The 72089-nt window shown below is 36.2% G+C and overlaps 6 protein-coding genes across 9 annotated transcripts; 4 read left to right on the plus strand and 2 right to left on the minus strand.

Annotated features, from left to right (window-relative positions):
• The first annotated feature begins 1942 nt into the window (after nucleotides 1–1942).
• Nucleotides 1943–2560, plus strand: LOC127078555 (secreted RxLR effector protein 161-like). Its single transcript, XM_051019000.1, has one exon. It carries the CDS (start codon nucleotides 1943–1945, stop codon nucleotides 2558–2560), a length of 618 nt encoding a protein of 205 aa, XP_050874957.1.
• A 525-nt stretch (nucleotides 2561–3085) lies between these two features.
• Nucleotides 3086–4119, minus strand: LOC127087041 (uncharacterized protein At1g76070). Its single transcript, XM_051027883.1, has one exon. It carries the CDS (start codon nucleotides 4049–4051, stop codon nucleotides 3269–3271), a length of 783 nt encoding a protein of 260 aa, XP_050883840.1. The 5' UTR covers nucleotides 4052–4119; the 3' UTR covers nucleotides 3086–3268.
• Nucleotides 4120–8622: 4503 nt separating this feature from the next.
• On the minus strand, nucleotides 8623–11210 carry LOC127084141 (pentatricopeptide repeat-containing protein At1g20300, mitochondrial). The gene is made up of 2 exons (XM_051024542.1): nucleotides 9395–11210; nucleotides 8623–9119 (listed from the first exon to the last, which is right to left on the minus strand). Exon 1 carries the CDS (start codon nucleotides 11021–11023, stop codon nucleotides 9431–9433), a length of 1593 nt encoding a protein of 530 aa, XP_050880499.1. The 5' UTR covers nucleotides 11024–11210; the 3' UTR covers nucleotides 8623–9119; nucleotides 9395–9430.
• A 9487-nt stretch (nucleotides 11211–20697) lies between these two features.
• LOC127082179 (probable prolyl 4-hydroxylase 3) lies at nucleotides 20698–24619 on the plus strand. Of its 4 annotated transcripts, none has more exons than XM_051022414.1 (8): nucleotides 20698–20875; nucleotides 20964–21177; nucleotides 21284–21359; nucleotides 21903–22000; nucleotides 22110–22207; nucleotides 22636–22765; nucleotides 22861–23048; nucleotides 23575–24073. In XM_051022414.1, exons 2-8 carry the CDS (start codon nucleotides 20990–20992, stop codon nucleotides 23646–23648), a joined length of 852 nt encoding a protein of 283 aa, XP_050878371.1. In that variant the 5' UTR covers nucleotides 20698–20875; nucleotides 20964–20989; the 3' UTR covers nucleotides 23649–24073. The 4 variants fall into 4 exon arrangements, with proteins under 4 accessions (XP_050878371.1, XP_050878372.1, XP_050878373.1 ...); XM_051022415.1 differs by adding an exon at nucleotides 24234–24619 and having other exon boundaries at nucleotides 20723–21177; nucleotides 23575–23664; XM_051022416.1 differs by having other exon boundaries at nucleotides 20723–21177; nucleotides 23575–23664; nucleotides 23861–24073.
• Nucleotides 24620–47422: 22803 nt separating this feature from the next.
• LOC127078556 (uncharacterized) lies at nucleotides 47423–48154 on the plus strand. The gene is made up of 2 exons (XM_051019002.1): nucleotides 47423–47705; nucleotides 47802–48154. The coding sequence occupies exons 1-2, from the start codon at nucleotides 47423–47425 to the stop codon at nucleotides 48152–48154; spliced, it is 636 nt and encodes a 211-aa protein (XP_050874959.1).
• Nucleotides 48155–50854: 2700 nt separating this feature from the next.
• On the plus strand, nucleotides 50855–59522 carry LOC127078557 (uncharacterized). The gene is made up of 6 exons (XM_051019003.1): nucleotides 50855–50983; nucleotides 51196–51394; nucleotides 51484–52480; nucleotides 57629–57769; nucleotides 58004–58694; nucleotides 58977–59522. The coding sequence occupies exons 1-6, from the start codon at nucleotides 50855–50857 to the stop codon at nucleotides 59520–59522; spliced, it is 2703 nt and encodes a 900-aa protein (XP_050874960.1).
• The last annotated feature ends 12567 nt before the right edge of the window (nucleotides 59523–72089 follow it).

Below are 72089 nucleotides of genomic sequence, written 5' to 3' on the forward strand. Positions count from 1 at the left end.
GTTGAAGGTTATGGAGTATAGATGTCTTGCTACTGCAACAAGTAGAGAAGAATGGATGTGGCGTTATCGTCTTGGGCATCTCAATTTTAGAGATCTCAAAGATTTGCAAAAGAACGGTATGGTAACGGGGCTGCCATCGATCAATATACCAGCTGAAATTTGTGAAGAATGTGTGCAAGCTAAGCAACATAATGGTAAATTCAACAAGGATGCAGACCGAAGAACCAAGAATCACCTTGAGATGGTGTATTCGGATGTTTGTGGACCAATGCAAGTAGATTTCATTGGTGGCAATAAATATTTTGTCATATTTATCGACGATTATAGTAGAAATGATGAGGTGTTTAAGAAGTTTAAGTCCATGGTTGAGAGGAAAAGTGGTCACAAGCTCAAAGTGCTTAAAACAGAGGGTGGGAGAGAATACGTCTCAAATGAATTTGGGATATTTTATGATCAAGAAGGGATTATACATGAGGTAGTACCTCCCTATACACCATAACAAAATGGTGTGGCCAAAAGGAAGAATCGATCGATTATGAACATGGTGAGAAGCATGTTGAAGATGAAGAACTTGTCGAAAGAGCTATGGGGAGAAGCAGTATCCGCAGTTGCCTATTTGTTGAATAGGTGCCCTACAAAGAAGCTGGAAAATGTAACACCAGAGGAAGCATGGTTGGGGTTCAAGCCAATTCTTAACCATTTGAGAATATTTGGTTCCATTGCATACCGACATGTTCCGGGTCAACTTAGAAAGATGTTGAATGACAAGGAAGAAGTGATGATACTTGTTGGATATCACTCTACCAGTGGTTACAAACGGTTTGATGTTGTAAACAGGAGGATCGTGATCAGTCGGGATGTTATAATCGATGAAATGAAGCGGGTGAAGCAGGGCATAACCGGTTACTAACAAATTGTAACCGGTCACATGCAGACTGTAACCGGTTACCAGAATCTTGTAGTCGGTTACAGGTTTGGAATTCCAGATTCTCAGGTAGGAGGAAGTACATAACAATATGTCGTCAAAGCCCGAAATGAGAAAATGTCAGAAGGTCAACAAGGAAAAGGGGTTTACCTCAGAGACTCCAAGATTGCAAGTTGTTTCGTGATAATGACGTCAATAATGATGTTGATTTCGTCCATTTTTCACTTATGGCCGAATTTGAACTCGTTAATGCGAAAGAGGCTTTAAGTGATCCAAAGTGGATTTGTGGTATGAAATAGGAGCCGAAATCCATTGGGAAAAACAATACTTGGGATCTAGCTTATCTACCAAAAGGGAAGAAGCCAATTGGTGTGAACTGGGTGTTCAAAGTGAAGGAAAATCTCAAATGTGAGATAATTAAGCATAAGGCTTGATAATGGCTAAGGGATTTTTGCAAAGAGAAAGCATATACTTTGAGGAGGTATTTGTATCGGTTGTTAGGATTGAAACCATTAGGCTTGTTGTTGGTATTATAAATAACCACAGTTGACCTATCTATCAAATGGATGTCAAATCCGCCTTTTTGAATGAACCACTTGAAGAGGAGGTATATGTAGGACAACCCCTTGGTTTTGTTGTGAAAGACCAAGAGCTAAAATTCTACAAGTTGAGGAAAGCGCTATATGGTTTAAAGAAAGCTTCAAGAACTTGGAATAAAAGAATCGATGATTTCCTAAAGGATATTGGCTTCAAGAAATGTGTATCGGAGCATGGAGTATATGTGAAGACAGATGCGAGTGAAGGAGTAATCATTCTTTGTCTATATATGGATGACTTATTGATCACGAACAACAATGGTGAGTGCATTTCAAAGTTCAAGAGTGAACTTATGGATGAATTTGAGATGATGGTTATTGGCCTCATGACTTATTTTCTTTGCATTGAGTTTCACAAGTCCAAAATGGGATTGTTCATACATCAAAGGAGATATGCTCTTTAGATATTAAAAAAGTGTGAATGGAGAATTGCAATGCTTCCATTTCCCCAACTGAACCAAGGTTGCAATTGTATAAGAATGAGGATGAGGAAGATGTTGATCCAACTCAATATAGGAGGTTGATTGGATCCTTGCGTTACTTGTGCAATACGCGGTCGAACTTGGCGTTTAGTGTCGTTATTCTGAGTAGATTCATGGCGAGACCGAAGGTGTCTCACTTGGCAACAGTCAAGAGAATCCTACGTTATGTCAAAGGTTTTGTTGGCTGCGGAATTCTCTTTCCCGCAGCGGACACGGGCATAAAATGCAATTTTCTTGGTTTTACCGATTCTAACTGGTGGGGAGACAAAGATTATCGAAAGTCTACAGCTGGATACATCTTTATGTTTGATGTGACATCAATATCTTGGTGTTCGAAGAAGGAATCGATAGTTGCACTCTCATCTCTTGAGGCTGAGTACATTGTCGCTTCGTTATGTGTGTGCCAAGCCGTATGGCTTATGAATCTATTGGAGGAGATGGGCAGCAGTGAGGGTGGGGTTGTCACACTCTTAGTTAACAATGCTTCCGTGATTAATCTTGCTAAGAACCCAATTGCACATGAGAGGAGCAAGCACATTGAGATGGGGTTCCATTAATTGAGGGAACTTGTTAGCAAAGGGAGGACTAAGGGAGACGCAAATGATGTATTCAAGAGGTTGAAGATGAGCATGGGTATGGTAGACTTGCAGCCTTTGAGTTAAGGTGGTATGTTGAAGTTTGTTAAAGTAATTCAGGTGTTGTAATCGGTTACCACGGGCGTGTAACCGGTTACAGGAGCACCTGAGATATTTTCCAATAGCAGAAAAGTGAAGTTTTTGAAGGTGTAACTGATTATCATAAATGGTGTAACCGGTTACCACTGAAGTTGAACTAATTTCTTAGTTTTTCAGTGTCTGGTGTAACCGGTTACACGTTTTGGTGTAACCGGATATAAACTCGAGTTTTTGTATTTTCTACTATTGTACTTGGTCAAATTATATCTCAAATGTTTTATAACTCCTATATAAGTGTTTAGGGTGCACTCACACCCTGGTTAATGCAAGTATTTTCACCAATTTTGTGGTTGTTTGTTCAAACAAATCTCACATATCTCAAGCATTTTTATATTTACCAAAGAAAAATTATCAACACAATAAATGTCCACAATTACATATATTTGTACCTCCTTTAAAAAAAATGTTTGTACCTAAATCTGCTGTAATAGTTCTGTACAAAATGTTCTAGTAAAATAAATCAAATCAATATAAATAACAAAATCAATAAACAACTCTCGATTTTATGAGAAAATTAAGAATCAATTTATTCTAATTTAATGGATCCAATTGAAGAGGTCTAGGTCGAGCCATGGTTCTTCTCTTCCATAGATTAATCTCTTTTCTTGGCTTTAAATCAAGTCCATGATCACCACCACCACCAACCAAAATAGGTGCAGAAAATGGAATCATAAACTCTTCATCTTCACCATTATCATCATCACTCTCTATTCTCTCTTCATCTGAATAATAATTATCTATTTCTTCTTCCCCCACATGAGCCTTCCAATCAAAATTATCAAAAGTGCCACGTCCACTCGCAAACCGTTTCATTTGACTCACATGATGTGTTGTTCTTTCATCCTCAAGCTCATACTTGTTATCATGAACCACACGTGCATCAGGTTTTGTCTTCCCGACATGAAACAACATCTTTTGAAAGGTGGTCACACGTTTCTTCACCTCTATGTCTTTGTTTTTTTTCTTCTGTTGTTTCTTCTTGTGTTTGATTTGTCCCATGCATGATATTTTTGGTGAGGTTGGTTCTTCATAATCATTTCCAATATTTTTAGGCTTTATGGTTACGATTGGACCTGAAAAGCCCTTGACACCACCACGAGGTTTAGATTTGTGATCCTTACTAGGACTGAATGGATGGTTTTGAAATGTTAAAGTGATAGCTGTGACTGTTTTTGGTAATATCTTCAAGATTTTGTTCTTCAGCTTAAGGTTTTTCTCCATGAGATTGATGATTAGATTGAACTTGAAAGTAAGGGTTGGTTGGAATTTGATATTTTGTATGTGATGATGATAAGATGGACTCTCTTTATACATTTTTTGGATTGTTGACTAAGCATTGAGGGTGAGACTAATTATTCAAGTCGTAATTAATAATGGTTGATGATACCAGAATTTGTTTAGTATAAAATATTTGGATACATTTTGATTATGTCAAGAAAGGTGGCATTTGTAGAAAAGGTTTGGTCAACTCAAAAATGTGTGACTCCATCGGTTATACAAAATATTAATATAATAGCTCCTTGCTTCTACCCATAAACATAGTTTTGGAAAATCAAATGTATAATCATTTTCATATCTACTTCGTGAATCTTACTATATTAAATGGAATTTTTATTGTAATATTCTATTTACTTATGATCATATTTTTTATTAAAATAGTTAATTCCGAAATCTTTCATAATATTTTTTTTTTAATTTTTAAGGTATTCGTCTACCTTGACTCTTCTCTTTACCACATAATCTATATGTCCTCTTCCTACATACTCAAATTATATAAGTCTATTTTTTATCATTTTTTTTATTATAGATGATACTCCAACACTTTGTAATATTTTAATTTTTAATTTTATTATGTTTAGTCTTACCACACATCCAACGCAACATATTCATCTCTATTACACTTATTTTATTTTCGTGTTCTTAATCGCTCAATATTTTGTCTCGTACAACATCGTAGGTCTTACTGCAGTCCGATAAAAAAATTCTTTCAACTTGAATGGTACCGTTGTGTCACATAAAACCTCTGAATTTTCCTCCTTCATTTCATTCACCCAACTTGAATTTGATGCTATACATTCCATTTTATTTCTCAAACGCTTTATATTACAGATCCAATACATTTTAAATTGTATGACTTGGGGGATAATATGGTCTCCAACTTTCATCTCTAGATTAGAAATGTTTCTCCTTTTGTTGAACTTACGTTTCATATAATGTGTCTTACTTCTGCTTTGGCGAAAGTTATGTGTTTCTAAAACTTGTCTCCACGTCTTCATCCTGTCATTTGAATCCTTCTTCGACTATCTAAGTAGGACTATATAATCTACAAAAATCATGCAACTCAGTGCTAGCTCTTGGATGTGTTTCGTGAGTAAATTCAAAATTAAAGTGAAAAATAGGGCATAGGGTTAAACTTTGATGCAAACCTATTATAATGGGTAAATCGTCGGTCTCTCTACCATGTGTTCGCACACTAGTCGATATCCCTTCATAGATATCTTAGATATCTCGAATATATGCAATTATAACATCTTTATTCTCTAGAGCTTTCAACAAAAATTCTTTAGACGTTGATCATACGCCTTCTTCACGTTAATAAAATTTTAATGCAAGTCTTGTTGGTCCATCTGATACTGTTATATCATACGTCGTAATAGATATATTACTTCCATGATCGACCTCCTAAGCATAAAATCAAATTGATTCTCTATGACTTGAGTCTTCTTTCTTAGTCTTAGTTCAATCACTCTTTCACATAACTTCATAGTATGACTCATAAGTTTAATCTCCCTATAAGTTACACAATTACTCTCTTCGTCTCATAAAAAGTGTTTTATTTGAGCAATGAACGGTTCTTAAGAAAATGATTATATGTGTTAATTTTAATGATAAAATTAATATCATTTATTATAATACCCTTATTAATTATAGTTAATAGACTATTTGAATAAAGTGAAAGTTAATAAATAGGGGTATAGCAGTGGAAAAATAATAATAAATGTTGCATTGGTATTGTAAACAGACAATTATTTTGAGACACGTAAAAAGTATAAATGAGACACCTTTTATGAGACAGAGGGAGTATGTATATCTCCATTATTCTTACATATTGAAACTAAAATGCTTCTTCTCCATTCATTTGACATTTGCTTTGACCTTATAATGTTGTTAAAGAGTTTGGTGAGTCATTGAAGGCTTCTATCTCAAAAAAAAATCCACATTTCAAAAGGTATGTTGTTTGTCTCAACTGCCTTATTGTTACTCATCATTTCCAACGCTTCTTTTACCTCTTGTTTTTTAATTCAACGATGGTAATTATAGTTCTAATACTCTTCTCTAATGTCGAGTCTCCTAGAATCCAGTGAGATATCATATCATTCATTAAATAAATTATAGAAATACATCTTCCACCTATCTTTTATATCATGTTCCTTAACCAAGACTTTGTCTTCTTCATCTTTAACACATTTCACTTGATTCAAATATTTTGTATTTATTTATCTTTCCTAAGCAAACATATATATATATATATATATATATATATATATATATATATATATATATATATAGAGAGAGAGAGAGACAGAGATAGATAGATAGATAGATAGATTTTTCTCCCTCTTTGATTCCTAAAGGTTGGTCTAATCCGTCAAAAGTTTGGGTTCTTCCTTCTCTCACCGTCTTCTTGATCTCGTTCTTAACTTTCTTATATTTTCCTCAAGTTTCAACATTTTTACACCTAGACCATTTAAAACAATCATTTTCACTCTAACTTTACTCTGAACATTTTCATTCCACCACCACAATTCTATACCCTTATGTTCAAATCCTCTTAATTCTCCCAACATCTCTTAAGCTACTTTTTCAATCTCTTAGACTATATTATTCCACATATCATGTACACTTTCTTGTGGTTGTTCAAACTCTCCCTCCAGGATTTTGTGTTTGGAAATTTCCTTGTTTTTAATCCTTCAAAAGTCACAACTTGATATATGGAAATTCCATGTGACTACCTCTTTTCCTCTTGATTCTTACATTCATAACCAATACATTATGTTGAATAGTTAAGCTCTCTTCTAGAATAGCTTTAGAATCCAAGCAAACCTTTCTATTTGACTTTCTAATAAGAAAGAAATTTATATGAGAACATGTCAACTCATTCTTATGTCATAATATGTTCATCTCTTCTCCTAAATCAGGTATTAGGTATAGTAAGATTGAAAGCCAACAAAAATTTCAAGATGGATTTATCCTTCACATTTACCTCCGTGAGACAAAAACCCCTTGGACGCCCTCAAAACCTCTTATCACGCTCCTTACATGTTCATTTAGATCCCCAACTAGAAAAAGCTTCTCTCCTTGAGGCATATTCTGAAGTAAATCTTCTAAATTCTCCCAAATTTTACCTTAAGATGTTCTACTAACCTAATCTAAGGTGCGTAAGCACTAATAACATTAAAGGTGTCTTGTTTCACTATAAATTTTAAGGCTATGATTTGATCTCCTACTCTTTTCACATTCATAATATCATTATTTCACTCTTTGTCCACAATAATCCTCACCCCATTTTTCGATCTAACTTTTCCAAAATACTGAAGCTTAAATCTCGAGTTGTCTAATTTTTTCGTTTTTTCGCATGTCGACTTAGTTTCTTGTAGGTGCGTGAAATTGATCTTCCTGCTAACAATGGTGTCCATTAATTCCATAGATTTTCCAATAAGTATTCATATATTTCATGATCCAAAACAAATCATACTCTCATTAACTAACTTCTTTGCCCACACTCGTTTGCAAAAATGTGAAAATATTTGCTTATTTTTCACCGCATACAAGCAATACAACCGCCTTACTCTTTTGCCATTGTCCTCTAATCATACAACATATTACTTACAAGCAACAACATGGTACCCAATATTCAGATTATTTCATAATTAATCTATGTCATAGAGATGTCAACTACTTAACACAACTCTCCTTTATATTCCATTAATTATTTCTAACAAAAACTATTATATTGAAAAAAAAACTATTTATATAAAATAAAAACTATATACAATATAAAAATGTTATACATTATTTAATTGTACTAATTAAAATTTTGTTGTTCAATTCTTATGAGAAAATATGTAGTATATTAAAGTCAAGTGCACACTTGTTCAAAGGTTAATATGATTTTCCACAACATCCAATCGAAACCAACAAGTAGAAACTCCAATTATAACAACAATTCTTTATTACAGTTGTAGAACAGCCGGAGCCACTTCTTTTTGGGTGACAAAAATCATCATGTTGCAGTCCTTATGTTTTCTTTAAACATATTTGAAGTAACAAACAAATGTGTAATCAATTTTAGTTGGGTGTAATCAATTTTAGTTGGGTGTAGTCAAATATATCAAAATTAATTTCACATTTTAAATTTAATTTTACATTTTAGAATTAATTACAAAATCTTCAAACCTAAAACTAGAAATAGGCCAAAAAAAAAGAAGAAAACAAAAAAACAGTGTCGTAAAAATAAGTCACCCTTGAGATTTTAGTTTTAACATCCATGTTTGTTTAACCGGGGCCTTGATATTTGACCACAAGGGATGGTTAGCACATGCAGCATAATTTCTTTCCATTCACACAACAACTCAAGAATGTTATTTTCATGCAATTCAACATCTAAATCAACAAAGAAAAATGTAACTTTGAGGTGTCTAATTAGGTAGGCGCCACACATTATTGCTTAAGCTTATCATAAGTAATAGTATTCTATTCTAAGACACGACTAACTGTGCACGTGTATATCCTTGTAAATCAACTAGTCATAAAAAGGGGGGGAAGTTGGTCATTTTTATCTCCATCTTCACGTGTGAATAAAGCTATTCTACTTACCCTCAGTGTGAACGAATAAATAATGAAATTCTATTAGAAACTGACAAAAACAACAACAATCCAATGCATATTATTACAATCAGCAAAACAACTACAATTTTTAAATATGAACCAGATAAACAGCCAACTATACTTGCAAGCACCGATACATTACACATAGCAGCTTGCTTAGCTTATAGGGGCTTTTGCAGTTCATGCAGTTTGCTACCACTGATTCAAAAATGAGTTTATGAATCTGGTAAAAACAGACCAGGCAGCACTTGCAAAAAAGGGTTCATCACATCTCACTGATAGAGTTACCTCCTTCCACATATACGGGCGTCTCCAGTCTCTAAATTCTTGAATAAGCAAAACTTGTTAGCATCTCCATGAACATCAGGCTGGCAGGGACATGCTGCGAATGTGGTGAACCCCGTGCGTGTATTGGTTCCTTCAGTCAAACCACCATTCAGGGATTCTAAAGCAAAATTTACCAGTTCAGAGAACAAGTGGTCAATTGAATACCCTGCTCAGCAACAAAAACAACACTTATCAATAACACTCTCAAACCATTTCCTTTAAGAACATTATCGTTTTGCCATAAATAAACATGGCCATTAAGTTAAATTGAAAAGACTCCATCTATAACACGATTACCAGTTAAACTTAAACCGACATTTTGTGTCACTTATAGCAATTAGCAAAACCACCATTCTATAGACATGATGACCATGGAGTAAATCAAATTAAAAAGATTCAATCAAAAACACTATAACCTGTTAAACCAACATTAAGACTCACTTGTTCAGCTCAATGATGTCAAGGAGGAAGCGACTTTTACAAAGGGCGAGGAGCGACGAATCCCCTCGAAACCATTTTATCGACCAACTCTTCATGCTTTTTGAGCTGTCCAGCCTTCCTCAACAGCTCCAAAACCATTTCATAAATCGATAGATTTGGCTTTAGGCTTTTTTCTTCAACCATTTCCTTCATGAAATTGTATGCATTATTCCAGTGCCCCTTTTCACAAAACATCATAATCAAAATCCGGTAAGTATTCACATTAGGTTCAACTTGATTCTCATCCATTTCCTTTTTCAACTTCAAAACCATATCAATAGATTTCGAGTCAACAAACATTCTCATCAGTATATTATAAGTCAAGGTATTAGGCAAGCATTTCAGTTCCTTCATTTTAGCATACATCCGATGCGCGCCATTCACATCATGCAACTCAGCTATGCATCCGAAAATTGAATTAAAAGTAGATGCATTAGGAGCAACCCCTTTCTTAACCATAGTATCAAGAACCTTCACAGCTTCATCAAGATTCTCATCCTTACAATGACTCTCAATGAGGAAATTGTAACTAATCGTATCAGCAGCACAACCGAGTCTCTTCATTTGATTATAAACCTGCAAAACCTTCTCAGTCCTACCAGCTTTCACATGAACCCTCATTAGACTATTAAAAGTAACAGCATTAGGATCACATCCAGCATCTATCATCTCAGAGAAAACATCATGAGCACGAGTGATTTGTCCACTCCGACAAAGCGAATCAATCACAATGCTGTAAGTATAAACATTAGGCTTCACACCAGCCACCTTCATATCACTGAAAACCTCCTCGGCTTTCGATATATCACCAGCGCGACACCAACCATGAACTAAGCTAGTATAAACTATAACATCAGGCTTAAACTTATGCTTAAGACTATCGAAAAACGTTTGCGCTTCACTAGCTCTTCTCTTCTTACACAAACTACTAATAACAATTGAAAATGAAACCTTATCAGGAGTACAACCATAGTCCTCCATTCGATTAAAAGCATGCACCGCCTCCACGGCCAATCCGGCCCTCACGTATCGTCGGACGAGGATAGAGAACGTGCTTATGGTTATTTTGACACCACGCGATTTCATCAAATCGATCAAATTCCATGCTAAATCGAAGTGTCTGAGCTTTCCGGCGAGGTCGATCATCTCATTGTAAGGCTCCGGGGAGGAGGGGAAGCCTTCTAGGGTGGTGGCCCAATTGAAGAAAGCTAGGGATTGGAGGAATGGGATGCCGTGGCGGACACCGGCGCATTTCTCAATCACGCGGCGGGTGATGGAGGGGGAAATTGAATGGGCGGTTGAGATTTTGGAAAAATCAATGGAGAGATCGGGTATGGAGAAATTGTGTGAGGGTAAAATGGGATTAGGGTTAGGGTTAGGGTTTTTGCGGTAGTGGTCTTTAATGACGGTGTGAAATTTGTCGATAATGTTAGAGTCTTCGGGGGATAGATTGGTGTTTTGAGGAGTGTTGTTCTCGCTGGTTTCGTGTGAAAGGAGAGGTGAAGAAGAACATAGTCGGAAAGTGTATGGTAAGTGCTGGAAAAGTGAGTGGTGCAAGTGAGAGTGTGCCCTTGATTTGATGAGTGCCATTGATGGTTATGTTGGTGAAGTGTTGTTCAACGAAGAGGGATAGCAGCAACGCAAACCCTGCTGGTGTAAATTTTGAAAGTGGAGAAGAAATGAGTTATTGGCGGCGGGTTCGGGTTCGGGTTCAGTTCAGTCCATTATGTTTGGCGGGCAACATGTTGAGTAAGACCAGAGATGATTCTGGGCCAATTCAATACTGATTTGGGTTTTAAAATTCTAAATAGAATGGTCGAAATTCATTATTTGAGAGTTTGAAAGAGGGGAAGACTTGTGAAAATGAATTTTTTTTTTAAGTGTATAAAAAAAATATTTGATATTTTTTAAAGAATAATTTTGTATAGAATAATAAAAAAATATATATTTTAAATTTTTTAAATATTATAAATATATAAAATATATTTATAAAATTTATGGATGTACATGGATCGGTTTGGTTGGATATTGTCAAATTCAATATCTAATTTATATAAGACATTTCGATCTGGGTGAGGCAAAATAATTATGTTATATCAATTGGTCAATTTGGACATATCCATTGATTTTTAGATTAAATTAAGTTGGGTTGTAAGTTGCTCAAATAATTTTTATGTTTTATTAATATCAAATGATTAAATGATAATCAATATTTTTATCTTTAAAAAATTAAATAACCTATGTTTTTATCTTTTAGCATCATAAAATAATATATGATATTATCAATTAATAAAAATCATCATAAAATACTAGGAATAAACTAAACTTGTATAACATAAAATTGAATTAGCATCAAAATAACTAAATAGTTAAACATTTAAAATTAATTAGAGGTATGATTCACTAAAATAGTACTCCTTGAGTCCCAAATTATAAGTTGTTTTTGGATATTTCACAAGAATTAAGAAAAATAATTAATGTTGTATGGGAAGGAGAAATTAGGTATGATTTTTCAATATTCTCCTTCATTTATTATAGATGAAAGAGAAATTTAAAGAATGGTTAGAAAAAATAATAATAAATGATAAAGGGTACAGTGGAGAAAAGGCAATTAATGTTGCATTGAAATTCTAAAGTAACTTATAATTTGGGATAAATTTTTTTAGCAAACTAACTTATAAATTGGGACTGAGGGAGTAAATGTTAATAGTAGGATTGTGCATGATCGGTTTGGGCTGAATTTAGCCAAAATCATGACTCAACACATACGGGATACATCGATTTAGGTAATGTAAAATAACCATCCAAAATATGATTGGATGGGTTTGGATAAAATCACAAAATTGTGGGTTAGATTGGGTTGGATGATGGATTACCCTAAAAAAAATCCTTTTTTTCTTCCTTGTATAGTTAAATACTATGTGTCATGTTTTTTTCTTAACAAATAGTTTAATCTATTACCGCTATTTTTTTAAACATCAAATATATAAATGCACGATAAAATTCATCATAAACATATTTGAAAAAATCAAAGTTACGTTACGGTAATACCTAAAATTACATAAAACACTTGCAACTTACAAGAATTGGCATCAAAATAATCAAAGTGAGACATCTTAAATAAGTTAAAGTCATTACTTACAACATAAAATACGTTCAAAATATTGTAATTGAAGCAATCAAGATTAAAGACATCAAAGTCACCACTCATCAAATTACAACCAAAAAAAATAAAAAATAATCACTCAATAACCAATGAGTTTTGTGGGTTGGGTGTGCCTTTACCCATAACCCAATTATTTTGAATGAGTTTTTATTTTTAAAAACCATGTTCACCCAATAACCCAACTGAAATCCATTTTTTTGGATCGGTTTGGGTGCATTTTACTAGGTTTATTGGGTTTACCCAACCCATGTACACTCATAGTTAATAGCTTAAAATTACAACAACTAAGTTAATATTTATTAAAATTATTAAAATTGTAATAATAAATGTTTCATTATTGAGTCAATGGGTTTTGTTTCGATTTTTATCCGAAATCCGATTTTTTAATAGATTTTTTAGTTTTTAAATCCATATTCTCTATAATAGGCTATTAGGCTTTATTTGGGAGTTTAGACAAGATGAAAATAAAATGTTTTCAAAAATAAATTTAAGATATATATATATATATATATATATATATATATATATATATATATATATATATATATATATATAAATATATATATATAAATATATATATATATATATATATATATATATATATAAATATATATATATATATATATATATATATAATATATAAAATATATAATATATATATATATATATATATATATATATTGAAATAACGATTTTTTTTTTAGAATATTATAATAACATAAAATATATTTGGAAAATTTATGTAAGTCCTTCAAACCCTTTAAAACCCTTCTTCAATACAAATTTTGAGTTTCTCAAATTAGGAGATTTTGGGTGTTATGAATAAAAATAAACCCTCTAAAACTCTCTCAACCAAAATTATTTAATTCTATTCACTCAATCCTTTCCTTTTTTCAAAGTTCTCCCCTCCTTTCCCCTTCAAACTCCCAAACACACCCTTGGAGGCTAATGGATGCATGATTTAGAAAAAGGACTTATTTAAGGAACTTTAAGCATTGCTTCTTTATTCTAGTGAAAAATCAAAACTACCTTTAGAATTCAAAAATGCATCTCGGGACACATCCCAAACACATTCGTTTTTTAGTTAGAGCCTAAGGTTATCTCAAAAAAATTATGAAAATGCATCTTCGTGTAACTTACGGAGATGCATCTCCAAACGTTGTTTTAATAAAAAATGAGTCAAATCTTTCTCCTTCCTTACTTCTCAAAATTCTCTCTGAAACTCCTCTCAAGTTTCAAACTCTCTCAACTCACATTCTCTCAAACTCATTCAACTCACTTCAAACCTTCTGCCATCAACATCTAATCGATCAAAGAACTTACTTAACATCAAACTAAACTCACATTTGGTAAGTTTTTTATTTTTCTATACTTTTTTATTTCTATATACAATTGTAGAAATTGAGTATTAGGTTATGTAATGAGTAGTTTATATATGTCTGTTAAATGAGCAATGTGTTTGATAAATAGTTTAAATGATGAAAGCATTATTTTGGATGTTGTAATGGATTACATTTCCACCATTGTTGTTTATCTGAGTTGGAGAACATTAAGAAGATGCATCTTTGGAATTTTCAACACTTTGATTTCCATAATTCAGATATGCATCTCAAAAAATTACCAGTCTGCATTACTTAGACGGGCCTCATTGTGTTTCATTTGTATAATGCTTTTTTGGTTTAATTATAAGCATTATGGATGATAAACAAGATGGATTAAGGTACAGAGTTGTGTAACATGCAGCGATTCAGAGGGAAAGAGCTCAATCATAGCATGCACCTATCATTTCTAGTTCGGTTGATGTGGATACGTCAACTTTTGGGGCTCATAAATCATGGCCTTCATACTTTGATAGGAGACATGTGTCACATACTAAGGCATCCAAGACACCACAGACAATGACGAATCAACCATTGTGTGTAATGGGGACAAAAAAATAGTATAGTAAAAAAATTTAATACATAAATAAGAGTTTATAATATTATAATTTAAGTTTAATTCATCTTGTGACCCCTTGACTTAATTTATTGTTTTGCTTTAGTCCCTTAATTAAAAAAAATTATACTATAGTTCTTTAAAACCTTTATGTTAGCCTAATTAATACATTCAGTTAAATTTTCTAGAAAAAACGTTAAATATCACTTATGTGACAGTTCTAATGTCTTTTTAAAATCAGACATAGCTTTTTATTTTCTTTTTCTAATTTTATTAATCAAGTTACTTTAATTTAAATTATCAATAACATTTCTAACTTTAGAAATAACATTTCCAACTCTTCACTATGTACAAACCCTATATCACTCTTCTATGAAACTTCTCACTGTGTACGTTTAAAACTTGGAGCGGAGAAGAAGATGAAGACGCCGAAAACTATTATGTTTGAAAGTTGGAGTGACGAAACTATCTTCACAACCAACAAGCTTCAATTTCACTAACCTATTACACCCTTGAGTCAAATAGTCAACCCAATATCTGAAATCACAAATTCATAAAACCCACAAACACTTCCAATTAACTTCACACCTTGTAAATTCCTACACGCTGCGACCCCACACAAAGCGTTATTGTTGCATTTATACAACTCTAATTCCACTAATGTAACACATTATTTCCCAAAAGTAACCAAACCCTTTTCACTCACACCTGTTACCTCCAACTCCCATAAATTTAGACACCCTTTCGCAACCTCTTTGAGTCCTTTATCAATTGCTTCAACCATTAGCAAGCTTTTCCCTTCCCCGGTAAAGCTAAAACACCACTCAGTGTCAACGTGGTTGAGACGACACGATGACTTAACAAAATGACACAAATTTTGGATAAACAACGAAAGTCGAAGGAACCATGTCAACATGTGTAAGATTGGGAAATCTATGAATTAACCTACCTGATAAAATGAAGTTCAAATCGAAGATTTTTAACTAGCGAATGAGCCTTCATTGGAGATTCAACCACCATTTTGAAACAAGTGAGTTCGATTTGGCTTGTGAATTCAGAGGTTTAGAGATGATTTTGAGGAGAATTTCATTTTAGAGAAAAAATGTTAAATCAAAATTAGGGATTAGGGTTTTGGAATTGGGGTTAGAAAGAGTTAAATTGCATGGTGATGACCATTTTAGAGTTGAGCCAAATCTTCAATGGCAGCGAAGGGAAATTAGGGTTTAGAATTTTGTGGTTGTTGAGGAAATGTTGAAACGATACCATTTTGAAGCATTACCAGTTTTTTGTATTTGTAAGAGTTTTAGTGAAGAAGAATCTTTGACATCGGAGAAGATGAAAACCCTAGAAACGCAACTTGAAAATCCAGAAAAGTGGAATGAAAGAAGATGATTAAAACACAATAAACAAAAAACCAGAAAAATAGATGATTAAAAAAACCTAAAATGCGTTTTTAAATCATTTTGTTGAGTATGTATTTTTCCAAATCCCTAGTTGTCATGCCATGTTGGCAAACTAATGTTACGTTTTTTTCATGAAAATTAACAAACAAGATCATTAATGCTAACTGAACTAACTTGAACGGACCAAAGTTTAACGATTTTTAGTTAATGGACTAAAGCGAAATGTTAAATTAAGTTAAGGGACTTGGTGTTGGTGTAAGCCCTAGAGGTCAATACTTTTGGTACTTGTATCGAATTATTTATGAATAATAAAATGTTTTTTCTTTATTATGTTTATTTAATAACGTCCCTAGAATATCTAGTCCGTTTAATGTATCAAGTGTGACTTCATCATGAGATCCCATTAAACATAAGGACACTATTCTTAAAGTATCCATAGTCGAGCTTTGTTGTGAAGTGGGATAACATTAAAGCATTAAGACTATTATGTATATTGACTGATGATCATATCTCATGGATCATGGATAAGGAGTTATCAAGTCTTAAACATAAGTATGAATATTGAGAGTAATATTTATATTGGATTGACCCGCTGTGAGAATACTATATAGAATGTTATGCTAAGTGTCATAAGTTATTCTCATGGTGATAATGGTGTATACCACCCTTTGACCTGAAACCACTATGTACCCTATATGTAGAGTCGAGTGCCTTATTGCTGATCAAACATTATCCGTAACTGGATGACCATAAAGACAGTTGATGGGTACTCCACGAAGCATGTTGAGGGACATGAGTGACCTAGATGGAATTTGCCCATCCTGCGTAACAGGATAAATGTCTACGGGGCCAATATTGAACTGGACAAGGATGACGTGGTCTACGCCTTATGTTCAATAGACATAAGGGCAAAAAGGTATTTGCACACATAAGTATTATCATAAAAGGATTTGTCAGATCACATGATATTTTCGTGTCTTGGGTAGCAGTGATGTGTTGCTAGATACCACTCACTGGTTATTATGTTAAATATGTGATTTAATATAATTGCCAATGCCGCGAAAACCTGCAGGGTCACACACAAAAGGACAAATTGATGAGAGATAGAGTAACCAAGGAACACCGTAAGGTACGATGCACTTAAGTGAATTGTAGAACATCGTAAGGTACAATGTACTTAAGTAGAATACGAAATATGGTAAGGTACCACGCGCTTAAGTGATTTTGGCATAATATAAGATATGGGTCACATACACTTAAGTGGGCTTTTTAGTTTGCAGCCCACACAAGTGGTTCTATAAATAGAACCCTTATGCAGAAGCATTTGTGCAGTTGCAATTTCGTTTCTCTCTCTCTCACTCAAAGCTTTCATTCGTAGCAGCTAGCACTGAGATTGAAAGAATCCGTTCGTGTGGATTGAGTAGAGGTGTTGTCACCATTCAATGTTCGTGATCGCTCCTTAGATCTGCATCAAATGTTTCAATCGCCACAAGAGGTAACGATTCTATCACTGATCATGCTCATTCGTAAGGATCACTAAAGGAGAATTTGTTTTAAATTCCGTTGCGTTTTGGATCGCTCTTCTCCTTCACTTGGCGGCTAATTATGTCTTTTATTTGTTTTCTACTGGAGAAGAAACTTATGCACAACCTAAATTCAACAAAATTTAGCAAAATAGATCCAACCTTTATGCTCAAGTTGAATAATCTTTAGACTTCCTTTCATCGCATCCCTCTCCAAATTTAGCAAAATGGATTCATACTAAAATCATTACTTGCTCCGTCTTAAAATAAAAGTCTTTTAAGATTGTTTCACATAGATTAAGAAAAATAATAATAAAATAATTAAATGTAACAATTTTAAAAAACTGCTATTAAGGTTGTTTCACATAGATTAAGAAAAATAATAATAGAATAATTAAATATAACAATTTAAAAAAATTGTTATTAATTACTATTGATTGTTATAAAGATATAATATGATGTAATAGTTTGAAAATAGTGTAGACAATATTTATTAGAGGTAAAATTAATAAAAATTAATTGACATTGCTTTGAAAATGTAAAGAAATTTTTATTTAGAGAAAAAATGTTTGTTTTGAAAAACTCTTAGTTTTTTTATTTTGGGAGAGGGAGTAGTAAGGAACATGGGTTGCAATGGTATCATTGACAATATTTTAAAAATCGGATCGAACCTGCTGATTCAACCGGCTGAATTGGAAACTAGAGCTAAATTTGGTTTGACCAACCTTTCAAAATTGTTAGTGGGTCAAAACCGGAATAAAATCGAAAAAACCGGATTGAATCGTTCAAAACAAAGAACCCAAGCCGATTTGTAAAATTGTCAGGTTCAAATAAATGCATCAATTTGATCTTTTTTTGATAAATTTTTTGATAAAGTTTAATATGTCAATATCAAAACTTATAACATTCTTCAATTATAAAAAAAATCCTTATTTTTTTTACAACCATATAAACTTCTAAGTTCTATCACTCTATTATAGTTTTTTTTCCAACCATATTTCATCATCATCACACCGTCTCTTTCAAACATAGTCACATTTGTCCAGCTCAATATTGATTTTCATTCAAGTCAAAATTGTTTTTGTTGTCAATTATAAGTTGTTGGTCGTCGTTCAACTCAAATTTATTTATTGTCGTTCAATTAAGTATGTTATATTGTTTATTTTTTATAATTGTATCTTATTTAATTTAAGTCTTATTAATTATTTAAATTTTATTTTAGTTATAATGATCTATTATTTTAATTTTGGTTCGAATTAATTTAACTTGTTTTATTTTAATTTTTTGATTTAATCAAATTATCCTTAAATAAAAGTTGAATTTAAGTGAACAACTATGTTTAGGAGTGACAAAATGGATCGTGGCCCGCCAGACTGTCTCGTGCACCCGCCATAAAGTGTCACTTGGGTTGAGATTTTGTGTCCGCCTACCCGCTCAGTCTGCCCTACCTTAAATCCTTCCCGATTTATATCCGTAAAAAAAGGGGTGGATTGATCTCCTAACCTGCCAACCTGCCAACCTAGTTATCAAACACTTAAAATATTTATTTTGATTGGTTAAAGATTAACTCTTATTGATGACAATATTTTATATAAAGTAAAATTTTATATCAAACACTTACAATATTTATTAAAGTAAAATTTGTTAAAAAGATGTTTTATAAAAAATTGTTCTAAAAACTAACTAAAAAGTCTAATTAAAATTAAAAATAAATTTATTAATCTATTAAAAAAATAAAAAATAAAAAAACAAATAAAAAGACGAATAAACCCATCGTCCGCCAGCTCGCCACCTTGACGAGGCGGCCTAGATTTTTAAACACAATTTCACTTGCCAAACATGTTCGTCCCATCCATTTTTTGACGGATTTAAGGCGGACGACCCGCTTTACCACCCCTAACTATGTTGTGTTATTATATATCATATTGATATTGTTGTATTAAGTTTGTAATAGATTTTTGAAATGTTTATTTTATTAAATTATGAACATACGATTGTGTTTATATCTATAAAATTAATTTCATATTATTAATTTATTTAACAAACGGTTCAACCGTAAATCTAATCGATTAAACGAATTAAACCTTAAATCAAATATTTTTCTCTGATTTCGATATGTTTTAAAACATGAATCATTAATATGTATGTGTTCAGAGTTACAAATCTCACTATCTATGGCTACAATAACAACACAAAGAGGCAACAAGTCTCAAAAGTTGAAAATAACTAAGAGGCAACTAGTCTCAAAAGTTGAAAATAACTTCAATGCAACATTGTGTGGGTGAGGATCCTCTCCCATGTAATGTGTGGATAGGAGATTTTTAACCCCACTATAAAAAATCAAATATATATAAAAAGTCAACACTGCTCTCCCCTCCTACCAAATTCACACCAGAGGGAATCCTTTCGAATTAAGAAATTAAAATGACTCTTTTAAAAGTTAAAAAATGAAACTTAACTCAAGTCGAAGATAGGGAAGAAAAAATATATTTAACCAAAATTAAATAATCATATTATATCAATTAAAATAATACACGTGACATTACGTGTAATATCGATCAACAAGAATAATCAAAATTAGAAACAAATTTTGTTTGAATTAAAAATTGGGTAATGCTAACTTGTGTCCTAGGGACATAAGATAAGAACTAAAGAAAATATTTTTGTATTGAAAATTGTGCATTGATTTTAATAAAGATATAAAATTAATTTTATAATTGATTTTTTTAATAAAAACTTTCTATAAGTGAGTGTTTTATCTTGTGCCCTACTATGAGACTTGCCCATATGGCACAAGTTAACATTACCCTTAAAAATTTACTATGAGTCTTTGTATGAGACACACCATATATTCATCTAAAACCTTAGGGTGATAGGTGAGTAAGTTCTCTCACTTATAAATGCTCAAATCTCCACATTGTCAACCAATGTGAGACTATTATCCACACTACTTATACTTAATACATTCTCAATATATATAGAGAGATTAATTACTATGCACTGTCAATATAAAAAGTTTTACATTGTCAATTCATCACCATCACCCGTTTGCATTACTTTATAGATTTTTAAAATAAAAATCAATTTTTTTTTAATATTCAACATCTAAAATTAATTGACGGTGTAAAATCCTTTTATATTATGAATGTATTTCAATTAAATTCATATACATATCCTAAAGAAATATACATATCCGAAAGAAATCGAAGGTTTTGCTTGCAGCCGTTCAATATCAAAAGCCGTATAGACAGTGCAGTTATATATAGAGAGAAGAAAGTAAGAAAATTAAAGTCAAGCACATAACTCATTAAATTTTAGACACATGATAACGCCATTACATTTCAGTTCATAATAACTACGCTTAAAAAAACATTGATTCACGAGCACAAGAAGCGGGGAAATATTTCAATTCTTGGTAGGTAGAGACTGTAGCTACTCAAGTCAATCAAGACTTGATTAACCACACGATTATCGTTGATCTATTGATTAGGGTTTTCTAACAGATTCATTTCAACGCTATTTCAAAACCATGGCGAAAGCAAAGTTACGTTCACACGGGAAGAAATTATCGACGGTTACGCTGATTTTCTGGACTCTTTTCATGCTTACACTGGTCATCATCTTCCTCCTTGCGCTCGGAATTGTTTATCTTCCAAATACAAGCGATGATTCTTCAACTACAGATCTCAGTTCCTTCAGACGCAAAGCCTCTGAAAGGTGATTTGATTCGATTAATTTTTCATTTCTTCTTCTGTTTGATTCTGATTTGAATTGTGTTTAATCTTTCGTATTTCGTAATTGCCGCTTCCGGAATTGGTTTCAGCTTGGCGGAAAGGAAGGAGCAGTGGACTGAGATTCTTTCTTGGGAGCCGAGAGCTTTTATCTATCACAATTTTCTGGTCAGTTTTTGTCATCATTTCTTGTGGATCTATAATAATGTATCACAACAGTGTTCATAGATTGTGTGTTTAGGTTTTGAACCTTTTAGATCAGTTAAGGAATAAATGTTTATATGGATGATTAAGTTCTTCAAGTATTGGATAGAGTAATTCAATTATGATATATTAGTTTTTTTTAACCTTTTAGATCAGTTGGCGAATAGATGTTTATCATGGATGATTAAGATCTTCAAGTATTGAATAGAGTACTGTAATTATGATATAAAATTGCACATGTAATGTCTATAAGCATAGGTTAGGCTCATGGAAAACTAAATTATATGAAGATAGAAGAAAATCTAGGTATTCATGTATATATGGAATATTCAGATTTCGGTAAACTTGAACTTTCTGAAAGGCTCGAGAGTTTGAATGAGAGATCTTACTCTTTTTTAGTTTTTGAAATGAACGCGTTCTTAGTTTACTTCTTTGAATTTTTGTTGTAGTAAACTATTGGAATTTATATTGTTTTGAAATTTCCGTTCTGCCTATCATTTTGAACAGTCTAAAGAAGAGTGTGAGTACATGATCAATCTTGCCAAGCCTTTCATGGAAAAATCAAGTGTTGTTGATAGCAAGACCGGAAAGAGTACAGAAAGCAGGTTTGTCGTTGCTTGTGTTTTTTGTACTAGTTCCAATAATTGTAGATCAGATTTTTGAGAATAGTGTCTAGTGGTAATGCATTACTCTAGATATATCCCCTGCTTGTAGGGTTCGAACTAGTTCAGGAATGTTTTTGAAGAGAGGAAAGGACAAAACTATCCAGAATATTGAAAAAAGAATTGCGGACTTTACCTTCATACCAGTAGGTACGAGTTTTTGTGTAAGACCTATGTCTACCTGCTTGTCTCTTTCCCTTCATTTCTTAGCCTTTTTGTTGCTTCACATATATTGAATTAGTGGGCAAAATGCTCCAAACTTGTTACATATAAAAACTTACTCAAGATCCTCTTAAGAACTTAGTGAGAAACATTAGATAAGTTGTTCTTTCTAATTAAGTGATAGACAATCTTAATGTGCTAATGTCGATAGTTGGTCCTCTCGTGAAACACTAAATTTAAGGTGATGTCGAATGCAACTTGATTTCACAAATGAGTGTCGTTTTCATGATTTTCCCAAATCTAAACTCTTGACATTGTTGCTTATGCCAAGTAGCTCTAAACCTTTGTATGCAGCGACATGATTGATTGCTTGATATTTGTTCTCATTCAATGTTGTTTAACTCTTAAATATGCAGAGAATGGAGAGGGACTTCAGGTTCTTCACTATGGAGTTGGGGAGAAATATGAGCCTCATTATGATTACTTCCTTGATGAGTTCAACACTAAGAATGGGGGCCAACGAGTTGCAACAGTTCTTATGTATCTGTAAACCCCTAATCTCTTCCCATTACTGGTTTTGCAGTGTGCTTTGTGATGGAATTGCATACAAACTTCGATCCCTGTTTTTACTCCTTATGCAGGTCTGACGTTGAAGAAGGTGGTGAGACCGTATTTCCTGCTGCTAAGGCCAACTTTAGTTCTGTGCCATGGTGGAATGATTTATCTGAATGTGCTAGAAAGGGTCTATCAGTGAAAGCAAAAATGGGTGATGCTCTGCTGTTTTGGAGCATGAGGCCAGATGCCACACTAGATGCATCTAGTTTACATGGTTAGAAACTAGTAAAAACTAATAAAAACTGTAACTAGTTCAGCTGCAAATATTAATTATTAGTATAGCATATCAAGTTTAGACGTCAGAGTGACCCATTTTTTGATCGCCTTGAATCCAGTGTTATCGAATATCGGTCATGGCAGATATCAGTGGCGGTTTTTGGGCTCGCCGTAATGATAAATATTGACCTATACTGCGGGGTTTTCTGCCATAATCTACTATGATGTTCCACAAAGTGGCTGATATGGCAGGATTTTGGCTCTCTGCCATGGACCGCCATCTGCCATTGACAACACTGCTTGAATCATGAGACATGTTTCTACAGTTAGGTTCTGACGGTCCTCATATATACTGCTGATGTTTAATCGTATGCATCCATGCTCTATTTCCACCTCTCCCGTAAAGTTTTATACAGTATGGTGGTCCTTATGTTGAAAATGTTATAGCCATGTCATTCGAACTCATATTACATTCCATTGGATTTTATGATTGATGAAGTTAATTCATTAATCTTTGCTTTCAGGCGGTTGCCCGGTAATTAAAGGAAATAAATGGTCTTCAACAAAGTGGATGCATCTTGAGGAGTACAAAGTTTAAGGCTTTGCCTGTGCAGGTACTTGTAGAGACTACGACGAGTTGATTGTTCTACTAAAATATGGGTCAGAATTTTAATGATCATTTATAAAATATTAAGTGAAAAGTTTGTGCCTAATATCTCAATTCTCAGTTATGTTTTGACTAGATATATAGGATTGAGCAGGAGGATGGATATACTGGGGTTTATTGTATTCTGATGATTTTTATTTTAGAAACTGCTTTAGGGATAGGAGAAAAAGAACTTGGTAAGATTGTTTGAGAACATGTTTTTAAAGTGGAAAGGTAGCAGACAATCACATCGGTAGTGGATTATGTTGATTGTAATAGTGATGGTGCCATGTTGCAGTGGCGGTGATGGTATCCGCATCGACGATTTAATTAGTCTTGTAATCGAAAATGAATGTGTTGGGTGCTTCATAGAATCACATTTATGTAAAATTAGTTAGCATAAGCTTTGTACAAAAAAATATGAGCTCAAACGCTTTCAATTTTATTTTCCCATGATCAAACCATTTTTGAATTTGTTTTGTAATCATCCATCTCATTCATTCACACTCTAAACATTGTTCTGCATTTAATTTGCAGCTTTTTGCTACAGAAATAAATCCTGTAACTTTGAGGGAAATATATGGATTGGTGACTTTGAATTTATAAATCATGAGTAGTTAAGGACGAGATGGATGAGTGGGTGATAGAGAAAAATAAGTGACTTTCTCACCCAAAAGTTAGAAGATCTCTTCCTCTAATAATAGAATAATGTGGATAATAATACACAGAAAAGGGAAAAGAGATATATGATATATGTAAGTTATACTTGGTTTTATTTGTATACTTCTAGAGAAGAGTGGCAATGTAAGCACTATCTCTTTACTTAGTTAGCAATTTTCACTTAATAAAGTTGTATTGAATCAAACGAGAGTTTTGTTGAAATGTAGTAATATTGGGTCGACAATAATTGAATATTTGTTAAATATTGTTCCGTGTTGGAATTGGAATTGATCGGAGAGGATGAATGTGGAGTTGTTTGCGGTGGTTCAAAGTTTCTGATGCAGTGGAGAAAGGGTTGATCTGCATGGTTAACATTCTAGCGCTCAAGTTAGTTCAAGTTAGTTTGAGATAAAAAAAATGATGTTTGAACGAGAGAGAAAGGGTTGACAATTGAAGTGGTGTGGTGTGGTGTGAGATGTAGTTGGTCGTCTGATTGATCTGGACGATGGGAAGAGCACTTGCGTGAGATATTATCGACTTCTTCGGAGAAAAGCGTTCATTTGTTATTGGGATTCCGTTTCTTTGAATCTTGTGGGCGGCTTAAAATAGTTGTCTCGCAAGCCCATGCTTTTGTTTTGCAGAACAAGGGTTTGTAACACACATCTCTACTCAGCCACGAGATTTGTGGACGTGGAGGCTCTTTGATGGGACGTTGTTGTTGGGAATACACACATTTAATGCCTCTTTTGCTAGGGGTAACACTTCGTTGGGAGTTATTGACATGTACCTTATACTAGTCAATAATGACATTTCTCCTTTTTTAGAGTACTTAAGTGCTTTTTGAACCGTTTTCGAGATCTCATTTGTTGGCAGTGCGGAGTGATCGAATGATCCTCAATGCACGAACAGGGTATAAAAAGCTTTTGAAGCGTCACTATACCTTTTTTATTGTTATTGACCTACAAAAGAGAATATTTATGCTTCTTTATGATTCTTTTATAGGAGCGTTTTTGTTCAAGTGTAGGATAAGTTTAGACGACTCTCTTCGTTGGCGTTGGCCTTGCATATGAAAAATTTATTCATACAAGTTTGGATTATAAATCCCAAAAAAATAACAAATGAAAAGTTGAAAATGACTTCTAATCATGATGAAAAAGAAATTGAGGCTAAAAATTACAATGTTGCTTGAGCCCAAACAAATTCTCATCCTCTAAGTGCAAAGATACATCTTCAATAATCCATTCATGCAAAAAAAAAAAAAATGAACGAAACATTTGGAGATCTATAAAATATACCTCATGATGACAATTTCTCACATTATGTTTCTAGCATTCAATTTTGTTGATTTAAAATACTTTTACTCTTAATGCATTTCTATTTTATAAGTTTTTAATAAAGTTTATGATGATTTGTGAAAAATCCAAACCAAGTCAAAGTTATCCTAGCTAGAAAACTTTTGTAGTGTTTTATTGTAAACGCTACTATTATTATATGTGATTGACAATATTTTGTAGAATATATATGAAGCAAGATGTTTTATCGAGATGAGAAATATTTTGTCTCAAAGTGGTTCATAACATATTACTGGAAAACACCAAGTTAAGTCAAATGTTCTGACATTATACTAGACATCCTAAATCTGTTTTAGCAAGATTAGAATTCATTTGCATGACAAATTCAGATTTAATCAAGATTTATTTCAATCAAGATTCACAATCAACATTATGAAAATTGATTTTGTACACTTTTTAGATCCAGACGCTTTCACGCCAAAAATCCTACTAGGCTTTCTAGTCGGACAATTGTTGCAATTTTAAGGAGGTGTTATCCTTAGTGAAGATCCGGACCTTGCATTATTTAGCTTGATGTCTTTGTTTGTTATTGAGTCTTTGTATTTTGTTTTGTAATACTCTATTCATGGGTTGATTTTCTAAGTTGAGAATAGAGTATTTGATTAGTATTAGTGATTTATCGGTCATGTACTTGTGTTATTGTACAAACACTTGGGAATATTTGAGTGAAAATGAGAGGGGTCTAAGACATTGAACTGAGAGAGTTTAGATAAGAATGATTTGTACTTTTGATTACTAAGAGTGAGTTGGGATTAGAGCAAACACCTTGTTCTAGTTGAGTGAGCTATAAGGTTTTCTCTACATTATGTTAAAGATGGACAATGCTAAAGAAGAAGGATCTGTAAATCGATCATCAATTCTTGATGGTACAAACTATGATTATTAGAATGATCACATGGTTTCCTTTCTCAAGTTTATCGACAACAAGACTTGGAAAAAATAATAAATGGATGAACTCCTCCAAAGGTTACAGTTGAAGACAACACTAAAACCTTGAAGCCTGAGAAAGACTACTTAAAGGAAGAAGATGAATAAGAACTTTGCAATTCTTGGGCCTTTGATGTCATTTATAATGGAGTTAACAAGAATATCTTTAGAATTATTAACACTTGCATTAGTGCCAAATAGGCTTGTGAGACTCTTGAAACTGCTCATGAAGGTACATCCAAAGTTCATATGTCAAGACTTCAACTACTCACAGCAAAATTTGAAAACCCGAAGATGAAGGAGGACAAAACCATTACTAAATTCAATGTTCGCCTCTGTTACATTGCCAACAACTCTTTTGCCCTTGGTGAAAATATATTAGAAGAAAATTTGACTAGAAAAATTCTTAGATATCTTCCAAAGAGGTTTGATATGAAAATTACAATCAATAAAAAAACACAAGATGTAAGCAAATTAAACGTTGATGAGTTGATTGGATCTCTTCTAACTTTTGAGATGGGGGTCAATAACAAATATGTGAAAAGAGTATGAATGTGGCGTTCAAAGCTGAGGTTGAAGAAGATGATGACCGATTTGAAGGCGATACAAATGAAAACTTAACTGAATTCATTTCCCTTCTAGCCAAAAGGTTTTGAAAGGTCATGAGAAGACTTTATAGGAGATCAAAGAATAATGTGACAAATAATGTCAAAGACAACCTGTCTTAGAACTCTAAAGGTTTTAATCCTTAACGCAAAGGAAAAGATGAGGAAAAATAAAACAAACACAAAAGAATCCAATGTTATGAATGTGAAGGATTTGGACATATTCCGACTAAATATACCAACTTTCTTGGGAAATAGAAGAAGTGATATACTACGATCTTTTATGATGATGAGTCAAATGTGGAGAGTGAAACTGAACTAGCTAATAGTGTAATATTTATTTAATATCTAACATCTGAGCCAATGATCCACACGATATTAAATATATTTCTTGAGGGGGGAGTACACTACAATAACTTGTTATTGGATCTCTCAAATGTCCTTTTTGTGTTATACTATTGTAATAACTTGATACATTCCACCAAAAAAAGAAAAAAAAAGTGCAAAATAAGTGTGACAAAAGTGAAGACGAATTGTCTAATGATGTTATTATCTAATGTGTAAAAAAATTTAAACTTTAGTAGTTATGAAAAATACTTTTTTTTGTGTTAAACACAAACATTCCAATTAGTTGGGCCAAACTAAGACCAATTCCGTTAAAAATAAGAGAATTAAACATAAAATAGCTTTGTTTTGTATATATGTCAACCATTTTTTTATAAGCAACAAATAAATTAATAAGGAGTATAAGACATACTTAACCCTTACCATTCATGAATCACTTTAAATTTCATTGAAACAAGCTAAAGGATTATTACACCAATGAGAAAGAACAAAAGAAGAGAATTAATCCCTATCAGAAAAACAAAAAAGAGAATTAATCCCTACACGGTCTATGAACTGATACCAAGAAAAATAAATTATATGATCCACTGTTTGTGACACTTTTGATAAATCTCCCCAAACATAATGTTATTTCTTAATTGCCAAATGCTCAAAGGGGCCACCATCCATATTAGATGCCTAACCTTAGATTTGATGTTGTCTTTTGGCAAAGATCCAAATGCATTGAAATAATGCCATCTCTCCTAAAATAATATACAATCCACTTGCCACCATTTGAAAATTCTACTCCACACTTTCTTTGTAAAATCACAAGTAAAGAAAAGGTGGTTGATATCCTATACCGCCGTAAAACAAAAAGCACAGGCTAATTCATGAGGATTATCAATGATTCCCTTGTTAGCCAAAGTCCCTATTGTAGGCAGTTTTGTTTTGCTAACAACAACCGCCAACAAAAAATACTCAACTTTGAAGGTACCTCATTCTTCCATAACTTATGAATAACTTGAAGAGTATAATCATCAATAGCCTCTAAAACAGTCTGCATTGAAGGAAACAATACGTCAAATTTACAGTAAACAAACCTGACTTTTTCGACATCCACTTTCTCATATCCTTCCTCTCCAAACTCAATCTAAACTCAATCTGATATCTGGCAGTAACAAAATCAGATTTGTCTCTGTCATGACTTTTGTTGTCGACGAAAAATCTGTCTAAGTAGTTAGACAAGTCACTTAATGCAGACTTAATAGTATTAACCATACAAATCATATGTGATTAGAATATTTGATTTGGTCTTTATTTGTTACCTTATTAGTAGCATGTACATTAAGTCTCCTTTATTTTAGGATCACAAATGATCCTCTCTCTTGTGTATAAGTACAGTATCGTGTAATGAGAATAGACATACTGAAAACCATTCAATTCATATTTTTCTCTTGGTATCAGAGCTTTAAGCTCTGAAAGCTCTAGATCCACTAAAACCCTAAAAATGACAACCGCTGCAAACTCAAAGAAAAATGAGCTACCAACAACAGTTTCTGTCAAGCTGGACAGAAATAATTTTCCCTTGTGGAGATCACTAGTTTTACCTGTCATTAGGGGTTGTAAACTAGATGGCTATATACTAGGAACAAAGGAATGTCCTCAAGAGCTCATCATCACTGATGGTTCAAACAAAACCAAAAATCCAAGCTTTGAAGAATGGATGGCAGATGATCAAATGATGCTTGGGTGGTTATTGAATTCAATGACCATCGACATTGCAACAAAGTTGATGCACTGTGAAAGCTCCAAACAACTTTGGGATGAGGCTCAAAGTTTGGCAGGTGCTCAATCCAGATCTCAGATCACATACTTGAAATCCGAATTTCATGGTACAAGAAAAGGAAATCTAAAAATGGAGGAGTATTTGACTAAGATGAAAAAACTAACTGACCAGCTGAAGCTTGCAGGTAATCCAGTCACAATCTCAGATCTAATCATTCAAATTCTGAATGGTTTGGACTCTGACTACAACCCTATAGTAGTCAAACTCTCAGATCAGCCATCACTCACTTGGGTTGATCTACAAGCTCAACTCTTAGCCTTTGAAAGCAGGCTCGATCAACTCAACAAACTCACAAGCATGTCTCTCAATGCTTCTGCAAATGTAGCCAACAGAACTGAATACAAAGGCAGCAAGTTCAACCCAAACACACAGAATTCAAATTGGAGAGCTTCCAATTTCAGAAATCATAGAGGAGGCAGAGGCAGAGGAAGAATGTTCAAACCAACATGTCAAGTGTGCAACAAAACAGGTCATATAGCAATGAATTGCTTCTACAGGTTTGATAAATCATACTCAAACTCATCAACAGATTCAAACAAAAGTGGTCCACACAGTGCATATCTGGCCTCACCTCACTATGCACAAGACTATGAGTGGTACTTTGACAGTGGTGCAAGCAATCATGTAACACATCAAACAGACAAGTTTGAAAATTTAACTGAGCATAATGGTAAGAATTCTCTTGTTGTTGGAAATGGTGCTAAGCTGGATATTATTGGAACTGGTACATCCAACCTAAATTCACTTAAATTGCATAACATGCTGTATGTACCAAACATTACCAAAAATCTGCTTAGTATATCAAAACTAACTCATGATAATAACATCACTGTTGAGTTTGATGCTGATTGCTGCTTTGTGAAGGACAAAATGACAGGGAAGACACTCCTAAGAGGGAGACTTAAAGATGGATTGTACCAACTCACAGGATCAGATAATAAGTCCAATGACCCCTGTGCCTACATTTCAGTCAAGGAAAGCTGGCATAGAAAACTTGGACATCCCAACAATAAAGTGCTTGACAAAGTCTTGAAGAACTGCAAGATCAAGACACCACCTAGTGATAGTGACCACCCTACCTTCTGTGAAGCTTGTCAGTTTGGGAAGATGCATCGGTTACCATTTAAGTCTTCTAGCTCACATGCCCTCGAGCCATTAGATTTGATTCACACTGATGTATGGGGTCCTTCCTCAATAAATTCCACTTCAGGTTTTAAATACTATGTCCATTTCATAGATGACTATAGCAGATTTACTTGGATCTTTCCCTTAAAACATAAATCTGAAACCATACATGCTTTTTCTCAATTTAAAAACTTGGTGGAAAATCAACTGAACAAAAAGATAAAGACTATCCAGTGTGATGGTGGTGGTGAATTCAAACCAATTCAGAAACAAGCATTAGAAGCAGGCATACAATTTAGAATGTCTTGTCCATACACATCCCAACAAAATGGTAGAGCTGAAAGAAAACATAGACATATTGCTGAGCTAGGCTTAACTCTACTTGCTCAGGCCAAAATGCCAATGTCCTTCTGGTGGGATGCTTTCTCAACTGCAGTCTACTTGATCAACAGATTGCCCTCAACAACAAATTTCAATGAAAGTCCCTACACCCTAATCACCAAAAAGGAACCTGACTATAAAGCCTTACAACCTTTTGGATGTGCCTGTTATCCCTGTCTCAGACCATACAATCAACATAAAATGCAATTCCACACCACAAGATGTGTTTTTCTAGGCTACAGCAACTCTCACAAAGGCTATAAATGTCTCAACTCCCATGGAAGAGTTTTTATCTCAAGACATGTTGTGTTCAATGAAAATCACTTCCCTTTTCATGATGGTTTCCTCAATACAAAAAGGCCATTGGAAAAGATAAACAATACTGACCATTTATACAGTTTATTTCCTCTATGTCGTGCAGGTAATGATAATCTGAGTCCAACAAATGAAACAGATGCAACTGCAAATCAGGAAACTCCCACACCAGCTGTAAGTCAAGACAACAAATCACCAACTACAAGTACTGATACTCAGCAACAAATCACTATTCAAGATGAAGGTGACTCAATCAATGTAGAGGAAAACAACATTGAAACCATGGCATCAAATGAAGACACTGTTGAAACAAGTGATAACATCAGTTATCAACATGAAGTGGTGGCAACTCACAAAATGCGCACTAGAAGCAAGGCAGGGATTCATAAACCAAAGTTACCCTACATTGGCCTCAGTGAATCAGAAATACAAGAAACTGAACCAATAAATGTGAAGGAGGCACTCACTAGTCCACTTTGGAAGGAAGCAATGACTAATGAGTACAATGCTCTCATGTCCAATCACACATGGAATCTAGTACCATACACAGGCCAAGAAAATATCATTGACTCAAAATGGATCTTCAAAACCAAATACAAAGCAGATGGATCCATTGAAAGGAGAAAGGCGAGATTAGTTGCTAAGGGTTTTCAACAAACAGCTGGATTAAACTATGATGAAACATTCAGTCCTGTGGCAAAGGCTAGCACAATCAGAATTATCCTATCAGTAGCAGTTCATCTCAACTGGGACATCAGACAATTGGACATAAACAATGCATTTCTAAATGGCTACCTAAAAGAACATGTCTTTATGCATCAACTAGAGGGATTTCTCAACTCCACGCATCCAAATTACATCTGCAAACTCTCAAAAGCAATCTATGGTTTGAAACAGGCACCAAGAGCATGGTATGATAGCCTAAAAAATGCACTGCTAAGTTGGGGATTTCAGAACACCAAAAGTGACACTTCACTATTCTTTCTCAAAGGTACTGATCACACTACCTTTCTCCTCATTTATGTTGATGATATCATCATCACAGGTAGCAATAACAAATTTCTGGAAGCTTTTATCAAACAGTTAAACACTGTGTTCTCATTAAAGGATCTTGGCAAATTACACTATTTTTTGGGAATTGAAGTACAAAGAAACAGTAGTGGCTTGTACTTAAAGCAATCCAAATACATTAGAGACTTGCTCAAAAGATTTAACTTTGAAAAAGTTGCTGCTTGCCCAACACCAATGGTAAGTGGTAGACAATTTACCATTGAGGGGGAACCAATGAAAGATGCAACTCTATTCAGACAAGCCATGGGAGCACTGCAGTACCTAACCAACACAAGACCTGATATAGCTTTTTCTGTCAACAAATTAAGTCAGTACATGAGTTGTCCTACAATGGACCATTGGCAAGGCATAAAAAGAATATTCAGATATCTTCAAGGTACAATTGATCACTGCCTACATATCAAAACATCAACTGATCTAGACATCACAGGGTTCTCAGATGCAGATTGGGCAACAAGCATAGACGATAGAAAATCAATTGCAGGGCACTGTGTTTTCCTTGGTGAAACTCTAGTATCATGGTCTTCAAGGAAGCAAAAGGTAGTATCAAGATCATCAACTGAGTCAGAATATAGAGCATTGGCAGATTTGGCAGCTGAAATCACGTGGACATGCTCACTAATGCAGGAGTTAAAATTGCCCCAATTAAGAAAGCCTACTTTGTGGTGTGACAATTTGAGTGCCAAAGCTCTTGCTTCAAATCCAGTGATGCATGCTAGAACCAAACACATTGAAATTGATGTGCACTATAACAGAGACAAAGTACTGCAAAATGAAGTCACAATTGCTTATGTACCAACAGCAGATCAAGTTGCAGACTGCCTCACTAAAGCTCTCACTCACTCAAGGTTCAATCTATTAAGAGACAAACTTGGAGTAATTACATCACCCACAAGTTTGAGGGGGGGAGTTAGACAAGTCACTTAATGCAGACTTAATAGTATTAACCATACAAATCATATGTGATTAGAATATTTGATTTGGTCTTTATTTGTTACCTTATTAGTAGCATGTACATTAAGTCTCCTTTATTTTAGGATCACAAATGATCCTCTCTCTTGTGTATAAGTACAGTATCGTGTAATGAGAATAGACATACTGAAAACCATTCAATTCATATTTTTCTCTTAAGTTGAACTCCCATACCCATTTGTTATAGTCTCATCTTCCCATGTCACCGGTAACAACATTCTTTGTCGTTGATTTGAAGAATAAAGACGGGAAATCATCCTTCAAAGTAAGCCTACCGAAGTATTTTCTTTTCAAAAATTAATACCAAAACCATCTCCAACTACATTACTAATATTAGAAACAAATGGTTGAAACAAAATTTGTTTATGCCCTTAATTTTTTTTATGATAACAAAGTATTTAAAGAATAATAGAGTTTGCTAACATTTTGATTAAGTGTGCAAGATCACAAACATAAAACTGACCATGATTGTTAGCATATGTGAAAAAGTAATGTTTGCCTAATTCAAGGTTAATGTTGTAGGTGGGGGTGATGATAGGAATGAATCGGACCCCACAAGTGATGATGGGGATGAGTTAGTTAATAAAGATAATTTTGGGCCTAAACAGTGGAGGGTATATATGAGAAAGAATAAGAAAGACCCAGTTAATTAGTATTCTCCAAATAAATAGGAGTCTCAGTTAGTTTGTTAGTATTTCCAAATAAATAGGAGTTAGTTTAGTATTCCCCATATAAATAGGAGTGTATGGGGCAGTAGCTAGGTATGCTATTATTTTCTGTTTTTCATATTAGGGTTTGGACAGTGAGAGAATTGTTTTCTCTAACTGAGGAGTAGTAGCTCTGGAACTTTTTTGTTTTCATATTCTTTAATAAAATAATTTTCTCCATTCTATTCTACCTTTCCTCTGTTCTGTCAATTATCATAATCTAAAGTGATTCACCAGCCTCTAAAGGCTTCAGACTTTAAAGGTTCAGAATTTGGTCTCAAGACTCAGCTTCTGATGATAGCTCAGATTTTGAAAGGATGAAGTGCATCTGATTCGTACACTTTACCAAAGCATTCTTATCTTATCAAAACCCCCGATTTCTGGATAAAGTCAACTAGAGTTTCATTTTGCAAGACTCAAGAAATAGAGATGTGACATCTTCGGTCTGTTTTACCTTTTGGTAGATACCTAGTACTTCGAAAGATGTTGTGAGTAATGTTATTATTCAGTGGACAAAACTTCATATTAGATGCTAGCTTCCAACACCTCTCTTGGCATACTTCTTCACTAAGTTTCCTCGTTATATTCAAACCCTCCAATGACTCTTTCTCAGTCTCTATAAAAGGAAGTTGGAGACTTAAAGGAAGGTTACAACATCTAAACACATTTGAAAGATCTTAATGATAACGCTGAGTTGTTATTTCTTATAATTGTTATTGCCTAAAGATCTTAAGATTTCTTATCTTAGTCTATCTTAGAAATCTTTAGAGGTTGTAAAACCTTTGTGATTGTTGCACAACTGTTATACTTCTGATTGTGTATCAAATATAGTAGTTATCTTTTTTACTAAACTTTTGTTTAAAGTAGAGGAAGTCTCTTGTTTGTGTGCTTGAGCAAAGAAGTCTCTTTCTAGGTTGATTGAGGAAATAAGAATCTTGTCTGAGGACTTGAGCAAGAAAGTCTATTTCTAGGTTGATCGAGCAAGAAAGTATCTTGTCTGAGGATTTGAGTATAAGTCTATTTCTAGATTGGTTGAGCAAAGGTTGATTGATCAAGGATTGAGGAGAAGAATGAGGATAATCTTTGTGTGTTGCTTGCATTTATTTATGAATTTTATATTTTTGCTATTGGGTTTACTTTTAATATCAGAGTCTGAACTTTGTTTAGAATCTGAAATTACTGGTTCTGGTTCAATAGTGAAATAGATTTTTGAGAATACACAATTCAACCTCTTTTCTGATGTATTTTTTTCACCTTCACAATCCATAAGGAATATGTGATGCTACCAATGGACAATATGTTCCTCCGTCACAATGAAAGCTTTGCATTATTCACCTAGGTGTTGTCATGCAAAAAATAAGCGGTCATTGAGCCGTATCTCTGAGACAATAAATCATACCAAATAGCATAATTTTCTTTCAAGCATCTCAACTCTCACTTTCTCGATAAATCTAAATTAAAAAACTCTAAATTCTTGACACCCAAACCACCTCTATATATCTTTAGGTAAACTTATTATATCCCAAACGACCCAACAAATTTTCCTTCCCAACCACACAAAATTTTGTTTAATGGTCACTAGTTCTTTTAAAACACACACCAGAGTCTTAAAAGAAGAGAAAAGTAATGTGGTAAGTTAGAGAGGTACTGAATTAATGACAGTAACTGTACCTCCAATAGATCCATTCCACCTACTTAATCTCTTACGCATAATATTATAGATTTGACATAAAATTTATATAAAAGCTTTAAAATTATAATTTTAAAAAACCCAAAAAATATATTTAATTTTATAAAGTCAATTGGTACGAATAGATAAATTAGACAAAAGCTACAAAGTAAAATAAAGTGTTGATACAAATATTATTTAGTATGACTTTATTTATATATTTGATATATATTTTTGGATCTTTACGTAATTTATAATTTTTTTATTAAATAATAAATATTAATATATTTAATTCTTTATATTTGATTAATTTTTAAAAACAGAGCGATATTTCTTAGGTGAGATAATTAAAAATATTAATAAAAATTTATAAAATACCTATTTATAAGTCAATTTAATAGTTCCGTAAAGTCAACTAATTTGGTAGCTATGCAACAAAATTAGATGTAAGGGAGCGAGTTCGAATCCGCAACATCTCACATATTTATCTTTAAAATGGTGAAATTCTAAAGACTATTTATAAAAAAAGTCAATCTAATAAGAATCTTTAGAATACATCCAACTATATTTGTACTATTTATAATACTAAATATATAAGAAATTGTATCTTAGGTAGGGGAAAAACACCCTAAGAAAATCAGAAAATACTTTTCAGATTTCAAAAATGTATTTTTGGACGCACAATTTTCTCACCAAAACACATACTGATTGAGTCTCATCCCATAATTTTTCTAAAATTTAGTCCGGAGATGTATATTCGGATTCATCCTATACGCACCATATGCATTTTTAACTAAAACACCCTCATTTTGACATAAATTGATTCAAAGACGCATTTCCTTATATTTTGATTTAGAGATACACTGATGTAATTGATGATGTATTATAACTATATTATAATATTAAGTTTTATACAAATTAAACCATACACTTATCCAATAATATACAAATGCCATATATAAATGAATAAATTTGGAACCCATAATGAAGTCAAAATAAATTACAAACGATAATAGTGTTCCTAATATAAATACTATATACTACTGCATATGCTGGACCCGACCCCCCTGTTCCTACGTTGCCTCCTGTACTGCAATGTTGTTTCTGCCTCATCTAGGCATCTATGTAACATATCAACAACATGATCAGAAGATGCAACATGCATGAGACATCGTCAAGTATGATGGACATCTCATCATATGGAAAATAAAATGATGATGTCTTAGAGTATCATCTCTCTACAAACGCGGACAACATACCATGGTTAATCGTAATATAATTGGTCATGCACAAGTCTCACAATGCAGATAACTACATCACATCCTAAAACCACTGCTCAATAGGTTGCGACAGACCCACAATCTTCTAGCCATGATTGATGCATTTTAAGGCATCACAATCCTGCAGAAAAAAATCATCGTCAGAAACTTGAAATATTATAATAGCAAATATGTTTCAAAGAATGAATACAAATGAGTTTTACCTTTTTGTCCTACACATTCCTAACACCATAGTCCAGATATAGAGGCAGAAGCGATAAGTCGGACGGACCTCCTCAGAACCCCTAGGGTGCTTGGGGTGCCTGGGATGCATCAGGTGCCTCGACATGTATATGTGGGGCTTTCGGGGGCATCCAGAGGTGATATATGATGGATCATCATGAGAGGAACACCACATGTTTATCAAAAACCTTAAGGTGATAGGTGTATGGGTCCTCTTACTTATAAAGTATTTAACCTCCATTTTTCTAAGCAATGTGAGACTTAGAACTCACATTTGTTTCACAACACAACTCATACTTGTTTCTCAACAATCTCTTCCTAAAGTGTGAGTCCATCCATTGTGCTCTCCCTCAAGCGGAAGCTCTTTCATCCACATGCGCGTATCGCTGTTGACAGATACCCTTACTCGTCATGGGCACTTCAATGGAACACGCTACCAAACCACCATGTCAGGAAGACTTTCGACACAATAAGTCAGTCCCTTACTTGAACCCCGACTCTTATACCACTGATGGATCATCATGAGGGGGAAGCATACACATTGGATCAAACACTCACCTAAAAATCAAAGACCCATCCAAACAAGCGAGAGTGACACCACACATTCATCCAAAACCTAAAGGTGATAGATGTATGAGTCATCTTACTTATAAAGTGTTTAACCTCCTTCTAAGCAATGTAGAGCTTAGAACTCACACTTGTTTCTCAAAAACACATGCCTTCTACGAGGACGAAGACAGAGATGCATGAACCCTAGAAGTTGACACATCTCCATCAACCGAACTAGAATCTACGGGTTCCTGCATGATTGAGCTTTTTCCCTTCAAACTGATGCATGTTGCGCAACTCTATTGTGCCTAAACCTATCATGGTTATCATTTATAATGTCTATAATTAAATTACACGAGCATTATACAAATGAAACACAATGAAATAACGACAACCAATGCAGATAAAAAAAATTCAGAGATGCATCTTCAGATTCTGCAAATCAAAATATTGAAAAAAATCGGAGATGCATTTCAAAATTGTTCTACAACTCAGAAGAACGAAAATGACATAAATGTCTTTGAATTAAGCATCCAAAAAAACAGATTGATTATTTAAACTACTTACCATACACATTGCTCAGTTAAATAACATACTAAATTACCTATTACATAACCTCATGCTCAATTTTAACATATGTATATATAGTTCAAAAAACTATAGAGAAATAAAAAATTCATCAAATGTGAGTTTGATATTGAGTTCTTTGATCGATTAGATATTGATGGTAGAAACTTGAAAGTAAGTTGAATGAGTTTGAGAGTTTGTGAGTTGAGAGAGTTTGAAAGTTGAGAGGTTTTAAGAGTTTGGAGAGCGTGTGAGTTTTGTGAGTAGTAAGGATTGAGAAGAGACTCTAGTGTGTATTTGGCATAAAGTTCGGAGATGCATCTGCATAAGTTACATGGAGATGCATTTTTGTATTTTTTTTTTTGCATAACCTTAAGACCTGACTAAAAACTAAATATGAATGGAATACATTTCCGAATTTAAAGGTAATTTTGATTTTTTTTACTAGAATGGAGGAGCAATGATTAGTGTGTAAAAAACACTTTCCAATATATATCCCTTTCAGATATATAGATTCTTAATGATATTTCATTTAACAAACTAAAAAAAACATTTGTAGTCAAAGAAACCGTGATAAAAAATAGCTTCATTTTTAAACCATTAAAATCAAAACCAAAAAAACAACAATGTTGCTTTGTTTAGATTTGAAACATTTGTTACTTTAAATCATAAAAGAAAAACATAACCCACAAATTAGAGACGATTCTTCTGACTCCTGAATGGAACTCAATCTCACAATCACATGCCTCAAGTTTATAGTTAGAGACTTTGAGAAAATTTTGGGTCTTGCTTGTTAAATTGTAATTCCTTGTGTCAAAGCATATTGCTCGACAGGAACAAGGAAGTGTCGAACCACCTAGTATGTTAAGTTGTGTTAGTGTGTCGAAGTCTCTAAGCATGTTATTTCACACAAAATTTCGACTTAGGCCTATTTTAGTAGTGTTAGCTATTTTGGGCTTTGACTTGAGGTCCAAGTTAGCCTAAATCTATAAATAGAGGGAGTAACCCTTATTTTTTATAATAAAGTGAATAGAGTATTCATAACATTGTATTCACATTATTTTGTAGTTACAAAGTGAATAAAAAGTTTTCCACAGTTTATGGGCAGAGAGAAACTATGTAGAATTTTAATTCTTCTTCTCCTTCATCATTCTTTACACTCTTTATTTCTCCATTGTTCTTCTCTTTTCATTGCTATTGTGTGGTTAATAACAATCATGTATATCAAGATTTATTAAAATTCTCCATATGTTTTGGGGGATTTCCAACATCTAGTATCAAGAGCTCCGGTTTAATCGATTTGTGGGAAGAAAATCACCATGGCAACGAATCATCCAAACGGGCATTTTCCAGTAAATCTTCTGATTCTCAAGAACAACAGTTATGAGAATTGGTGCAAGTAGATAAAGGTTGTGTTCTATTATCAAGATCTTTAGGATCTTGTGAAGGAAGGAGTAACAACACTTGTAGAAAACGTGACAGATCAAGAAAAGGCTGCACATAAAGAATTGAAGAAGAAAGATTATAAATCTCTCTTTATAATCCATCAATATGTTGATGCAGATAACTTTGAAAAGGTTAGTGATGCAGAGTCAGCGAAAGAAGCATGGGAAATTATGGAGAAATCGTTTAGAGGCACGAAGAAGGTGAAAGAAGTGAGGTTACAAACTCATAAAAGAACGTATGAATTGCTTCAGATGGAAGACAATGAAAGCATAACTGATTTCTTCACCAAGGTTACGAAACTGGTGAATCAAATGAAGGTATGTGGAAAAGTGTTGACATCAAGGTCTGTTGTTGGAAAGATCTTGAGGTCGTTGACTCCAAAGTTCGACCATGTGGTAGTAGCCATGGAAGAGTCGAAAGATTTTTCAAAATTGACAAAGGAATAGCTTTAAGGGACGCTTGAATCTCATGAACAAGGAATGACTGAAAGAGCTGCAGGAAAGTCAAAAAGTGATATGACTTTGTAGGCTTAATCAGCAAAAGAAAGGAAAGGCAAAGGAAGATGGAATGGCAACAAAGGTAGAGGAGGCTACAATAATTCCAATGGTCGAAATCAGCGAATCTGAGAAAACTCTGGAACCAAGGCAACCAAAGAGGTGGTGCTGCAGGTAGAGGAAGAGATGGTGGTCAAAAGCTAGACAAGAGTCACATTGAGTGTTACAATTGTCAGAAGTATGGTCACTATTCTAGTGATTGTCTAGAAAAGCAGAAGAATCAAGAAACTTATGCAAAGCTGGCGAAACATGAAGAAGAAGAAGAGACGTTGCTAATGGTTACAACAAGAGATGAAGAGAGATTCAAGAACCGGTGGTACTTGGACTTAGGATGATCATCACACATGTCTGGAAGGAAAGATTGGTTTGTCAACATAAAGCCCTCAATGAAGAACATGGTGAAATTCACAAATGACAACACTCTAGCAACTAAAGGTGTTAGTGATGTTCTGATTATGAGGAAACATGGTAAGAGGTGAGTAATTTCAAATGTGTTGTACATACCAGGCATGAAGAGAAATTTGTTCAGCATAAGGTTGTTAGTCAAAAAGAGCTACAGAGTGTCAATCGAATACAAGATGATGAGAGTTCTAGACTAAAATGGAAGGTTGATTTTGAAGGCTCCAATGTCTCAAAATAGAACCTTCAAGATTGAGCTTAATGTGATGGAGCATAAGTGCCTTACAACAACAGCCAACAGAGATGAATGGATATGGCATTATAGACTTGGTCATCTCAATTTCAAAGACATTAGAGATTTGAAGAGAAGAAATATGGTTTCAGGATTACCAGAAATTGACATTCCAAACAAAGCATATGAAGAATGTGTGTAAGCGAAGCAACATAAGAACAACTTCAGTAAGGATGCAGGAAGCAGGTCGAAGGCAATTCTTGAAGTCATATACTCTGATGTATGTGGTCCTCTCCAGGTGGATTGATTGGAGGTAACAAATACTTTGTTACATTCATAGATGATTTCAGTCGAAAACTATGGTCTTACCTGATCCAAAAGAAAAGTGAAGTGATCAAGGTATTTGCCAGGTTTAAATCTATGGTCGAAAGATAGAACAGTCGAAAGATCAAGATTTTGAGGACTGATGATGGTGGAGAATATGTGTCGAAAGACTTCGACGCATTATATGTGAAAGAAGGGATTGTGCATGAGGTGGTGCCACCCTACACTCTATAACATAATTGAGTCGCAGAATGGAAGAATAGAACCATCATGAATATGGTTAGAAGCATGTTGAAAGGCAAGCATCTACCCAAAGAATTATGGGGAGAAGTTGTGTCGACTGCGACATATATCCTGAACAGATGTATGAAGAAGAAGCTAGAAGGAATCACGCCAGAAGAATGTTGGTCTGATGTCAAGCCTAGCTTGAGTCATCTGAAGGTGTTTAGATCTATAGCACATATACATGTTCCAGATCAGTTGAGAAGAAAACTTGATGACAAGTCGAATCAGATGATCCTGATCGGATATGATTCGAATGAAGGATACAAGTTGTTTGACCCAGTGAATAAGCAAGTGGTGATCAACAGGGACGTAATCATAAATGAGCTTAAGGAGTGGGATTGGACTGAGAATGTTAAGAAAGATTCAGTAAGAATCTTTTGTGATGAACCAGCTATTGAAGTCGAAAGAGAAGTTCGACAGGAAGAAGTCAGAGGTGAAGCAGGCCCAAGCAAACCTCAAAGAACAAGACACATGCCTGCAAGGTTGCAAGAATGTGTAATTACATCAGATGATGTGGTTGACGAAGAAGGTGAGTTGGTACACTATGCTTTCTATGCAGATGCCAAACCTGTCAATGCAGTTGAGGCATTGAAAGATTCGCAGTGGATGAAAGCAATGGACGAAGAACTGAAGTCAATCAAAGTCAACAACATTTGGTCACTTGTCGAATTGCTCCAAGACAAGAAGGAAATCGATGTGAAGTGGGTATACAATGTGAAGTTGAATCCTAAAGGAGAAGTGACTTGACACAAGGCGAGACTTGTGGCGAAAGGATTTGTTTAGAAAGAAGGAATCAACTTCGATGAAGTTTTTGCACCTATCGCTAGGATCGGCACAATCAGGTTGGTTGTTGGTCTATCAAACATGAACAACTGGTAAATGTGTTAGATGGATGTGAAATGTGTATTTGTGAATGGCCCATTCGAAGAAGAAGTTTATATTGCACAACCAATTGGATATGTGAAATAGGGCGAAGAACGAAAGGTGTACAAGTTGCATAAAGCCCTGTACGTACTTAAACAAGATCCAAGAGCTTGGAGCAAGAAGATAGATGGATTTCTAAGGGAGAAGGAATTTATGAAGTACAAATTTGAACATGGAGTATATGTAAGAAGAAACAAGAGTGAATTGCTTATACTATGTCTCTATGTCGATGACCTGTTGATAACAGGTAGCTGCAAGAAGGAGATTGAAGACTTCAAAGGTGATCTCAACAAGGAATTCGAAATGTCAGATCTGGGTGACATTGCATATTTCCTTGGCATCGAATTCTACAAGAGTGGTAGAGGTTTGATAATGCACTAAAGAAGGTATGCAGGCGAAATACTCAAGAGATTTGAGATGCAAGATTGCAACCCAACTTCGACTGCAATTGAACCTAGATTACAACTGTCGAAAGATTCAGATTCAGATGATGTCGACTCAACCCAATATAGAAGACTTATTGGGTCACTTTGATACCTTTGTCATATAAGACCTGACTTAGCATACAATGTAAGTATGGTGAGTAGGTTCATGCAGAAGCCAAAAGTATCACATCTAGCAGCGGCGGAGAAGATACTAAGGTATCTGAAAGGAACTCTTGACTATGGCATTTTATTTCCTGTAACTGATGAAGGAAAAAAATGGAAATTAGTGAGATACACCGACTCAAGTTGGTGTAGTGATGATGAGGATCGAAAATCCATAATTGGCTATGTGTTTATACTAGGTGGTGCACCAGTTGCTTGGAGTTCGAGAAAGGAGCCAGTAGTGGCATTATCGTCGTGCGAAGCAGAATGCATAGTTGCTTCTCTTTGTGTATGTCAAGCAACATGGATGGTGAATATGGTTGAAGAGATAACAACGAAGAGTCATAGAGCAATTACCATGAAGATCGACAACATGCCAGCTATCAATCTGGCAAAGAATCCGATAGCACATGATCGAAGCAAGCACATCGAAATGAGGTTCCATTATCTTCGAGAGCAGATAGCAGATGGGAAGATGAATATGGAACACTGTAGAACTGAGAATCAGATTACAGACATCATGACGAAGGGAGTGCAGGTCGAAGTGTTCAGAAGACTAAGAGCTATGATGAATGTAGATAACTTAGACACAATGAATTAAGTGGTGTGTTGAATTGTAATTCCTTGTGTCGGAACATGTTGCTCGACAGGAACAAGGAAGTGTCGAACCACCTAGTGTGTTAAATTATGTTAGTGTGTCGAAGCATGTTGCTTCACACATGATTTCAACTTAGGCCTATTTTAGTAGTGTTAGCTATTTTGGGCTTTGACTTGAGGTCCAAGTTAGCCTAAATCTATAAATAGAGGGAGTAACCCTTATTTTTTATAATGAAGTGAATAAAGTATTCACAGTATTTTGCAGTTGCAAAGTGAATAACAAGTTTTCCACAGTTCGTGGGCAGAGAGAAACTCTGCAGAATTTTAATTCTTCTTCTCCTTCATCGTTCTTTACACTCTTTCTTTCTCCATTATTCTTCTCTTTTCATTGCTACTGCATTGGTAATAACAATCTTGTTCATCAAGATTGATTGGAATTCTACCTAGAATTTGGGGGATTTTCAACATTGCTTGGATTAAAAAAACATGTTTACTTAGAGAAGTTTTGTTATGGGTAAATGAAAAATGATGGCGGACAATATCAATTTATTCATTTTCTATCATTCAATCAATTTATTCTTTTTCTATCATTCTTCTTTTTCTTCTTTAATTTTTTTATAAATCTCAAATTAAAAATTCAGATTTCAACTATGAATAAAACTGGATTTTTTTTTAAAATAACCAATTTAAAAAAAAAACGAAAATAACCAATAATTAAAAAAAACCAAAATAATCAGTTTTGCAAGAGGATGTGCTAGATGAATTGGCGCATCCCTCTAACCATGAAGAGGAGACGCCAATAGCATTGGTGCATGCATTGGGCTCTTGATGAGGAGGTGTCAATGCTATTGGCGCATGCATTAGTCCTCATGAGGAGGCGCCAATGCTCCTGGCGCCTTAGTGCAATTTATAGTGTGGAGCATCGTATGCAGGCACCATAGGGATTGACGCCCACACTACAAATTACACTAAGACGCCAGGAGCATTGACGCCTCCTCATGAGGGTCAATGCATGCGCCAATATCATTGACGCCTCTTCTTCATGGTTAGGGGATGCGCCAATTTATCTGACGCATCATCTGGTAAAACTTATTATTTTGGTATTTTTTTTGAATTATTGATTATTTTCGATTTTTAAAAAAAAAATTGGTTATTTTAAAAAAAAAATCATATATTTGAGAAAGGAAAGATTTTTTTGTTATTAATAGAAAAACCTACTTTCTAATGTCAATAAAAAAGAAAAATAAAGATTTGTGTTCCTAACAAAAAAATTCATTACACTCGTTAACCATTCATCTTGATAAAATTGAACACGAAATTTAAACAAAAAGTGAGAGGATGGAGAAAGAATGTTTCAATTTAGAGGTTGGTTTGGTTAGATTTTAGATTGCCTTATAAACCCGAGTTTCAATAAGAAATATGTTATTTTCCATTTTATTAATTTATTTAATATAATATTTTAATATTTTAAATAAAATTTTAATTATTATTTTATTTAAAATTAAATTCATTAATACACGTGAATTGTGCAACATCATCAAAATCTTTGTCATATCACTAAAAGAATGACAAATAATCACTTTTACCAAAAAAAAAGAAAAAAAAGAAAGAGAGATTAAAATTATTTGAAAATAACTTCTTTACTTATCTTTAAAAGTTGAATAATATATTCCTAATCAGGATAGTTCAAATTTAAATATGCAAATAAAAATTATAAATTAACTATAAAAAAATCAAAAACTATAAAAATTAAAAAAATATTAGATGTGTTTGTATACAGAACTGAATTGTATGTATATATTTTTACACATATTTTTTTATTATAATGATATGTTGTATTAATTTATTATTAGGTGATTCTATTTTTAAATATTATTTATTAATTTAATTTAATCTATTTATTTTTTAGGGGTTACTAATCAGGGATAAACAATATTCAATTAATTACATTTATATTTTTTTGAAAAAAGTGATAATAAATAAATTTAATTAAGGGGTGATTAATGTTGGATTTAATAGGAAAATCCCTCTTCGATCCCACGTACATGTGATTGAAAAAAAAAACTGAAACTCCTCCTTCAGGTTAGAACTGACCCTCCAAATTGGATAAGTCGATCCAATTGTTAGCTGGAGATTTCGACAGATAGCTGAAGTTCTTTGGAAATGTGACGTTTTGGAGAATAAGTAAAAGATGGTTGTGTCGAAGTTGTTTAATTCTTTTCGTGGGTGAACAATTCTTTGCTGCCGAAGCCTGAGACTTAGAAGATTTTTTGGGTTTCCATAAAGCTCTCTTCGACATAAGCGTTCACAGAGTTGAAGCTTCAAGCGGGAAGTATTTGAAATTTAAACAAAGTCGTTTCGTCAGGTCAACACGTGGAAACATCTGAGATATGCAACGCTTGAGAATGGCGAACGTGACAGTCATATGTGTAAAGACCGTTAGGGTCGAATTGCTATAAATAAGGGTCTTAGTTTTAGATTCAAAGGGGGTGTTCAAACAAATATACATAAATTCACAAAATACACTCGAAGTACCAGAGCGAGAGAAAAGAGTTTTACGCTAAAAATGTATGTATGAAGAACACCATAAATTTCGTTCATGTTATCTATTTTATACCAATTATTTAAATTAAAGTTATTCACTGCCTTTTATTATGTCGAATTGCCCTTATTTTCAGTGTTTTATCATCACGTTTACTTTGTAGTTACATTTCGCCAAGTCTTCAATTTCAGTACTTTCTCAAAACTTAAAGCATTTACTTCGAGTCATTTATCTTTACCTTTCCCAAGTATTTTCATTATCTTCAAGAAACCTTTTACTACAAAGTTATCGTCATTTACGTTGTTCATCAAATCATATGTTTCGTTTAGAATTGTTGTCAAAACAACTCTTCGTTATCCACAAATCAGAAACAAACTTAACCATGAGTCAAATCACCGTAATAATAATTCTTGAGACACATGTCCTAGGATCAATCTAGTCGATCCTGTGAGTTACCAAAAATATATAAATTTGAAAGACTATCGGTTGTTTATCAGAAATCACTGGTAAACAAATTGGCATGCCCAGTGGGACAGTGTCAAAAGAATTGTTGATTACAATAGTTTGTTTTTACAATTCGCAAAATTGTTGTTATTCTTTTGGTTTAAAAAATTAGTGTTGTATGATCCTTAGAAGTGGTAGGATAACCAACAATTCACAACCTATAACCAACGGAAAAAACGCAAAAGAGATGGTTAATACAACCAGTCAAGGGGAACAATTCCCTCCCCAGGGATCAGGCACAATCGGAGCAAATTCGATTGATGTATCCACTGAGATCCCTAATGCACAGGCCATACCAACGTCTGGATCCATGACCTTGCATAATTCGACAGCAATGCCTATTATGTCAGGCGCAGCAGATACTCCTGCAGTTTCAACCCCTAGGCCACCAGGATTCGAGAACTTTAGGCCTGTGAGAGATTACCCATATGGAATGCCATCTACCGCCATGGCAGGACTTCAAAACAATTCTTCCATATATACTCAACCACATAATACGATTATTTCGCCAATCCAAAATTCTGGATCTGACATGAACCATGTAGGTCGAAATAACCAATCACAAGGAGTCCCCACCCTATTACCTACCCTTACAACGAATAATCAGGCAGTCTTTAGACAACAAATGGATGCCAGTAACCATGATATGGTAGGAGTTCTGGCCAGAGAAATGAATACCATTTTTTCTCCCTTAATATAGAATGTGAATAGGACTAACACTGACAATGCCCAAACATACCAACAAATGTCAGCGCAGATGGGACGCATAACAGATTTTCTAGGCGCCCCACAATCTGTTGTTCGACGCAGGCCAAACCAGGTTATAATCCAGGGAGAAGAACCAACGATAGATCAGGTTCGACCACAAAGGCAAGCCCCTGACGAAAGAGTCATGGGGGCAAGATTGGAACAACAACCAATTCGACGGGAAGCCCCTGAAGAACAACCTAGGAGAGTGATAATGGTTAATAGGGACCAGGATGCAGACGAAGTAATTCATAGAGTCAGGCGGGAAAACCTGATGGAAAATGACTTAACCAGTATGATAGAGAGGATCATGGCCCAGAATGGTCTGAATACATGACTTCGACGGCCAAATTATTCCTCTCCTTTATCAGAATATGTCCTGTAAACAGAATTACCAAGGGGTTCTAAAATCCCTAAGTCCACCAAATTCTCAGGGGACACTAGTGAATCCACTATAGAGCACATAGCCAAATACATGACTGAGGCAGGGGATTTGGCGAACAGTGAGAACTTAAGGATGAAATATTTCCCTAGTTCTTTAACAAAGAACGCCTTCACGTGGTTTACAACTTTGCCACCAAATTCCATAGATGCTTGGCCCCAGTTAGAAAGATTGTTTCATGAACAACTCTACATGGGCCAAACTAAGATAAGTCTTAAGGAATTATCCAGCATCAAAAGAAAATTCACCGAACCTATAGATGATTATCTGAATAGGTTCTGTTTGTTTAAATCTAGATGATTTACAATAGTGCATGAACACGAGTTGGTCGAAATGGCCGCTGGAGGTTTAGACTATTCCATAAGGAAAAAGTTAGATACCCAGCATCTAAGAGACATGGCCCAATTAGCAGATAGGGTTCGACAGGTCGAACGCTTAAAATTTGAAAAGGCCAGAACGAATAAGAATTATAAGAAAGAGAGGGTTGCTTATGTCGAATTCGAAGACGGAGAGTCTGAAATAGCTGAAGACCCTTATGGTCTTGAGGATTTCGAAGTAGATTTGGCAGAATTAAAAGAAGCACCACCCTATGCCTGCAAATTACTTACACCTTCGAATGGCAGAAACCCTATCGAAACTGAAAAGAATGATAGATTTCCCAAAAAGACTTACACATTTGATGTTACCAAATGTGACGAGATCTTCCATTTATTAGTAAAAGATGGCCAAATGATAGTGCCTCCTGATACAAAAATTCCCCTGTTAGAACAAAGAAAGAAAAGAGGCTTATGTAAATATCACAATCTTTTAGGCCATAAAACCTCACAATGCTTTCTTTTCAGGGATCTTATTCATAATGAAATTAGGGATGGTCGCCTCAAGTTCGCTGACAAAGGAAAAAACCAGATGAAAGTTGATACAGATCCCCTCAACATTGCTGAGACAAACTATGCTGAGCCTGTCGAAATCAACATGGTTGACGTAGGGGAAGTGGAGGCTGTAAAAGCAAGAGGAACTGGAGGCTATACGCTGGATGGAAAGCAGGCTACTGATGGCCTAAGTAACGATGTTTCCTTTAGAATCTCTGTCAAAGGTAAACAGGTTGCTAACGTCGAACCAAGGCCCACTGAAGGTCTCAAGGGGAAAGAAACTGAGGCTACTGAGGGCCTAAGAAAGAAGTTCGAGGCAATTTCAATCACTGATGGCACCAGTCTAGGTGTCAACATGGTAGATCAGAAGCACCCCCCCCCCCCCCAGAAATGGAGGAAGTGGAGGAATGTTTGAAGATGGAACAAGAAGGGATGGAATTTGGCTATCCCAAAGCCAACGAAAGCCTACGTGAATATCTCTGGAGATGTCACAAAAGGAATGCTGACATGTTGTTGTGCCCAAGATGCAGCATCAGGATATCTCGAAGGGTGGCTGAGGATTATGAGAGATGACAACGAACAAAGACCGAGAGAAACTGGAGGAAGGAAAGCCAATTACAGAAGGTGTATCCCACACCAGGAGAAAGCCTTCTGGGTTTCACCGTGCATTGCTACAAATATGAAACGGAATGTTTGATGTGTCCCAGGTGTGGGGTAATGTATAATAGATAATTAGTAGAAGCATTCGAAAGAATCCCATATGACCAAGGTTGGGACGAACATGGGGGTAATCCAAACATGTATAGCTTCGACAAGAGGGGAACGCCTAGGAGGCCAGATATCCCTCACCCAAGGGCGAAGAGAGTTATGTTTAAACTGCCAGCAGAAGTCCCTGAGGACAAATGGACTCAAGTGGGACCAAAGAAAGGAAAGTGGAGAAGTTTCGAAGATGGAGGAAGAACCTCTTGGGCGTACAGAAAACAATTTCAGGCGTCCAAAAGAGAGTCTATCGGGCTAGAAAATTACAAGGGAAAAAATCCTATGTCTAGATCCCAGTGGAGAAGACATCAGAGGATGAGGAAAACAGAAAGAGAGATGAATCTAAAAGAGACTGGAAAATCCAACAGCGTCAAGGTTCCTCCAAATATCATGGATTCGACCAAACCACCAGTCGGAAGGAAGTTATTTCCAGATGAAAACGTAAGTCAGAAGGTTCAGAAGGAACAAGTAAGAGAAGAGGAAATGCTCACAGACGACTTCGAGTCCGACGGAGTGTCTTCTGTGAATATGAATTGCAACGTAGTCTCAGTCCTGCCGTACGAGTATAACCAGGAAACAGAGGTTGAAGATAATGAGGAAGTGGACGCTGCGGAGATGGCGAAGCATCAACCAGTATGTTACTATGTTCTGAACAGTGGTGCTGTCGAAGAGCAAAACGCTATTTTCGAAAGGCCCCACTAGGGGATGCAGAGTCACCTCAAACCCCTATACATTAGGGCCAAAGTTGGACAGATGAGAGTGAATAAAGTCTTGGTGGACGGAGGAGCAGCCGTAAATTTGATGCCCCAATTCATGTTGAAAAAGATAGGGATGTTTGACACTGACGTCAAACCTCACAACATGGTATTGTCAAATTATGAAGGTAAGATAGGACAAACGTTGGGCGTCATACAAATGGACCTAACTGTTGGGTCAATCACAAGACCAACGATGTTTATGGTAATACCTGCAAAAGCAAATTACAATTTACTACTAGGGAGAGAATGGATACATGGAATAGGGGCAGTCCCTTCGACCATGCACCAGAGAATATCTATCTGGAGAGAAGATGGTGTGGTAGAGAACGTCGAAGCTGACCAAAGTTACTTCATGGCAGAAGTAAACCATGTGGACAAGAGAAACTTCGACAGAAACTTGGCGCACATAGGACCATGTTACCCAGCGGAAGAAGGCTACGCCCCAAATAAAAATGCCTTGTACTTCTTGACTCTCCACCCAAATGGCTTTCAGTGGGATATGAAGATTATAGGAGACCCAGAAGAAGGGGAATCATCTGAAATACGGCCAACGGGCTGGGATGAAGACCCGTACTATGACTGAGTCTTCTTTCCTCGAAAAGATTTTGGCCTACATGGCTGAGAACAAAAGACAAGCGGCTCTCGAAGCCGAGATAACAAACATGGCTAACAAAGCCACATATGGTGAAATCTATAATACAGGACCTGAGGAGTATTCTAAACCAAAAACCCCTGACGAACAAGTACCTGTGGAACCAACAAAATAGAGGTTAGACGCCATCTACGACGAAGAGCCTCTAGGATTTGAAAAAGATCCAGTAATGTCAAGTGCAAAGATGTTAGCGTAAGATCCCCTCAAAGAGATTGATCTCGGAAATGGAAGCGCAGAAAGAATCACCTACATCAGCGCTAAACTGGACCCCAAGTTGAAAGTGAGAGTTATTGAATTGCTAAGGAAAAACAAAGTTTGGTTCGCTTGGGATTACGACGAGATGCCTGGTTTGAAGAGGGACTTGGTCGAATTGAAGCTGCCCATCAGGGATGGCAAGAAGCCCATCAAGCAGACTCCAAGAAGATTCACCATAGAAATCCTCTCAAAGATAAAAAAAAAAGGTCGAAAGACTTCTCCGTTGCAATTTCATCAGGACCACAAGGTATGTTGATTGGATTGCAAATATAGTCCCTGTTATCAAGAAAAATGGCTCTTTGCGAGTATGTATAGATTTTCGTGATCTAAATGCAGCAACACTTAAAGACAAGTATCCAATACCTGTGACAGAGATGCTGGTTGACTCAACTGCAGGCTATGAATATCTCAACATGCTTGATGGGTATTCTGGCTATAACCAGATTTTCATTGCAAAAGAAGATGTTTCTAAAATAGCTTTTCGTTGTCCTGGGGCAATATGCACTTATGAGTGGATAGTTATGCCTTTTGGCATAAAAAACGTTGGGGCAACATACCAACGAGCAATGAATTCTATATTCCATGATTATATAGAGACATTTATGAAAGTTTACATAGATGACATTGTGATGAAATCTACGTCAGATGAAGATCATCTAACCCATCTCAGCCAATCATTCGAAAGAATGAGAAAACATGGCTTAAAGATGAATCCTCTTAAGTGTGCATTCTTTGTGCAGGCTGGAGATTTTCTGGGCTTTGTGGTCCACAAAAAGGGGATAGAAATCAATCAGAACAAGACGAAGGCTATTATGGAGACCAAAGCACCATCAACCAAGAAAGAATTGCAATCATTATTAGGAAAGGTAAACTTCCTAAGAAGATTCATTTCGAATTTAAGTGGTCGAACTCAAGCCTTCTCTCCCCTTCTGCGCCTGAAACAAGGGAAGTTCGAATGGAATGACGAACTTCAGGAGGCATTCGACAAGATCAAACATTATCTGACAAACCCTCATGTCTTGGCACCACCATGTGGAAAGAAGCCTATGAGACTGTATATATCAGCCTCCGACACTACCATAGGTAGCATGTTGGCGCAAGAGAATGAAGATGGCGTCGAAAGAGCCATTTATTATCTTAGTAGGATTTTAAATGATGCAGAAGTTAGATACACTTCAATAGAAAAGTTATGTCTTTGTTTTCATTTCTCTTGTACTAAACTCAAGTATTATATAAAACCTATTGATTTATACGTCTCTTCGCATTGTGATGTCATCGAGTATATGTTATCTAAGCCAATAATGCACATTCGAATTGGAAAATGGGCTTTAGTGTAACACCCTTCTAAAATACCCCAATATTTAATTAAAATAACAAAATATAAATCAGAGTAAATATGCAATCAAGGGTGTCACACTTGACACTTCACACCATTTTGCAAAATGTCCTGTCATGCTCATTTATTTAATCAAAATAAAACATTTGCATAATACGCAGCGGATACAAACTAACAACATTCAAACCATGTAATACATTACATGTAAAGTTGTTCAACAACCAATTGAAAACATAGTAAAACATCCCATCCCGATGTTACATCTACCAGAGCATGACCCACTAAGGAACTACACTAGACTCCAAGGACTAGCTTCTACTCAATCACTGCTCATTACCTGAAAACATAGTTGTAAGGGTGAGTTCCTCAATCGATATAATAAGCATTATAAAATATCATGTAATGTTAAGTAAATTAACACATTTCATCACCCTAATCATACACATATTCAGCAACGGCAATATCAACTCATAATCATCATCATCATCATACTCAAACTCAACACAACCATAAAACACACGTATAATATTGGAATACATCCATTCATATTATACGCAATACATACATACATTATGCAATGAGACTCCATGCATGCGGTACCGACTATTCGTGAACATATAGTTCAACCTCACCGATCAAATCCAGATACGGCTACCAAGCTCACTAGTCCCACTCATTTGATACCTAGTGACTCACTCACTAATTCCTCACCATGGGAATTAGCTACCACCCCAAGGGCTATGATATGCACGCTAATCACCTAGCATGCAAACATCAACAACAATCCACAATACTAACTCACTAATTCCTCACCATGGGAATTAGCTACCACCATAAAGGCCATAATATGCAAGCTAAATCACTTAGTCATGCAACATCAACAATCATTCACAATGGACATATGCTCACACTCTAAGCCATAAACAGTCCATTCATAATTTCATACATGATATACACATTCACAACATTATGCATACCATCATACATCATCAACATATTTACCACATAATCATATCATGTCATACCACATAATCAATCACAGTATTAGCACACTCTACTAATACCTATACTGCTCAAAACAACGGGAAATGACCCCCTACCCTATCATACATCAGCTAATTACATTATTCAGCTGAACAACCAAAAACTGCACAACAACAGCACAGAAAAATCACAATCCTGCCCATACGCGTATTGCCTAGTCCCATACGCGTATGGCCCATTTCTCAGCCAATCCCATACGCGTATCACCTGTCTCATACGCGTATGCTACGCGTACCACTTCCCCATACGCGTACCAACAGAGACCAAACCACGTTCAAAACATCATCTTCTTCATCCATACGCGTATTGCCTAGTGCCATACGCGTACCAGACCATCTCATACGCGTATTGCCTAGTGCCATACGCGTATGACCAGAAACCAGATTTCCAGATCTGCTATGGTCTTCTCTGCTACGAGATCTACCAATTCCAACCTCCTACAATCCAATTTTACACAGTAATCGTTCATATCATCTAACACGAATCATACCCTATTCAATTCCACCAATTCTAACATTTTTACATTTAATTCCTACGAATTCCTTTCAATCATAATCCAATTTTCGTTCATCCAACATTTCACAATTTTCATCATGCATCATTCAAATCAGGGACAAATCAATAGTCTATCACTACCCATTACATGTTATCCCATAATACCCATTAATCGACGATAAACCCCCTTTACCTGAGTTAATCCGGCGAATCTTTAAGCTTCAAGCTCTCCCTCTCTTCAACCCTTGTTCTCTGGCTCTCTTTGCCCTTTTCCACTTTTCTGTCCCTTTTTCCTTTTCACGTGAAAAAATAAACCTTTTACCAAATGGGACCTTTTCTAATTCCAACTTTTATTCCAATAATAATAATAATAATAATAATAAAATAATCCAATAATAATAATTCCAATAAAAATATTCCAATTATTTAATTAAATTAATAAATATATTATTAACTTAAATTAAATAATTATCTTATTTTATCGGGGCGTTACAACTCTCCCCCACTAAAAGAGTTTTCGTCCTCGAAAACATACCTCAAGCGAACAACTCAGGATAAGACTCCTTCATCTGACTCTCAAGTTCCCAAGTCACATTGCCACCTGCTGGTCCTCCCCAAGCTACCTTTACCAACACAATCTCTTTACCCCGCAACTGCTTCAACTCTCGATCCTCAATCCTCATAGGTGATGTTTCAACAGTCAGGTTGTCTCTCACCTGGACATCATCTACTTGGACCACATGCGACGGATCAGGAATGTACCTCCTCAACTGAGACACATGAAAAACCTCATGCAGATTCGCAAGTGACGGCGGTAAGGCGATACGATAGGCTACCTCCCCTATCCTCTCCAAAATCTGATAAGGACCAATAAATCGAGGTGTCAACTTCTTTGACTTCAAAGCTCGACCAACCCCAGTAGCCTCATTATAGGGAGTGTAATACTTCGACAGCTCTGTGAACTTAGCAGCATACTCAGTAACAGAGCGATTGCCCTGCTTCAATTCCAAGAACTCTATCTCTTTCTTTCCTCTGACATCCTCTGGAAAGTACTTTCTCAGGAATCTCTCTCTGAACACAGCCCAAGTGATCTCAGCATTCCCAGCAGATTCCAACTCAGTGCGGGTAGCAACCCACCAATCATCTGCTTCTTCTGACAGCATATGCGTACCGAACCTGACCTTCTGGTTATCGGCACACTCAGTCACTCGGAAGATCCTCTCAATCTCTTTCAACCACTTCTGAGCACCATCTGGATCGTATGCTCCCTTGAACATTGGAGGATTATTCTTCTGGAACTCACTCAGTTGACGAGCAGCTCCCATTCCCACAACATTCGGATTCCCTCCAAGTACTCCAGCTAGCATACCCAGAGCCTCAGCAATCGCAGCATCATCTCTACCTCTTCCAGCCATCTCTATTCTGAAAACCCAACAAGCTAAAACAATAAGTACGGATAGGTTTACACAACACCTATCACATACAGGGAAACAGAATAATTACGACTCGACTCGACCGACTATGCTCTGATACCACTAATGTAACACCCTTCTAAAATACCCCAATATTTAATTAAAATAACAAAATATAAATCAGAGTAAATATGCAATCAAGGGTGTCACACTTGACACTTCACACCATTTTGCAAAATGTCCTGTCATGCTCATTTATTTAATCAAAATAAAACATTTGCATAATACGCAGCGGATACAAACTAACAACATTCAAACCATGTAATACATTACATGTAAAGTTGTTCAACAACCAATTGAAAACATAGTAAAACATCCCATCCCGATGTTACATCTACCAGAGCATGACCCACTAAGGAACTACACTAGACTCCAAGGACTAGCTTCTACTCAATCACTACTCGTTACCTGAAAACATAGTTGTAAGGGTGAGTTCCTCAATCGATATAATAAACATTATAAAATATCATGTAATGTTAAGTAAATTAACACATTTCATCACCCTAATCATACACATATTCAGCAACGGCAATATCAACTCATAATCATCATCATCATACTCAAACTCAACACAACCATAAAACACACGTATAATATTGGAATACATCCATTCATATTATACGCAATACATACATACATTATGCAATGAGACTCCATGCATGCGGTACCGACTATTCGTGAACATATAGTTCAACCTCACCGATCAAATCCAGATACGGCTACCAAGCTCACTAGTCCCACTCATTTGAGACCTAGTGACTCACTCACTAATTCCTCACCATGGGAATTAGCTACCACCCCAAGGGCTATGATATGCACGCTAATCACCTAGCATGCAAACATCAACAACAATCCACAATACTAACTCACTAATTCCTCACCATGGGAATTAGCTACCACCATAAAGGCCACAATATGCAAGCTAAATCACTTAGTCATGCAACATCAACAATCATTCACAATGGACATATGCTCACACTCTAAGCCATAAACAGTCCATTCATAATTTCATACATGATATACACATTCACAACATTATGCATACCATCATACATCATCAACATATTTACCACATAATCATATCATGTCATACCACATAATCAATCACAGTATTAGCACACTCTACTAATACCTATACTGCTCAAAACAACGGGAAATGACCCCCTACCCTATCATACATCAGCTAATTACATTATTCAGCTGAACAACCAAAAACTGCACAACAACAACACAGAAAAATCACAATCCTGCCCATACGCGTATTGCCTAGTCCCATACGCGTATGGCCCATTTCTCAGCCAATCCCATACGCGTATCACCTGTCTCATACGCGTATGCTACGCGTACCACTTCCCCATACGCGTACCAACAGAGACCAAACCACGTTCAAAACATCATCTTCTTCATCCATACGCGTATTGCCTAGTGCCATACGCGTACCAGACCATCTCATACGCGTATTGCCTAGTGCCATACGCGTATGACCAGAAACCAGATTTCCAGATCTGCTATGGTCTTCTCTGCTACGAGATCTACCAATTCCAACCTCCTACAATCCAATTTTACACAGTAATCGTTCATATCATCTAACACGAATCATACCCTATTCAATTCCACCAATTCTAACATTTTTACATTTAATTCCTACGAATTCCTTTCAATCATAATCCAATTTTCGTTCATCCAACATTTCACAATTTTCATCATGCATCATTCAAATCAGGGACAAATCAATAGTCTATCACTACCCATTACATGTTATCCCATAATACCCATTAATCGACGATAAACCCCCTTTACCTGAGTTAATCCGGCGAATCTTTAAGCTTCAAGCTCTCCCTCTCTTCAACCCTTGTTCTCTGGCTCTCTTTGCCCTTTTCCACTTTTCTGTCCCTTTTTCCTTTTCACGTGAAAAAATAAACCTTTTACCAAATGGGACCTTTTCTAATTCCAACTTTTATTCCAATAATAATAATAATAAAATAATCCAATAATAATAATTCCAATAAAAATATTCCAATTATTTAATTAAATTAATAAATATATTATTAACTTAAATTAAATAATTATCTTATTTTATCGGGGCGTTACATTTAGCACTCACTGAATGCTTTTTAACCTTTATGCCTTTAAGGGCAATGAAGGGACAAATAGTATCAGACATTATTGTAGACTATGCAGTGGTCGAAAATCCTCAACTTCAGGTTGAGTTGAAACCTTGGAAATTATTCTTCGACGGTTCCACTCATAAGGATGGAAGTGGGGTTGGGATAATGTTAATTTCTCCTGACGAAATTCCAAAAAAACTCAAATATAGAATTGAAGGTCCCCTTTGTTCTAACAACGAAGCAGAATATGAAGCCCTTATTGCAGGACTTGAGGCTTTGTTGGAATTGGGGGCAACTAGGGTCGAAATTAAAGGAGACTCAAAATTAGTAATCAAGCAACTGACGAAGGAGTACAAATGTATAAAAGAAAATTTGATTATGTACTTCGTCATTGCAAATAGGTTACTCAAAAAATTCGAATACGTCGACATAAAACATGTCCCTAGAATAAAAAATCAAGAGGCTAATGACTTAGCACAAATAGCTTCAGGGTATAGAATTTCAAAAGAGAAGCTAGAAGAACTTGTCGAAGTAAGAGGAAAGGCAATGGCCTCCAGATTGTCCCCAACAAATTTAGAAAGCACCCGGTTAGGATATGCTAACAAAGAGGAGTTTGAAGTATTGGCCATTGATACCTTAATAGATACAGATTGGAGGAATCCAATTATTAATTATCTCAAGGACCCTTTGACAGATACAGAAAGAAAAACCAAGTACAGGGCTTTATCTTATGTGTTGATAGGAAATGAATTATTCAAGAAAACCCCTGAAGGGATCCTGTTGAAATGCTTAGGAGAAAGCGAAGCTTACTTGGCATTATCTAGTGTACATAGCGAAGCTTGTGGAGCACACCAGGCAGGACATAAGATGAAATGGTTGCTTTTCAGATATGGAATGTATTGGCCCATCATGTTAAAAGATTGTATAGAGTTTGCTAAAGGTTGCCAAGAATGTCAAATACATGCAGTAATTCAACATGCTCCTGCAAGTGAACTTCATGCAATTATTAAGCCTTGGCCTTTTAGGGGATGGGCATTAGATCTAATTGGGGAAATTATACCCAATTCATCCAAAGGTCAAAGATACATACTTGTAGGAATTGACTATTTCACTAAATGGGTCGAAGCAGTACCTTTAGTAAATGTGGATCAAGAAACTGTTATTGAATTCATTCAAAGGCAAATTTTAACAGATTTGGAATCCCAGAAAGTATAACAACAGATCAAGGGTCAGTTTTTACTGGTCGAAAGATGCAAGAGTTTGCAAAGGAAATGGATTTCAAACTGTTAACATCCACACCCTATTATGCTCAAGCCAATGGGCAAGTCGATGGAGCCAATAAAGTAATAATTGGTTTAATCAAAAAGCATGTAGGGAAAAAGCCAAAAAAATTGGCACAAAACTTTAGACCAAGCACTCTGGGCTTGTCGAACCTCCCCTAAAGAAGCCACTAACACTACACCTTTCCAGCTTACATTTGGACATGATGCAGTATTACCTGTCGAAATCTACTTGCAATCAGTGAGAATCCAAAGACAAGGAGAAATTCCATCTGATTTATACTGGGAAATGATGATAAATGAACTGGTGGATTTGGACGAAGAAAGGTTGCATGCGTTAGAAGTATTAAGAAGACAGAAGGAGAGGGTAGCAAGGGCATACAATAAGAGGGTCAAAGGTAAAACCTTCACTGTGAATGATTTAGTTTGGAAAGTCATATTACCTATGGATCGAAAGAATAAGGCATTAGGAAAATGGTCTCCACATTGGGAAGGACCTTTTCGAATTTTAAAAGCCTTTTCAAACAATGCATACGAAATAGAAGAACTGACAGAGGATCGAAGAATCCTAAAAGTAAATGGAAAATACTTAAAGAAGTATAAACCATTTATGCACGGAGTTAGAATCATAACAACATAGTAAGTAAAGAACTATCATGGCCAAAATGGTGAAGATATTTAAACTCCAAATATGTGCCAAAATGGCTTTCGTCTCAATCAAGTTACAAGTAAACAAGAGTCGAATAAATCAAATACAGGAGGAAATCAAAAAGGAATAATGGCCCTCATCCGATCATATTTTTTCTTCGCCAAGCCAATCTTATACTGAACAGCCACTTGAACTCCTCTGAGGCGTGTAATATCTTCATTCATTGTCGTAGCCTTTTCGACATGATCTACGCTTTGCTTCTCCAGATCATCAGCTTCAGTACTATCCAAGCCTCAGATAGCAGCCTGCTTCGCCTTAGCGTCAGAAATCTTCTTCTGCAATTCTGCAGTATGAGATTCCCAGAGACGTATCGAAGCAATGTAAGTGTCGAACTCTGCTTGGGCTGATTTTCTGGAAGCGGCTAACTCCTCAGAAGCTTGTGAAGTTCGAAGGGCGTTGTCAAACTCAATGGCTTGAGCTTTTTCAGTCGATAGAAGCTTAGCTTTGGCATCCACCTCCCTATGATATTCAGCACACACTTGGTCAATAAGGTTTTGAATATCAATAAGGGCCTCGCCTACATCAGTGGGGCAAGCAGGGATGTTAATCTTGCTTATCAGCTTATTTATGCTAAAGCTCGCTCCCACATTATTCTTTAATTCGTCAAAGAGGTTTACATCAAAAACTGCCTTCTTCACTTGTTGAAGGAGCTCGTCATGTGATGCTTCGTTTGCACTAGCACCAGAATGGGTCGAAGCTCCAGAAATACTTTGCACTGAAGAAGAAGCGTTTTCAGAGAAGTTGAAGAAGATGAACTTAGATGGAAAATAGAGATTTTCGTGAGAAGAAAGAGAAATGACAAATGAGCTTTTATAGTGTTAAACCTGCGAAGTTGACTGGTTACGCTTTACTAGGATAGTGGGCCACGTGGTGGTTTTTTCTGAGAAAATGGTACAGGGATGTCATACCCCAAAATTTGCCCATTTATATTTCAAGACATTTTTCAAGGCGTTCCGACTCATTTTCATGACACTGATCTTAAGGGAACGAAGGCCCAGCTCGCGAATGACCCAAACTGACCTATTCGCTACACGCTCGCCTAGTGATAACATGAAAGTGGTTTATTTGGAAGCACAAGTAAAAATGGAGGAAAAGAGGTGCAAAAAGGAGAGAAAACGAACCAAATAGCAAAGCCCAGCCCAAAGCGCAAGCCACAAATGTTGTGCTTGTGACGGACGTCACGGAGGGCGTGACGAGCGTCACGCAAAGCAGCCTTGTGACGGACGTCATACATGGTGTGACGAGCGTCACACCACTACCCTACTTTTTGGGCGCAAGTAATGCCTCAGAGACTTGAAGAGACGTTGAGGAGTGTTGGGCCCTATATCCACGCCATGAAATTAGCCACGTTGAAGAGCTCTTGGCAGCAAGTAGTTACTTAATGGTACCAATATAAATAGCCACGAAGAAAACCTAGAACGGGGGGCTTTTTTTCCACATTTTTCCTTTGCCGTTTTCACTTTTGCATATTTTCTTTTCCAGCAGCTTAGGCATTGTTTTTCCTACGAGTTCTACACTATTTTCCTTGCAATTTCCTATTTCTTTTTCAGCATTTAGTTAGTTCTATTCACACAATAGTTTCTACAAAGGAAACTATTGTGTACCTTTTTACCGGATCCAACCTTACGTTAGGATCTAGTTTATTTTCTTCGCTTTAATTTGTTGTTTATTTGACGAATCCAAGGACAAATCCTGCCGGCTTGTGGCGGAGTGTTCAGGGCTACTGTTTAACTTATTCCGAGTAACCCTAAAGGAAACCCGGAAGGAAAAGCCTACGGCAGCAAGGTCACTTCCGCTCAATTCGATCCGATCGGCCAATTCGAGGTTGCAATTCAATTGCCAACAGGTTTGCGTTACTATCACCGCTTTTTCCTAATGCACATGTGATATCATAATTGAATTCATAAATATATTTGAGGTTTTGCATGTGGACTTAAGTATGCCTGGATACCTTGAATTGTTGTAATGGATGCCGCTGTTTTTCGCTCTGTTTTGATCTTTGCCTATCTGACCTGTTTTATTATAACCATGCTTTGTTTACCTGATACTATTACTGCTTTGGTGCAACTCTTGATTGCACCCTGATTTGGTACTCTAATCTGTTTGCTGAATTTTGTAAAGGTTCACCTGTCCCAGGAAAGGATTGCTGTCTAGGTCTTCCACTTTATTTGTGGGATACCCTTGTGGAGATTCACCCTAAATTACTTGATTAATTTTAATGTGTTAATTTTAATGTATTAATTTTAATGTGGAGATTCACCTTAATTACTTAATTAACTTTAAAATATGGACTTTCAATATGTGATCTTGGACCTCTCTTTTGCCTTACGATTACGGTATTACGGTCATGCCCCGCGAATGTAGGGATACACTTAGCAAAGACCCCTCGGTTAAATCATCATAAAATAAATCATGGTCCCTCGGATGTTGCCTTCGAAAATACGATTTTGTCCCCCGATGACCCTTCGGTGTAGCCTACGGTTAAATGATGATCGTCCCTTCGAATGCTAAGGTATCCTTACAACTGTTGCCTTCAATGACCAATCGATAACCCTACGATGACCCTTTTACATCCAAAGGATAAAACTACTTACTTCTCAATAGTAAGGACAGTTTTACCCTCATAAGGATAGGAAATGCCCATAACGACCTTAGGAAGGTATAACTCTCAATTACTGGATCATAACCTAAAACATTTCCCACCCCTCACACTTTGCGAATCCTAGAAAATCACCACTTGGTATACATTCATACTAGAATCATTACCAAGTTACATTTTTCTAAACCGTTTTCAAAACCAAACGAGATAAACACTTTGTATACATTCATACGAGAATCATTACAAAGTTAAACTCTCTTTCAAACATTTTTTAAGCAATTCACGAACACTTTTTCAGACAAAAATATAAGTGATCCAGCAATTAAGAGCCCATGGATAACCATGGATACAAAGGGTGCTAACACCTTCCCTTTGTATAATGTACCTCCCGAACCCAAAATCTATTAAGGTCTTTCCTGTTCTTTTCCACCTTTCCTTATCGGATAAAAGAAAAGTCGGTGGCGACTCTTGCTATCCGCGACATTGCGATAAAAAGCAAAATATCCCAAGTCAGTTCACCGTATGACAGAACTGGCGACTCTGCTGGGGACTCTTTAAAAAGAGAGGTTACCTTAAAACAAGATCACTTATTTGAATTGTTTGATTTACTTTTAAGGGATTGCTTGGGTATCCTATGCTTGAGTGAAAGATCCTACACCCGGATCTAGTGTACCTTAGGTAAGTAGCAATAGATCATCGCGACTATCCGGCGTATACTGGAATGGTTAAAATGATGGCTACGGTTAATGTGACACTTTGGTTGTCCTGATGTTCCTCATGTTACTTGAGGAAAAATTTGGCTTCCGCGTGGTGTCATTAAAGCATTAACCAGACCTTTAGAACCCTAATTGACTCATCCTGGCCATTAGAAAGTAGTGAGATAACTGACTTCGGTTCCGACTGGGGTTGGTTGAGACTCGATACTACACTCTTTGAGATTGGACTTTAGGGAAGCTTCGGTCAACCACTTGGTGTTGCACTGAAGTGGACTTAAAGGAAGGTCGATGATCTGAGATCCTTTTAGAACCCGGTTACTATTCTAGGACAGGTTGAACCAACTAAACTTCAGTGGGGAGGGTACTTACCTATAGAACTCATGCAAGCCTTAAAACCTAGGAATGATGGTTGTGTGACTTGCTTGTGCTTGTTACTTATTTAACCTCATAACATCATAACATCATGACATCATAACATTGTACTAACCATTTCAAGGACTTAGGGATTTAACTTTGCTCTGTTTTGTATGAAAAAAAAACAAAAAAAAAAAACACAAAAAAAAACAAAAAAAAAAGTCTCCTTTTTTGGTAGTCTATACAAAGTTAAATTCCAAAAGGCCTTGAAAACATTTCATACATTGCATAGCATGACATAACATTGCATAACAGGTACTCTAAAGGGATCAATGTTCTCACGGTTTTCCTCCAAACAGAAAAATGGACCTCGAACAAGCTGTCAAAGATCTCCAGGCTCAGAATGCTCAACTCCAGGAGATGATCTTAAACTTATCCAAGGGGCAGGAGGAACTGAAAGCTCTCTTGCTCGAGAAGAAGAAAGACAAGAAACCTATGAGTTACATTAACCCGGGAAGAAGGCTTAAAGGACAGGCTGCGGGAGTCAAAATCAGAATTCCGAAGGATCAAGAAGAGGAAACAGAGACAGATTCAGAGGATGAGAATGTTGATCCTTTCAACCCTGAGGATGACGATGAAGATTACGAGAATGAACAGTACTCTCCAAAAGATGGCAAATACAAGTTGCTGGAAGAACGCATGCTAGCTATGGAGGGTCAGAAGGCGCCCGGTCTGGATTTCGAAAGTTTGGGTCTAGTCTCCGATGTGATCATTCCTCGCAAATTCAAGGTCCCCGCTTTCACTCAGTATGATGGGGCATCTTGTCCTCAGATGCATCTGAGAGCTTACGTGAGAAAGATGCAGCCGCACACCACTGATAGGAAGCTATGGATCCATTTCTTCCAAGAGAGTTTGTCTGGCACACAGTTGGAGTGGTATTATCAGCTCGAGAGCTCTGACATCCACACATGGACTGATTTAGCAACTGCTTTCTATAAGCAGTACCAGTATAATTCTGAGCTAGCACCTACTCGGTTACAGTTGCAGAATATGGCTATGGGATCTAAAGAAAGTTTCAAAGAATATGCTCAAAAGTGGAGAGATTTGGCTGGCAGAGTCAAACCCCCTATGACTGATCGAGAATTAGTGGACATGTTCATGAGCACACTGACTGGCCCATTCTACAGCCATCTATTGAGGAGTTCCTCATTGGGTTTCACTGAACTTATATTAACAGGTGAACATGTTGAAAGTGGCATTCGAAGTGGGAAGATACAGGCGACTATCTTTGATCCTCCGGAGACTCCTAATGGCATCACTGCCCCTCTGCCTAATCATGACGAGACTGTCAATGTTGTGGAAGATACTGATAACGATTATGACTTGGATAGCTGGATTTTCCCAACAATTGGTGACGGACCCAATAATTGGAAGGCTGAAGACACTATCCCGATTTCCTTTAGTCAGGAGTAATTGTTATTGCTATTTTTGTGTTTCAAAGCATTGTGTCTATACCCGGGGCATAATAGCTAATTTTTCAAGGGTTTTGTCATTTCATAAGCATATTCATATTCAATAAATCAATGGACTTTTTGCATTCAAATATTGCGCTCTTTATCTTTCCTGTCATTTTTTTCAAAACAAGCTATGTTTTCTTGCACACACGCACGTAACAGTTTTCCGATCCATATCCACTCTGGATCCTGTTGATAATAGTTCTGCTACTGTTCATTATGACTTTGAAAATCCGATCTACCAAGCCGAGGATGGAAGCGAGGAAGATTGTGAAGTCCCTGGTGAACTTGTCAGACTGTTACTACAAGAAGAAAAGACCATACAGCCGCAGGAGGAATCAATTGAAATTGCAATGGGTACTGAAATAGACAAGAAAGAAGTCAGAGGTTTCTTGGGGCACTCGAATTACATTGCCCGATTCATCCCACATTTGACTGCTACCTGCAAACCCATCTTCAAATTACCAAAAAAGAAAAATCAAGAGATGGTATGGAATGATGAATGACAAAATCAAGAAATATCTCCAAGAACCTCCAATTCTAATGCTACCAGTTGAAGGAAGACCTCTAATCATGTATTTGACCGTGTTAGAAAATTCAATAGGGTGTGCTGGGGCAACATGACGAGTCTGGTCGAAAAGAGCATGCCATACACTGCCTTAGCAAAAGGTACCGACTGTGAAACAAGATACTCACAGCTCGAGAAAGCTTACTGCGCTTTGGCCTAGGCTGCTCGCCAACTAAGACAGTATATGTTGAATCATACCACTTTATTGATTTCTAAGATGGGTTCTATCAAATATACAGCTGAGAAACCTGCTGTCTCCTGAGAGAGTTATCACTGATAATGGTACTAAACTGAACTCTACACGCAGTTCAAAATAAAGCACCATGACTCTTCTCCGTACCGGCCAAAGATGAACGGCGCCGTGGGGACTGCTAACAATATCAAGAAGGTCATGCAAGAAATGACAGTAACATACAAAGACTGACATGAGATGTTACCCTTTACTCTTTATGGTTATCGCACTTCAGTGCGCACTTCGACAGGGGCAACCCCTTTCTCTTTAGTCTATGGAATGGAAGCCGTTTTACCAGTGGAAGTCCAGATTCCCTCTCTAAGAATCATGAAAGAGGCGGGCTTAGATGAAGATGAATGGATCCAGACTCGACTCGATCAGATAAACTTGATTGACGAGAAGAGACTTGCGGCTGTTTGTCACGGGCAGATATATCAGAAGCGCATGACCCAAGCATTTAACAAAAGAGTCAAGAGACGAGTGTACCAAATCGGCGACTTAGTTATCAAGCGTATCATTCTACCACAAGGTGATCCCAGGGGCAAATGGACTCCCACATACGAAGGGCCATTTGTGGTTAAAAAGGTATTCTCCGGTGGAGCCATGATACTTGCTACAATGGATGGCGAAGACTTCCCACATCCTGTGAACGCGGACATAGTTAAAAAATACTACGCCTAACAGAGACCCGCTAGGTCGACGTACCTAGGCAAAAGTAAGGGCATCCCGGCGAACCAAAAGGGTTCGGGCAAAAATTAGGGATAAATATATAAAGACGTATACCCGGCAAGTCGAAAACCTGAAAGGGCGGCTTGGGCAAGAAGGGGTATCCCGGTGGACTGAAAACCCGAAAAGGCGGTCCAGGCAAAAATTAGGGATTAAAGCGTACGACTATGTCCCGTTTTCTGTCAGCTTCAACCACGTTCCAAGGGACTGAACAAGCCAATCACTTCTATCCGACAGCAAGGGATGAGATGCTTGAAGACATAATGGCAGTAGTGGAATTAAAGTCAATAGGACGTTGCCGGCATAGCTTTCTCTTTGTTTCTTGACAATTTCCTCTTACTAGGATTTCTGTCTCCTTGTACACAGATTGCCTGTTCATAGGCCCTCTTTCAAAATCAATGCAATTTTATTTTTACTTTCCCGTTTTGTTTGCACGAACGTCCATTGATTTAATTTGAATTGATATATGCGTTTGAATATGATCAATGTTTATCAAAAATACATGCATAAAATAACAATGACAATTACTACACGACTTCAGGATCGAAGAGAAGGTCTAACCAGGCTTTCCAATGAATCCGTTGCTAATTCGATTCCCCGGCAACGCCAATTATTCCCCAGAAGAGGTTGGCGTCACCAGACAGACTAGTCATCTCTTCCACTCCCAGCCAGGCTCTGTCGAATATTTCTACCATCAGACAAGGATCAAGTATCCCTAGCTAAGGAAGGGTCATCAATACAAATGTCTCCAACCAGAAGAATGAGATTTATTTTCCCAGTAGAGTCCCCTGGAAGAACGTTTCAGACACATAGTGCATTCATTACATCATTTCACATCACATACCTACATACAATTTTCGTTCCGCATCATATACATTACATCATTTCATAACATGCACATGTATACAATGCTCTCATTTATTCCAGACGCATAATTCACTCATTACATCATTTCACAGCAAACGCATGCATACAACATTTGCATCTCATGCATCATGACACGGCATGAAGCAAACTTTATTTTTCAGGTTAATCATCCTCTTGATACGGTCAAAACAAAGGCCCATTCAGACAGACATCTTTATCAATTACATTCAAGATTCAACTATATCCCTCAGATACTGCCTAGCATATGGTACATTCCGAGGTGTAGTCTAGCGTACGACTACTTTCTTCTTCAGATACATCTTTCAGATATACTCCATGTCAACATTCATTCTGACATCCTCCTAACGATGGCATCTATAAGCCCATCCCAAATATTCATTGCAAATACAACATATACAAATACTATCAGATATAGCCTAGCATACGGTTCATTCTGATTCGGCTCATCATATAACTCCTTCCACTCAGATACGATCTAACGGACGATCCATTCTGATCTTCAACTACTCCCAACACGGTCTAATGTATGACCCAGTTGGACCTTCAACAACTCAGATACGATCTAGCGTACGATCCATTCTGACCTTCTTCAACTCGAATACAGTCTAATGTACGACCAAGTTAGACCAGATGCTGCTCAAATACAGTCTAATGTACGACCAAGTTAGACCCTCATCCCCTTGCTCAGGTGCTACCTTCGGACAGGTACATTCCTGAATGGTAGTCTGGTATACGGCTACTCCCCTTTGCTCAGGTGCTACCTTCAGACAGGTACATTCCTGAAGGGTAGTCTGGTATACGGCTACTCCCCTTGCTCAGGTGCTACCTTCGGACAGGTACATTCCTGAATGGTAGTCTGGTATACGGCTACTCCCCTTGCTCAGGTGCTACCTTCGGACAGGTACATTCCTGAATGGTAGTCTGGTATACGGCTACTCCCCTTGCTTAGGTGCTACCTTCGGACAGGTACATTCCTGAATGGTAGTCTGGTATACGGCTACCCCCTTTACTCAGATGCTACCTTCGGACAGGTACATTTCTGAATGGTAGTCTGGTATACGACTACTCCCTCTTCAAGCAGATTCAGCCTAACGGACGGCTCATTCTGCAATTCAGAACCGATCTAGCGTACGATCCGTTCTGATCTTTCATCCCCATCAAAGTCATCCGCCTAACGAACAGCTCACTCTGACACCCAGATATGGTCCAGTGTATGATCCATTCTGATCCCTTATCCCCAGCAGCATATAGCATACTCTGACTCCCCAGCGAAGTCAACAGCATGATGGATGATTCACTATACGGTCTAGCGTATGACCCGGTATGACGTCCATGTCTTCAGACATTGTCTAACGTACGACACAATCTGGAAATCGCCTCATCAAACTACCTGGATGGCATCTTTAAGCCCATCTCCGCCAAGACTAATTGGCAAGTGCAAATTTTTGGGGCATTCTAGTGTTCAATAATCTTTCACCTCCAGACCACGAACGGTACACACCATTCTAACTCTCTCGGTTCAAGAATATTGAACAGGGGCAGCTGTCATACCCCAAAATTTGCCCATTTATATTTCAAGACATTTTTCAAGGCGTTCCGACTCATTTTCATGACACTGATCTTAAGGGAACGAAGGCCCAGCTCGCGAATGACCCAAACTGACCTATTCGCTACACGCTCGCCTAGTGATAACATGAAAGTGGTTTATTTGGAAGCACAAGTAAAAATGGAGGAAAAGAGGTGCAAAAAGGAGAGAAAACGAACCAAATAGCAAAGCCCAGCCCAAAGCGCAAGCCACAAATGCTGTGCTTGTGACGGACGTCACGGAGGGCGTGACGAGCGTCACGCAAAGCAGCCTTGTGACGGACGTCATACATGGTGTGACGAGCGTCACACCACTACCCTACTTTTTGGGCGCAAGTAACGCCTCAGAGACTTGAAGAGACGTTGAGGAGTGTTGGGCCCTATATCCACGCCATAAAATTAGCCACGTTGAAGAGCTCTTGGCAGCAAGTAGTTACTTAATGGTACCAATATAAATAGCCACGAAGAAAACCTAGAACGGGGGGCTTTTTTTCCACATTTTTCCTTTGCCGTTTTCACTTTTGCATATTTTCTTTTCCAGCAGCTTAGGCATTGTTTTTCCTACGAGTTCTACACTATTTTCCTTGCAATTTCCTATTTCTTTTTCAGCATTTAGTTAGTTCTATTCACACAATAGTTTCTACAAAGGAAACTATTGTGTACCTTTTTACCGGATCCAACCTTACGTTAGGATCTAGTTTATTTTCTTCGCTTTAATTTGTTGTTTATTTGACGAATCCAAGGACAAATCCTGCCGGCTTGTGGCGGAGTGTTCAGGGCTACTGTTTAACTTATTCCGAGTAACCCTAAAGGAAACCCGGAAGGAAAAGCCTACGGCAGCAAGGTCACTTCCGCTCAATTCGATCCGATCGGCCAATTCGAGGTTGCAATTCAATTGCCAACAGGTTTGCGTTACTATCACCGCTTTTTCCTAATGCACATGTGATATCATAATTGAATTCATAAATATATTTGAGGTTTTGCATGTGGACTTAAGTATGCCTGGATACCTTGAATTGTTGTAATGGATGCCGCTGTTTTTCGCTCTGTTTTGATCTTTGCCTATCTGACCTGTTTTATTATAACCATGCTTTGTTTACCTGATACTATTACTGCTTTGGTGCAACTCTTGATTGCACCCTGATTTGGTACTCTAATCCGTTTGCTGAATTTTGTAAAGGTTCACCTGTCCCAGGAAAGGATTGCTGTCTAGGTCTTCCACTTTATTTGTGGGATACCCTTGTGGAGATTCGCCCTAAATTACTTGATTAATTTTAATGTGTTAATTTTAATGTATTAATTTTAATGTATTAATTTTAATGTATTAATTTTAATGTGGAGATTCACCCTAATTACTTAATTAACTTTAAAATATGGACTTTCAATATGTGATCTTGGACCTCTCTTTTGCCTTACGATTACGGTATTACGGTCATGCCCCGCGAATGTAGGGATACACTTAGCAAAGACCCCTCGGTTAAATCATCATAAAATAAATCATGGTCCCTCGGATGTTGCCTTCGAAAATACGATTTTGTCCCCCGATGACCCTTCGGTGTAGCCTACGGTTAAATGATGATCGTCCCTTCGAATGCTAAGGTATCCTTACAACTGTTGCCTTCAATGACCAATCGATAACCCTACGATGACCCTTTTACATCCAAAGGATAAAACTACTTACTTCTCAATAGTAAGGACAGTTTTACCCTCATAAGGATAGGAAATGCCCATAACGACCTTAGGAAGGTATAACTCTCAATTACTGGATCATAACCTAAAACATTTCCCACCCCTCACACTTTGCGAATCCTAGAAAATCACCACTTGGTATACATTCATACTAGAATCATTACCAAGTTACATTTTTCTAAACCGTTTTCAAAACCAAACGAGATAAACACTTTGTATACATTCATACGAGAATCATTACAAAGTTAAACTCTCTTTCAAACATTTTTTAAGCAATTCACGAACACTTTTTCAGACAAAAATATAAGTGATCCAGCAATTAAGAGCCCATGGATAACCATGGATACAAAGGGTGCTAACACCTTCCCTTTGTATAATGTACCTCCCGAACCCAAAATCTATTAAGGTCTTTCCTGTTCTTTTCCACCTTTCCTTATCGGATAAAAGAAAAGTCGGTGGCGACTCTTGCTATCCGCGACATTGCGATAAAAAGCAAAATATCCCAAGTCAGTTCACCGTATGACAAGGGAATACTATTCATTTTCTTGGAAGTTGAAGTTCATGATGACAAATAACTACACACACATTCTGATGAGACGTTTTTGAAAAAGTTAATCATGATTAACTGACAAATATGGACTTTTAAGTCTATGAAAGGTCTCTGGTCGAAATATGGTGAATACAAAAAATGTCCATTTCTGCAGTAATTCGAAATAGACATTTCTTGGGGGCAATTTGTTAGTTGGAGATTTCGACAGATAGCTGAAGTTCTTTGGAAATGTGACGTTTTGGAGAATAAGTAAAAGATGGTTGTGTCGAAGCTGTTTAATTCTTTTCGTGGGTGAACAATTCTTTGCTGTCGAAGCCTGAGACTTAGAAGATTTTTTGGGTTTCCATAAAGCTTTCTTCGACATAAGCGTTCACAGAGTCGAAGCTTCAAGCGGGAAGTATTTGAAATTTAAACAAAGTCGTTTCGTCAGGTCAACACGTGGAAACATCTGAGATATGCAACGCTTGAGAATCACGAACGTGGCAGTCATATGTGTAAAGACCGTTAGGGTCGAATTGCTATAAATAGGGGTCTTAGTTTTAGATTCAAAGGGGTGTTCAAACAAATATACAGAAATTCACAAAATACACTCGAAGTACCAGAGCGAGAGAAAAGAGTTTTACGCTAAAAATGTATGTATGAAGAACACCATAAATTTCGTTCATGTTATCTATTTTATACCAATTATTTAAATTAAAGTTATTCAGTGCCTTTTATTCTGTCGAATTGCCCTTATTTTCAGTATTTTATCATCACTTTTACTTTGTAGTTACATTTCGCCAAGTCTTCAATTTCAGTACTCTCTCAAAACTTAAAGCATTTACTTCGAGTCATTTATCTTTACCTTTCCCAAGTATTTTCATTATCTTCAAGAAACCTTTTACTACAAAGTTATCGTCATTTACGTTGTTCATCAAGTCATATGTTTCGTTTAGAATTGTTGTCAAAACACTATTCGTTATCCACAAATCAGAAACAAACTTAACCATGAGTCAAATCACTGTAATAATAATTCTTGAGACACATGTCCTAGGATCAATCTAGTCGATTCTGTGAGTTACCAAAAATATATAAATTT

Source organism: Lathyrus oleraceus, chromosome 5, assembly GCF_024323335.1.
Source record: "Lathyrus oleraceus cultivar Zhongwan6 chromosome 5, CAAS_Psat_ZW6_1.0, whole genome shotgun sequence".
NCBI lineage: Eukaryota > Viridiplantae > Streptophyta > Magnoliopsida > Fabales > Fabaceae > Lathyrus > Lathyrus oleraceus.

What these genes read in the sequence shown, in the direction of transcription:
- LOC127087041 (XM_051027883.1), bottom strand. Translation starts at nt 4,051, where the DNA reads ATGTATAAAGAGAGTCCATCTTATCATCATCACATACAAAATATCAAA.
- LOC127082179 (XM_051022414.1), top strand. Translation starts at nt 20,990, where the DNA reads ATGGCGAAAGCAAAGTTACGTTCACACGGGAAGAAATTATCGACGGTT. An exon ending in GGAAAGAGTACAGAAAGCAG is followed by an intron (nt 22,001 to 22,109) that starts GTTTGTCGTTGC and finishes CCCTGCTTGTAG; the next exon opens with GGTTCGAACTAGTTCAGGAA. An exon ending in GCAACAGTTCTTATGTATCT is followed by an intron (nt 22,766 to 22,860) that starts GTAAACCCCTAA and finishes CTCCTTATGCAG; the next exon opens with GTCTGACGTTGAAGAAGGTG.
- LOC127078555 (XM_051019000.1), top strand. Translation starts at nt 1,943, where the DNA reads ATGGAGAATTGCAATGCTTCCATTTCCCCAACTGAACCAAGGTTGCAA.
- LOC127084141 (XM_051024542.1), bottom strand. Translation starts at nt 11,023, where the DNA reads ATGGCACTCATCAAATCAAGGGCACACTCTCACTTGCACCACTCACTT.
- LOC127078557 (XM_051019003.1), top strand. Translation starts at nt 50,855, where the DNA reads ATGGCTGAGAACAAAAGACAAGCGGCTCTCGAAGCCGAGATAACAAAC. An exon ending in CAAAAACCCCTGACGAACAA is followed by an intron (nt 50,984 to 51,195) that starts GTACCTGTGGAA and finishes TGAATTGCTAAG; the next exon opens with GAAAAACAAAGTTTGGTTCG. An exon ending in AAGGTCAAAGATACATACTT is followed by an intron (nt 58,695 to 58,976) that starts GTAGGAATTGAC and finishes AAAAGCATGTAG; the next exon opens with GGAAAAAGCCAAAAAAATTG.
- LOC127078556 (XM_051019002.1), top strand. Translation starts at nt 47,423, where the DNA reads ATGGGACGCATAACAGATTTTCTAGGCGCCCCACAATCTGTTGTTCGA. An exon ending in GATGGAAAATGACTTAACCA is followed by an intron (nt 47,706 to 47,801) that starts GTATGATAGAGA and finishes TCCTGTAAACAG; the next exon opens with AATTACCAAGGGGTTCTAAA.